Source organism: Benincasa hispida, chromosome 1 (assembly GCF_027475165.1).
Source record: "Benincasa hispida cultivar pf3 chromosome 1, pf3_genome.v1.1, whole genome shotgun sequence".
Taxonomy (NCBI): Eukaryota; Viridiplantae; Streptophyta; class Magnoliopsida; order Cucurbitales; family Cucurbitaceae; genus Benincasa; species Benincasa hispida.
Genome location: NC_143478.1, coordinates 42,474,613 through 42,546,701, shown reverse-complemented (window position 1 = coordinate 42,546,701; position 72,089 = coordinate 42,474,613). Strand labels below are relative to the sequence as shown.

At 33.3% G+C, this 72,089-nt stretch overlaps 1 protein-coding gene, 1 long non-coding RNA gene and 1 pseudogene across 2 annotated transcripts; all 3 read right to left on the bottom strand.

Annotated features, from left to right (window-relative positions):
* The window catches only part of LOC150038454 (L-type lectin-domain containing receptor kinase S.6-like), a 4,030-nt pseudogene extending 1,910 nt beyond the window's left edge, over positions 1–2,120 (bottom strand).
* Positions 2,121–28,308: 26,188 nt separating this feature from the next.
* LOC150038453 (uncharacterized) lies at positions 28,309–28,632 on the bottom strand. Its single transcript, XR_016528196.1, has 2 exons — positions 28,584–28,632; positions 28,309–28,453 (listed from the first exon to the last, which is right to left on the bottom strand). It is a non-coding gene; the product is annotated as an uncharacterized LOC150038453 (long non-coding RNA).
* Positions 28,633–38,770: 10,138 nt separating this feature from the next.
* LOC120070243 (MLP-like protein 43) lies at positions 38,771–39,963 on the bottom strand. Its single transcript, XM_039022129.2, has 2 exons — positions 39,748–39,963; positions 38,771–39,246 (listed from the first exon to the last, which is right to left on the bottom strand). Exons 1-2 carry the CDS (start codon positions 39,932–39,934, stop codon positions 38,960–38,962), a joined length of 474 nt encoding a protein of 157 aa, XP_038878057.1. The 5' UTR covers positions 39,935–39,963; the 3' UTR covers positions 38,771–38,959.
* Positions 39,964–72,089: the final 32,126 nt, after the last annotated feature.

Sequence of the window (72,089 nt, the reverse complement as noted above, 5' to 3'; positions counted from 1 at the left end):
ACTCTTAGGGGAATGGGATAGCAGTGCAGATGAATTGAATCAAGAGTCAACCACCACTTGTAATTGAATCAGTAAGCGCAGGTACTCAAGATAGAGATTGGGATAGTTCATCCACTGCTCTCTTTTCGATAGACTGCTCGAATGGACAGACTCATAAAGAGAAGTGCGACCTCAGCACCACATCTATCGACCGGGCTAACTGCCCCCGTTGACTCCCTTTTCCCGATCTACTGATTTTGCATGGGCCTCTTCCTATCTCTCAGTCTCATTCCCTATCAGAACCAAGTGACCTTCCCTTCTGACTAAAGAACTAATAAGTGTTGAGAGTCAAAGTAAGGACTCTACCTATCTAGCTATCCATTTTTTTAAATAGAAGAAAGCTACAATCTCATAAAGCTTGCAGGCAAGGCGTTGCTCCGCTCTTGGCTAGCATCCAGACTGCCTTAGTTAGCTACATCCCTCAGGGTTTAACATCCAGAAAGTCATGCAACGAGCTATCAAACAAGAAGTCGTGAATTCCAGAAAGGAAAGAAAGAACTCCAGAAAAGATAGCATAGACGGGTACTGCTACTTGAAAGCCTAAGGAAAATAGCAAGACAGGGGTTCTCATTACTATGGATATATCCTCACCCCTTACTTCTCTTCCATTTTCATTGTATCCTTTTTGAGTTGAAGAAAGAGCCTGTCTTCCAATCAGTCTTTCTTTCGTACTCTCTTCTTTCTCCCTCTTCGGTTAAAGCAAGCCCGTCCAATCCTCAATGCATTACCCCTTTCCCGCCTTCGACTTCAAGCAGTAACCAGATCGCTGCTCTAACGGGTGGGTTTGAGCTAGGGGTTACGCAATTCCATCTTCTCATTGGAAAAAAGAATAGAAAGAAGAACATACGGGAGTAGAAAGAGCAAGTCAGCTACCCTGCCTGTCGGCTACTTCTATGCTCTTGTTTTCAATAGATAGGATGGAAGCACTATCAGTCCTTTCTGCGTCTAATTTAGGTCTAACTTAAGAAATTGTGTAAATGAAGGCGGATCGAGCTTATACTTTTAATTATCCTGTGTCTACTCTTTAGGCAGAATACCGTCACCCAAATTGAAAATTCCCAAACTCGGGGATGTTTCCAGTACCCAGATTTTCTTACAATGAGTACACCGAGCTAAGAGAATAGATCTCATCTATAAGAGTCCTGTTTGTTGCCGAGGAGCTTAGCGGAGAGTATAGAAGATAAGTGGTGTTGCGAATGTTTCCTTTATTGACCGTAAACGTTTAGGCCCTAAAGTCAGATTTAAAGAATAGTTTCGAACGAACCGAACCCACCCCATTCAATTCAGGGCTTTAACTGAAGCAAGCACTTGGCTTTAGAGCCCTATCATGTAAGGGAGAAGAAAGACTGAATGTGTGAAGCATACGGGGGGTAAAAAGGGAACTTCTCCCCCTGTCTATCATCTGCGATCAATGCACTCAATTTATCTTGATTTGGGTAGTCACGGGCTCTTTGAGGGCCTCCACAAATGAAACAACCCCAACCCTTTGTTAGGTTTACCATGCTTGTTCCCAGCTCTTTGGTAGCATGTTCTTCCCCTTTCTTTTGCTCTCCACTCCACCCGTCTTGTTGCCTCGAAGAAGTTCCCCTTTGTTTGTGCGAATGAGTAAGTTTTTCCATGTCATCTACCATTCTTTCTGCAGCAATGATCGCAGAAGCCAAATCCGATACATTTTGCCAACGAAGTTCTACAGTTCAGAATAAATGTGAAAAGAAGAATACCTGTTCTATCTGTAATGTTCTATGTTACCAACTCTGTTACCGAGAGAACAAGTAACTCTGCTATTACCTCTCACTATTGTATTGATTGTACCTGTAAAGAAGAATATCTGTTAAACAGAGTCAAATAGTATGTTACATTGATTTTCCCGAGCTACCAATAGATGTTCTTTGAAACTTGTTGAACGAGAAATATCTGTTCTTTTCTTATTTCTTCTCTCATCTTCTTGATTATCACGTAGGACTTCATCTTTTATGAATGCATACACCTGTTGGGCTGGGGTCGAACTTCTTTCTTGTGTTTGACTTACCTATCGATTCAACCTCGGAATCAATCCCAATGTAGTTTGATTTTACTAGCATCAATCCCGAACGATGCACAAAGAGAAAACCAGTATCCGCCGCTAATTGATTAATACAGTAGCTCTAGAGAAAAAGTAGCGCTACCACCAATAGAATAATGGCGAGGGATTTTATTTTTTTTTCAACACCCGAAGGTAGCCGCACAAGCCTAAGAGAGAGTGTAGGGGGTGCTGGTTCCTTCATTATTTTAGCAAAAGTTCCTGCGGCTCGAGCCAGCTTTGCGCTTTGACCTGGATGACATTCTATATCATGTACCCATGTTCCTATATGTATATCGGCGAATGGTATGCAATTTTCTATTTGAGAATTTAGATAAAGTATCTCGTATCTAGTTGCGGGGGGGCGTGGCCAAGAAGTAGCCAGTTAACTGCCCCCTTCCATTCGGCCTTTCTTCGCTGTGTGAATAAGGTCTTAGTATGTATGGCCATTCTGGGCGGGTCGCTGGTCGAAGGTTTGGACCAATCGCAATTCATCACCATCTTGCCCGCTTCCAATTGATGACTGGCTATTAAATAAGTGTTGACCTAAGTCCCTATGCTGGGGATCGGCTCCCGAACCGTACATGAGCTACCTCGTACGGCTCTTCCTAAGAACTTAAAGCCCCCTCTCTCTAAATAGAAAAAAAAGACTTTCAAAAAAGCCTTGCTAACTATAATAAGTGGCTATTATTAGAGAAACAGCTAGTTCCTTGACTTCTTTGCTCAGTCAAGCTTCCTTGTTCCTTAGTGTAGTCTCGGTCCATAGTTTAAGACTCCGTTGCAACTAGCCTACCTAGTATATATCCACAGTTGACGTGACTCCGTACCGACGCCTTTCCCTTTGTAGACGGCTAAGTTACTTCGTAGCCTTAACGTACTGATTTTCGTACTTTTTTACTATATCATAGGCCTTTCTCGGGCTTTCGTCCCTTTGCCTATAGATGAAGGCTTGGCTTTGTTATCGCTCATGACTTGGAATAGAGTCCGTGTAGTGGTCGGCCTTTCGAATGCCTCCTTCCTGACTTTTCTGAGATGCCCTTTACGACTATAAGGAAGAGGGGGCTGTTCACCTTTGTCAACTTAGCTACTTAATACTCAATACTAAAGTAAAGGCGAATGGCATTCTGAGCTGGAAGGAGGCAAGCAAATGAAGGCAGGCATTACAGGCCGACTACAAGAAGCAAAGCTTTGTAGACTCGACAAGTCGCTTATAAAATGTCGACTATTAAGTGAAGACTTTCCACTTCATTGAAAAAGGGAAGGTTCGAAGACGCTCGACCGATAGGGAGAGGGGAAGGGGGGAGTGAAGCGAAGCTTAGCGAGCTTTCCGCCGACCGACCACTACATAAGCCACTAGCGGAGAAAGCTCGAAGAGTTCCCCTTCATTCGTTGCTAAGCCAAGGTCCCAGGTCTCCGAGTCAGCCGCGTTTTTTCGAAGAATCCTGCACCCATAGGCATACGGCCTGGCAGGCCTTCTCTTTCCGCTGGAGCTTCATGGGCGTTGCCCCGTTACCTAATCAGATGTTTGGATGTAAGCTATACTCCGCGAGGAGCCAAACGGGCGTATGGCCTTGCCATTTGACCTCTCTTCCCGTGTGACTAGGAATGCTTAGTGACAACCTCTTAATTGTCACCGCCTGGCCTCTCTTGCTACCACGGTAGCACCTAGTGTGGTCAGCACCAATCGTGTTCGGGTCACGAAGCTTACACTCATTCACATTGGTTCATCCAGCTATGCCCCGGGCCTTTTGCTCTTCTAACGTAAAAGGTGGCCGGCCATTCGTCAACGCCCAGGAATCCGCTTGACATCTCAGCGGCGGGATTGGATACCCGCATCCGATCGAAGTTCCATTTTAGTGCCCCCCTAACATAAAGGCGAGCTTTTCTAGGTGGGTCGCTTCGCGCAAGACATTGCTTAGGACCAACGGGTCACACGACAGGTGCACGATTGACTTTGCACGCTCCATCCTTCGGCCCTTCGCCTATCGGCTTGGCAGGTAAGCTACCTTGATCCGTCTCTGGTTTCGATTCGTTATGCTCAGCACCTCCAACAAGCCCTAAAGTCTCTTGCCGCCTAAAACTCCGCCAAGAAAGCGCAGCTTTACGTTTAATCCTATGTGCCCAGAGAATGCTATGCGTTCTCCACTTTCGGACCTCGCAAAGAGAGAACGTGTTTTTTCCTCTGAGTTTCTCTCTCATTCGCGGAGCGAAGAAAGCGGGCTTTGCCCCAGCTACCGCTACCCTTGGGAAACCAAAAGAGCTACCGAAGGAAAGGGATGCTGTCTCTCCCTTGGTCTTTTGAGAGGAGAAGGCGGAGAAGAAAACGTCCTTCGCGCAAGTTTTTTTGCTTCCTGCGCCCTTACTAGTACTAGTAAAGGGGCTCTTCGACCAAGGAGGCATCCTGGTAGGAAGGCCGACCACTACATAAGCCGCCATCCGTCCAGGAGAGAAGCAAGCTACCTTTCTTTGATCCACCTTCCCGGGCGGGGAAGAGAACGAAAATAGGCCGCGGATGGTGGTCGTGGTAGGTTCGAGGATCTTACGCGGCGGAGCGAACTCCTCTATCGTCTTGCATTTCCTCTGGCGGACCCCCTCTTTCCATCGTACTGGAGCGATCCGAGAAGAACGATTAGGGTCATATTCTATTCTTTCCACAATGCCCATAGACGAAGTGCTTCGTTTCAGATCAATTCTTCGCTGCAATCGCTTCGATCCACCCCCTCGGTGAAAACCCGTAATACGTCCTGAGGAATTCCTACCAACGGACTTCCCTGTACTCAAAGTGAATTGTCTAAGTGCTCTCCCCTCTTTGCTTTGTCCCTTTGTCGAGATCGTAATCATTCGATTCCGCCCCTCTTCCTCTCGGTCAAGCTGCTTCACCCCTCTCCCTCTTAGTCGAGTTGCTTCGCCCTTCTCCCTATCGGTCGAGCTGCTTCGTCCCTACTTTTATAAAAAAAAAAAAAGGCAGGCTAGCCCCTACTTCTTCTTTCTTCTCCTTCATCGTCGTTGGTCCTTTTTTTTGACATAACATTCTCGGCTGCCTCCAGTCCGGTAGGAAAGAAACCTGTAGCCAGTGACTAGTTCCACTATGGAGCTACGTGTTCTGTTTACGCGCTACTAAGCACGTCGAGACTCTCTTTCGAAAGTGAGATCACCACTGGCTTGAAGAAGAGGGAAAGATCACTCCTAAATACAGCCTTTCTCTTATATACGATACCAGCAGACGCACACACCCCTACCTCCCTCGCTGTCAAAACTCTCCTCTCCAGTGAGACCAGCCACCTCCTTTCCTTCAACTAATTTAAGTGATTCCGTCAATAGGAAAGTCATCTCACTGAACATTTGATTACTCTCTCTCTATAAAAAAAGCCTGCAGGAAGCGCGAAGAGCTAAGCCACTAATGTTGTGGCGAAGGTTATACCTCAGAAAGTCAGCGAAGCTAAGGTTTCGTATGTGTTTGTTATATCCTTTCGATCGAGCGACAACTTCTAAGGAAGGCCTGCATTCCCCTTTGAAAGAAGTAAAAAAAAAAAAAAGAGCGATAGGGAGGAGAGAGAGAAGGTTGCGAAAGTGCTTCTAGATCTCATGGAATAAGGCTGAATTTGGAACTCAACTTTCCTACTTTCATAGAAAAAAAGAATTGTGGAGATGAAATCCTGATTACATTACCGCAGGCCAAAATTTGATTTAGAAGAGCAAGCCATGCGAAATCTTACTAAAGAGAAGCACAGGGGAGACACCCTAGTAACACAGGCACCTTCAGAGCCTACATTCAAAGTATCCTTCGAGAAATCGACGACCCAAGACACAAATCACCAAACACACATATTCATATGAGGAAGAGATCACCCGTTTTCGATATAAAAACTTCAACAGCTGCGGGAGAACGCTTTCTATTAGACAAATAACCTTGGTCGACATAGAGACGTGACGGAACTCTCTCTTTACGCCTCTTCTCATTAAGGAATAATGACTTGGATGCGAACATTTCACAGTGAGAGACTATCTAAGCTATTTATGTTTAGGTGGGACGGTCAAAATCAGACCGATTTAACTAAAAAAAGCTTGTAAGAAAGGCTATCCTGTGCAATACCTCCGATTCCAAATCTTCTTTTTGCTTTGAGTTGGGACAACCCAGCTTAAGTAGTTTCGGTGATAAGGGGTAAAAGGGGTATAGACCCACGTTATACTCTTTTCTACAGCTATAAGCTGTACTCTGAAATGGAAACCTCCTCCACCTATCAGCTCCTTCGCTTGTCCTCATCCCTATGGTATAGTTCATCTAGGGATTTGAAGCCAGAGGAAGCACATTTCCTAGCCAGTTAAAGGCACCTTCGTATGAAACTTCTGCCTTCTTATTGACCTCGTCCCTCTATCTTGGCTGGGTTATCCTGCATTACACTGAGGCTATGTGATTCGAACCTATGGCCATCTTTCTTTGAATTTCAAGATTATCAAAGACGATTTCATTCCATGTTCGGGTTTGATTTTCTCCGTCCTGGTTCACCCATACAGCAGAGCTGGAAATCCGGTTTACTCTACAACGACCGGGATGCTTGCACCTTCTATGGACAAGCCAAAGGAGGACCAACCGGAAAGGAAAAAAGACGAAAGCCCCGAAAAGAAGGACAAGAGGTCGATCCGTCCGGGTTCCATCTAAATCAACCAAATCAATGTTTCCTGGGACTTTATGGAGCAAGTTCAACCATAAGGCACTGCATCAAGCAACTCTAGGTTGTATAGCCTTGTGGTGTAAAGTTGTGTAAATAACTGGACCTTACCACCGGGCTCAAAGGATCTCATTCTCCGTTATCGGATTGGCTCGTGCTGGAAATGGGTCCCTCCCTCTCATTTCCTTCCAGGTTCGCTTTGAAATTGGTGTGGATTAACCCACAATCGGCCATGGGGTCACGAGGATCTGATCCTCAAACAGGGCAATGATAGACAGGCATCGCTAATCTCTTCCCAACCCTAGTATTCTGAAATCCTTTTTTTTAGGATCTCGTATGACCAATCCATGATTCCCAGCTTAAAGGAATGGCCTAAATCATTAGTACCTGGAAACCCTTCTATGGGCAATCCCTAGGGATTGGTGCCCCACCCATCATTCCCTATACCTTATGGGTGGGTTGTAGAACAGAGAAAGCAGACCGGCATCTGTTATTCCTGGTTCCAAAAATGCAGGATACGAAGTACAGTCTATGACGAAAATTTGAAGAAAGATGTTTCATAAAACCGTAGAATGCTACGTAGATGACCTAGCCATCAAAAGCCATAAAAGAGTCGACCACTTGGAATCTTCGATTGCCTTTAGGTAACACAACTTGAAGATGAACCCTATAAAGTGCTTCTTTTCTTCGGAGTCTCGTCAGGGGTTCCATCCGAACTAGGAGAATCAGGACAAGCAATACAGGTGGGAAAAAGATAGCAAGGGAAAGGCCTTACAACACAAAGTCTTGCTCATTCTCGATTATACTGCCTAGACGGACTCAATAGATGAAAGGTGGAGGTTGAGAAAGGATCTTCTAACTACTACTCAAGGAAACCTTTCAGTGGAAGTATATTACACAAAAATCACTACGATATGGCAAGAACTTGTTGAATACAGACCAACGGATGAATGCACTTGTCAAGGGTCAAAGAAGATGATAGAATTCTTGAATGCAGAATTTGTAATGACATTCCTTATGGGCTTAAACGAGTCATATGCAAAAATCAGAGCACAAATTCTATTGATCGACCCTCTGCCAACAATAAACAAGGTATTCTCTCTTATCATCCAAGAAGAAAGGCAAAGATCCATTGGATTCACACCTACAATTGAAAGTATAACTCTAATGGCTAATGCTGAGAAAAAGTTTACATCTGAGAAATCTAAGAAGAAAGATACTCGGCTAGTATGCACTAACTGTGGATATAGAGATCATATTTCTGATAAATGTTATAGACTACATGGTTATCCACCAGGGCATAGACTAGCAAATAACAATTCAGTCCATCAACAAAGGCCGTAGAACTGTATGCAAACTAGTAATGAAAAGCCATTAGAAGCTCCTAAGAATAATCAGTCTGCCTTCTTTGCCAGCCTGAATAATGACCAATACTCACAGCTTTTGAACATGCTGCAAACACACTTGAATACTCAACAAATTGATGAGATTCCTAAGACAGATACTACCCATATAGCAGGTACATGTCTTTCTACTTCACTCATCGATTCTTGTTAGATCATTGATTTTGGAGCCTCTTCTCATATATGCCATGATAAATCTATGTTTAAAGAACTACACATCACTCAAAATATGTCAGTTATATTACCAACTAAAGCTCGTTTGAAGGTTGAGTATATAGGGGACATTCTAATAGCAAAACAGTTGATATTGAAGGATGTTCTATACATTTCTGATTTCAAATACAACCTGCTATCAGTGAGTGCTTTACTTAAGGATGGAAGATATTCTATATCCTTTACTAACACCAATTGTATCATTTAGGACAAGTCAGTTTCGAGAATGATTGGGAGGGCTGAACTAATCAGTGACCTATACTTACTCAAAGTAAATGATGAAAAGAATAAAGACTTGTTTATTGAATCTGCTGATTGGCCTATTGAATCTGCTGTGTTTTTGTGTAAAGCTTTTGCAACTACTTGGCACAATTGTATGGGACACCCCTCTATTAGTAGAATAAAAGAATTGTCAAAGATTATAGAGATTTTTTATTTTTCAAATTGTAAACAATTCTATCACATTTTTCCTTTAGCTAAACAGAAGCGTCTTTTATTTCCTGCCTTAAATAATGTTGTTGAGAATATTTTCGACCTTGTGCACTGTGATATATGGGATTCCTTTAAAACCCGAACACATGCAGGTCACACTTACTTTGCCACCATTGTATATGATAAATCAAGGTACACATGGATACATCTCTTGAAAAATAAAAGTGACATTCTACAAGTCATTCCCAGTTTCTTCAAACTTTTTGAGACTCAATTCTCAAAGAAAATCAAAAGTTTTCATTCTGATAATGCTCCTGAATTAAATTTCAGAATTTTTTTTGCCAAAACAGGAACTACTCATCAGTTCTCCTGTGCATATACCCCTCAATAGAATTCAGTGGTTGAAAGGAAACATCAACACCTCCTCAACGTTACAATAACCCTAATGTTTCAGTCCAATGTTCCTCTCACCTTTTGGGGAGAATGCGTCCTCACTACAGCATACTTAATCAATAGAACACCTATAGTTTTACTATTCAACAGCACTCCCTATGCTGTTCTGTTTAACAAAACTGCTGACTATGGCTTCATAAAGACATTCGGATGCCTTGCCTATGCTTATACACCAACAGTCAACAGGTTTAAATTCGATCCAAGAGCAAGACCATGTGTCTTCATGGGATATCCATCAGGTATAAAGGCCTATAAGCTATATGATATGACTAAAATGTCATTTTTTATCTCAAGGGATGTCTTATTCTTTGAAGAAAGGTTCCCATTCCAGTATGTCAAAGAAGACAACAAGCCCATATCACATGATTTTATTGATCAGTTCGTCATACCAAGCCCATTATTTGATCACTTTGAAAACAAAGGTATTACTAAAAATCTTGTTGTTAATACCTTAGAACGCTTATGTGAGGATAACCACGGTATTGATGATTCACAACCTCATATTGAAACCTTAGAAGAAACCAATCATACCACCCAAACAACCATTCCCACAACCCCAAGAAGGTCATCGAGAGCACATTACCCACCCTCATTCCTATTGACTTTCACTGTAACCTTACATCCCACAGAAAATCTCCCTTTCCTCTTCACAAATACCTCTTATATAATACTTACAACCAAAACCATAAGACATACATCCTAAATGTCACTTCCATCTATGAACCCACCTATTACCACCAAGCCGTGAACCACCAGATTTGGCAGAAGGCTATGGTAGAGGAAATAGAAGTCATGGAACGAACTGATGCATGAACTATTGTCTCTCTTCCAAAGAATCGTCATACCGTAGGCAGTAAATGGGTTTACAAAGTCAAGTATAAAAAAGATGGAACAGTTGACAGATATAAAGCGAGACTTGTAGCAAAAGGCTATAATCAACAAGAAGGAATAGATTTCTCAGACACCTTCTCACCTATCGCCAAAATTGTCACTGTTAAAGTCTTATTCGCCCTTGCTGCATCCTACGATTGGTCACTCACTCAAATGGACATCAATAATTCCTTCTTAAATGGTGATTTGTTTGAAGAAGTGCATATGTCTTTACCATTGGGTTATCAAACCTCACAAGTACCACAGAAAGGTAAGAAACTAGCCTGCAAACTTAAGAAATCTATATATGGGCTGAAACAACCTCGAGACAATGGTTTTCTCAAGTTTACAGCTGCTCTATCTTCACATGGCTTTCATCAATCCAAGTCTGATTATTCTATTTTTACCCGAGGACATGGACATGATTTTATAGCATTGTTGGTATATGTAGATGACATATTACTAACCGGACCATCCTCTCAAATAATCAGCTCAGCCAAAGAAGTCCTCAAAAGACATTTCAAACTCAAGGATTTAGGCCATGCGAAATATTTTCTAGGATTAGAATTATCTAGATCTCAACAAGGGATCATGATTTCCCAAAGAAAATATTCCCTCCAAATACTTGAGGATACTGGATTTCTTGAAGCTAAACCAGCTACAACTTCTATGGATCCTAATTTGAAACTATCAAAGAATGAAGGAGAGCTTCTAAAGGCAGATGACATCACATGTTATAGAAGACTGATTGGCAGGCTTATATATCTTCAAATATCTCGGCCAGACATATGCTTTGCTATTCATCGGCTAAGCCAATTCATCCACAGCCCCACTAAAGCTCACTTCAAAACTGCTCATCACTTACTCAGGTACCTAAAACGGTCTCCTGGACAAGGCATTTTAATCAGCCCTATCACTTCCTTTCATTTAAAAGCCTTTGTGGATGTTGATTGGGGATCATGTCCTGATACTAGAAGATCTATTACTGGTTTCTGCATATTCCTAGGGGCATCTATCATATCATGGAAATCAAAGAAACAAGCCACCGTTTCTAGATCTTCTACAGAAGCGGAGTACAGGGCACTAGCCTCAGTTACTAGTGAATTAATGTGGATCTCTCAACTCCTCAAAGATCTTCAGGTTAAGATCCTAATGCCCACTACTATATTTTGTGACAATCAAACTTCTATTGCCATTGACTCTAATCCAATGTTTCATGAGAGGACAAAACACATAGAAATTGATTGTCATTTTCTTCGAGACAAGATAGCTGATGGGTTCCTTAAGTTTCTCCCTATCCAATCTAGTCAACAACTCGCAGACATGTTCACTAAAGCATTGCCTACATCTGTTTTGTCTAAACTAGTATCCAAGTTGGACATCATTGACATTCATTGTCCAACTTGAGGGGGAGTATCAACAGTAAAACAGTACATTCTGTTTATTAGTTACAACAATTTATTTGTTACATTCTGTTATAACAATTTATTTGTTACAATAGTTAAGATTCTGTTTGAATTTGATTCTGTTTGAGTTTGTTTGTATTTTTCAGCTGTTAGTTAGTCAAGCAAACTAACAAATTCTTCTATAAAAGGAACTTGAAGTATGTAAATACGATAAGTGAAAGTAATAAGAATGTATTTTCCACATACCTTTTCTCTCCATTTGTTAAAGGGGAAAGGAAGGGGGAGTGGCGGCTAAGTTTTGATATAGAGAAAAAGGGGAAAAAATGAAGGAGAAGGATCTGGTTTTTGCCAGATCTAATCTCCAACCAGATCTAATCTCTCGACGCCACTCGACAGGCGTCAATAAGGAACTCCCGACGGGTAGTTGAAGGTGTCGGGAGTTCCTAAGGAATTCCCGACGGGCCTTTACGGCGTCAAGATTTCCCAAAGAACTCCTGATAGTGGTTTACGGCGTCGGGAGACACCTTGTCTCTTGACGACCGAGCTCCCAACGACCAATTTAAGCGTTGGGGGAGCTCATTTTTCTTGTAGTGAACACTACTCCCACCTCTAAATTTCTTCGTTTATTATCTACTTTTTACCAATGATTTAAAAAACCAAACGAAAATTTGAAAAATAAAAAAAGTAGTTTTTATAAACTTGTTTTTTGGAATTTTACTAAGAATTCAACTATTGTACTTAAGAAAATGCAAACCATAGTAAAAAATGGGAAGAAAATAGATTAATTTTTAAAAACCAAAAACTAAAAACAAAATAATTATCAAATAGGCCTAGAATTTTCAGTTAATAAGCTTTAAGAAGATTTAAATAGACCCCTATAATATATTAAATTCAAAGTTTTAATTTAACCGGTGATATAAAATATATGGTATCATATAGAAAAGGATAACTAATATATATTCTTACCTCTCCTCTTCTTATGTGTAAAAGATTATTTTCACCCATAAAACTAAACATTTAAACTATTAACATTAAATAAGGTAAGGAATGGTCTCTTTTTTCAGAAATAGCATGTTAGCATCATCTTTAAATCTAATGGCCTTAAATATTATGTTTGTCATAAAACCCAAGACATAATAATTATGTTAATAATTAAACCATGTAAGGAACAATCTCCTTTTTGTTAATATGTGAAGTTGTAACATTATTAGAGAGAATTAACATATAGAGGGAGAGAAATATAATTATAATGATTAAACTACCAAAAAAAATAAAAGTAAAAAATAAAAAATTCAACAAACTTCTATAGTAGCTTCAAGGGAGTCAACTAGAGTTAATGAAGCTTCTAAAGGGCCACTAGCAATAACAACATATTCATGCAATGGATTTCAATTACTCTCAACCTTTATCATTGTTAAAAAATATTTTTAGTCTCTAAACTTTCGTAGAAGTAAGAATTTAGTCATTAAACTTTAGTTAATAATGATTTATTTCTTGTACATTCATATTTGTACAAATTTAGTCCCTATACTATAAAATTTATAACAATTTAATCCCGATCATGCAATTTTTCTTCAAAATTAAGTTTAAAGTGAGTCTTTATAGTTTATAAAAAAATTTGATTTTTGATCAATTTATTAATCTATAGATGTAAGAAGTTTCATTCAATGTTACTAATATATATTTTTCACAATAAGAAGTAAAATATTACAAATTATAAAGTACTATAGATACTAAATTGTTACTTATTAAACTTTAATGACTAAATTATTATAAATACGAAAGTATAGAATTATTACCAATTAAAGTTTAAAGATCAAGTTTTTTACTTTCATGAAAGTTCAAGAACCAAAAGTGTTTTTTTAACCTTCTTCTTTTTCTTTTTTAGAGTGCAACAACACATGGGATTTAAGATGGGATTCAAACCTCAAGCCTCTCGATTAAAGGTATATATGTCTTAATGAGCTCGGTTATGTTCAAGTTAACGAAACTCCGAGACATATCACATAAACCGTTAGAAAATGAGAACTGACATAGAAAGTAACCATTTGAAACCTTGCAACGTCTTGTTAGAGAGAAAGAGAGAACGCCTCACCAAAGTCATATTTCCAGTGGATAAGACTGCCATGAGTGAAACCATTTCCCTCGCAAACTCATAGCTGCAGCTGATATTTTGAGCAAACATGTGATTTAAAAGATCCATTTTGGTTAAAAAGAAGTCATAGAACTTGTGGCCAGAAGCCTTCAGCTGCACCTGCTCTGAGATGCTACAAATCTGAGCCATTTTCAAAGCTTCTGATTAAATTAGAACCTTAATTAAAATAATTTGATAATTCATGTCCTTAGAAGGAGCCCTTTTATAGGTAAATGATAAGTAGCACAAATTAAAGTGGCTGTTCCACTGATGTTTACTCTTGATTCTTCATGTTTTGATTTGTGAAACGTATAATATTGAATGGAATATTTTCTCTTTGCGAGTGAGTTTGTTTCGGCCATTGGAAGCTAGGATTCGAGTCCCATTACTGAATTTTGGCGAATATGGTCGAATAAAACCAAAGCTACTTTAGTACTCGTTTTTTTTTTTTTTTTTTTTTTTTTTAATATGAAGTGAAATTTTAAATTTAATTTTAATAGTGATGAAAAAGAGTGAAACTTAATTAATTGTCATCCTTTTAAATTTATTTATAGACATTAACACAATAGATGGGAAGTGACTATTTAGCAAAAATTTGAGATTAAGAGAGTATAATTGTTACATTTTGAAACCTACACGCACTCAATTAAAACCAAACTCAAAACTTAAGAGCTAAATGTATAATATTTTGAAACCTGAAGACCAAATAGAAACTAAATCGGCCCAAAACCTAGAGATAAAAAAGGCATTTTCCCTTTATTTATTTATTTTTTGGAAAAGAAAAAAAATTAGAAAATAAGACACCCATGTACTAGAAGAAAAACAAAATCCTACATATACCAAAGAAGACACTCAAGCAGGAAAGTCACCAACGCATAAGTTTTGCAGTTGAGAATAATCCCTATGAGCTAATGCATATTGTTGTTGAAATATAAATTTGATTTTGGGCTAGTCCAAAACAAAAGCCCAATCTTTTGAAATATCAAGTATGTAGAAAATAACAAGGTATTTAAGTGGATTTTATTGGATTTTTTGGTGAAATTAAAGGCCCAATGGCATTCTGGTAATTATGGGCAAATGACATTTTTGTACTCAATCATATCTTCCTTCTTAGGGCTGTGAAAAAAATCGTGTGACTTCTTAGTGAAAAAGACGGAAGGCAGTCATCTGGGAGAAGAAGAAGCCGTCTGGGTTGAAAAGAAAAACGATGAAGTCGCCGGTTTTTCAAGCAGACACACGCACAGGTAGAGAGAGGGTCGGAACGACCATTGACTTCGGCTGCGTGGGTTTCTCCGGCAGCATGCAGGAAAGGTAACCGGCATGGGTTCATTGGTTGAGACTTTAGGCGGCGTTTTGTTTTCGTCGTGGAGGCTACGTCCGACAGCGGTTGGTTCAGAACCCTTGTCAGCGAGAGAGAGACATGCAGGTCTATGCGTGGTTCACCGATCAGAGGCGGTAGTGCACGATTTTGGGCTGTTTGTTTTGCAGCGAGTTGTTCTCAGTTTCAGAGATGACGTCTAGTACGGATCTCTCATGGTATCAGTGGATAATAGAATTACAGGTTGGTGATTATTGTTGATTATCTGTAATTTGTAAATTCCTTATTGCTCATAATAAAATTAATTGAAGTTGGTTCTCAAAGTGGATGTAGACCAAACTGGTCGAACCACTATATATTTTGGTGTTCGTTCTTTACTGTTTTCGATTTATTCTACTGGTTGTTTGCGTTCTGTTTGGTCATCTAAGTTAGGTTCAAAAACTCTCACAAGTGGTATCAAAGCTCCAGTCGATCCAAGGATGGTGTGTGGTAGTGTGCTAGCATATTTTTTGTTCAAGATATTTTTTGTTGTGTTTAATTTTTGACAGATGGCTTTGATGTCTACACAGTTTGAAGTTGTTAAATTTGATGGGAAAGGTGATTTCAGGTTATGGAGGAAAAAGATTAGGGCTATTCTGGTACAACAAAAGGTAGCCAAAATCTTAGACGAAAATAACCTTCCACCAACAATTACAGAAGCTGAAAAAAGGGATATGAATGAGATGGCATATTCGACGATAATTCTATATCTGCCAGATGGAATGCTTAGGCTAGTAGATGAGGCCACTACTACAGCGGAGTTATGGAATAAATTAGAAAGTTTTTATTTGACTAAGTCCTTGCCAAATAAATTATATCTAAAAAAGAAATTCTTTGGATATAAGATGGACTCTTGTAAAGGCTTAGAAGAGAACCTAGATGAATTCCAGAAGATTTTAGTTGATCTCAATAACATCGGTGAGAAGATGTCCGATGAAAATTAAGCAATTATTCTTCTGAATTCTTTGCCTGAATCGTATCGAGAAGTTAAGGCAAGCATCTATTAAATATGGACGGGATTCATTGTTCATGGATATAGTGTTGGATGCCTTGAGAACGAGAAACCTCGAGATTAAAAAGGAACGCAAAGATGGAGAGTTACTCATGGCCAGAGGCAGAAGTGAGAAAAATAACGGAAAAGGAAAAGAGTCGAGATCCAGGTCAAAATCAAAGGAGAAAACCAAAAAGTGTTTCCTATGTCATAAAGAAGGACACTTTAGGAAAAATTGCCTTTTGAATAAGAGCAAGGAAGCATCAAGTAGAAAGCATGTAGGAGATTCTAGTGCAGCAAATGTTACTGATGGGTATGATTTAGTAGAGGTCTTGATGGTATCCAACAGGGACATTCAGAATGCTTGGATCATGGATTCAGGGTGCACATTTCACATGGCTCCTAATCGGGACTTCTTGATTGACTTTCAGGAAAATGATGGGGGATCAGTTTTGCTTGGTGATAATGGTGCTTGTGATGTAAAAAGAATTAGGTCAGTTCGAATTGCAACACGTGATGAAATGATCAGAATTCTTACAAATGTAAGGTATGTTCCAGAACTCAAACGAAATCTAATTTCTCTAGGAGAATTAGATAGAGCATGTTATTCCTATAAATCTGAGAATGAAGTTCTGAAGGTTATCAAGGGTGCTTTGGTTAAGCTGGAGGGGATCTTGAGGAATGATCTTTATGTGTTGGAGGGTACTGCAGTTTTAGGTAGTGCTGCTGTTGCATCTAGGAAAGAAAAGATAAGTCTATGCTTTGGCATAACATACTAGCTCATGTGAGTGAAAGAGGTCTTCAAGCTCTTTCACAACAAGGTTTGCTTGGAGGAGTTAAATACATTGAACTACCATTTTGTGAACATTGCATAATAGGAAAGTCTACCAGAGTGAAGTTTGGAAAAGGGAAGCATTCTACCAAAGGAATTTTGGATTATGTTCATTCACATTTGTGGGGTCCTACAAAGGTACCTTCTATGGGAGGTTCGAGATACTTTATGTCGATCATTGATGATTTTTCAAGGAAGATATGGATGTATCCACTGAAATAGAAGGATAAAGCATTTGGGAAATTTCTTGAATGGAAAAAGCAGGTTGAGAACCAAACCGACAGAAAAGTAAAGTATCTGAGGACAGACAACGGTTTAGAATTTGTGAATCATAAATTTGATAAATTTTACAAATATGAGAGAATTACGAGGCATTTCGTTATTACGTAAACTCCACAGCAGAATGTTTTAGCTGAGACGTTCAACAGAACAATTATGGAGCGTACAAGATATCTCTTGACAAATGCTTTATTACCGTTGAAGTTTTGGGGGGAAGCTGCCCAAACAACCTGTTATCTTATTAATAAGAGTTCGTCTTCCACTTTAGGCCTAAAGACTCCTCAGGAGATATGGACAGGAAAAGTTCCAAGCTTGGATCATCTCAGAGTGTTTGGATGTTCAGCTTATGCTCATGTTAAGGAAGGGAAGCTGAATAAGAGAGCACTGAAATGTATGTTTATTGGTTATCCTCAGGGTGTTAAAGGATATAACCTTTGATGATTGGAAGAGGGCAGAAATAAATGTATTATCAGTAGAGATGTGACCTATAATGAAACAGAGATGCCATTTGTGTCAAAGAGCAGCATAAACAGCAGACAGTTGATCAGGTTGAGGCAGAGGTTATAATTGATTCTAAAGCACGACCATCAGTTAGTTCAAGCGAATCCAGTGATCAGTCATCGAGTTCTGATGGTAGACAACCTCAACTGCAGAGGAATTTGATTGATGGGGAGCTTTCGGTGAAGAAAACTCAAGTAGAAGTGACCTACAAAACTATCAGCTTACACGTGACAGGACTTAGGGCTGAGGCAGGCTTCTACGAGGTATGGTTATGCTGATTTAGTTCCTTATGCTTTTACTTGTGTAGCTGACAGTATTGAAGTAGGGCCTCTTACTTTTGAGGAGGCTATTGTATCTTATTCGAAGGAACAATGGAAGGATGCTATAGAAGCAGAGTTGTTCTCATTGTAGAAGAATCAGACATGGCCATTGGTTCCAAAGCCTCCTAATCAAAAACGCATTCAGTCAAAGTGGATTTATAAAATCAAGCCAGGTACAGAAGGTGACAGCAAGCCTAGGTATAAGGCTAGACTGGTAGCCAAGGGCTACACTCAAAAGGAGGGAGTTGACTTTCATGAGATTTTCTCTTCGGTGGTGAGGTATTTGTCCATTCGTTTAATTTTATCTATTGTTGTTCACTTTGATATGTTTATTGAACAGATGGACGTCACCACAGCTTTCCTTCATGGAGAATTGAAGGAAGTGATCTACATAGTTCAACCTAAGGGCTATGAGGTGAAAGAAAAGGAAGAAATGGTTTATCGTCTTCACAAGTCTATCTATGGACCGAAGCAATCGTCGAGACAGTGGTATATCAGGTTTGACACCTTTATTTTGAAGCAGGGGTTTCACAGGAGTTCATATGATGCCTTCGTGTACTAGCAACTATCTCAGAAAGATACATATATTTATCTACTTCTGTATGTAGATGATATGATTCTGGTGTCTAAGGATTATTCTGAAATCTGTGATCTCAAGAAACGATTGAGTAGTGAATTTGAGATGAAAGATTTAGGTGAACAGAAAAGGATCCTAGGCATGGATGTGAAAAGAGATAGGGAGAAAGGTTTGTTAACCATTTCACAGGAGAGTTATGTGCATAAATTGTTTGAGAAGTATAATATGTCTGGTTGTAAGACAGTTTTGACACCCTTAGCATCTCATTTTAGGATTTCTTCGTCTCAGTATCCTGTTACTGAATAAGAAAGGTTAGAGATGTCTAATATTCCCTATTGTAATGTTGTTGGAAGTATTATGTACTTGATGATTTGTACTAGGCTTGATGATTAGAGACGATGTCTAATGCAGATCTCTCAGTATCAGTGGATATTAGAATGATAGATTGGTGATTATTGTTCATTATCTGTAATTTGTAAATTCCTTATTGCTCATAATAAAATTAATTCAAGTTGATTCTCAAAGTGGATGTAGACCAAACTGGTCGAACCACTATATATCTTGGTGTTTGTTCTTTACTGCTTTTGATTTATTCTGCTAATTGTTTCCGTTTTGTTTGCCCATCTAAGTTATGTTAAAAAACTCTCACAAAGTATTAAAATATTTCATAGATATTACTTGCAGGAGATGCTTAGAGTAGATTGAAGAATTATCTAGAATATAGGAGAGAAAAGTTTAATTGTAAGGAATATTCTAGTGAGACATTTATAACCATTAAACCATAATATGTTGGCAAAGTCCAAGCCATAGATTTAGGGGTGCCAATTAGTATAAACAGGAGGGATGCGTACCATTAGTATCAAACCAAATAATTAGAAGTGTTGAATGGACATAAGTAGCCTCTTTCTTCCAAATTACCTCTAACCTACTAAATTTTCTTTCCAACAAAGTGGTATCAGAGCTTAAAATTCCTTTCCAATAAGATGACAAACAATAACATAGTCCCATTCCATGTTCCAATGCTCAACAAGAGCAACTATGTGTAGGAACCGGTGAAGATCCTGAGCGGAAGCGGGGATCAGTCCCAAATTCCATTTAATATAACCATCAATTTTACAGAATAATACAGAAAAAATTATATACAATCAACAATTACAGCATGCTAAATGAAATTGAGAAAATGAGATTAGGAGATATTAAGAGAGATACTAACTCTAGAAGATCAACTTTCTTCATGTGAATCTTTTTTCTCCAAAATTGTCATGAACTACAACGTGCTCAAAACTCTAATTGGCCACCACCAATCAGAACCTCCTGTATTCTTTGGGATAAGAATCCAAGAAGTTGAATGGGCTCTTTGTATTTTAGGGGAGAGTGTGAGATTAAGAGAAGGAGAGGGTGAAATCCTCAAAACTAATTTTCTCAAAGAAACTTCTGTAAGTATTTTCACTGTAAAACTCAAAGGGAAGAAGAAGATAACAATCCTCTGTACACTTTCCGACAAATGCATGTAGTAGAGATAAAAGGGGGGATGAGTTATAACTCCCTCCCAAAATTATTTTTAAAAATAAATTAATAAAAAATTTTATTTTAATAAAATATTTGATATATAGTTATATGATAACCATTTTATCATATAATGTATATTAAACTATATGTTATATCAAATGTAACTTATAACCTATAGTTTAATATTGTATTAAATACTAACCTATAGTTTTTATTCTCTCATTAGTGTACATTATTTAATATAAATCCCATTAATATTAAATTAATTATATGAATCAAATTCACATAATTAATATTTGAATCATATTCAAATATTTATTTCCTCTCAAATAAACTTTATATTATAATGTATCAAATATATTATAGTAATTATATAATATATAATTATATCACATATAATTAATTCCCTCAATGAATTTGAACAATTCAGATTAATCCAAAATTGATTCTCATTTAATCCCTATTGAGCTATAGAGGGGACCTCATGGACCGGTGGCTTGAAGCTCTAATTGTACTTGAATAATTAATTAAACTCTTTTGATTAAATTATTTAACATCTATTAACTTTCGGGTACTCTAAAGATTGACAGCTGCAATTTTTTGTACTACAGAATATTTCTATATCTATTGGATACAACCAGTCAACAACGTTATGACCCTTTCATACATTGCTCGTAAGTACAACTAGGCCAAAACTACCATTTTGTCCCTGTAGTTACATCTAACTTCTTAAGTACCACTGATCCCTCTAATGAATAATAAGTCATAGTCCAACAATGACTATAATCCTCATGGGCCAGGAGAGGGTGTGGCACCGCATTATTCAAGTCTCAAAATCAGCTGTTAAGTGAGTAATTTATCTACTTACCCTGACGTTAGGGAAGAAGTGAATTTCATCTTGTGTAGCTATATTCCTAACTCCCCAATCAGACGAATCCCCAAAATGGTATGCTTGTTGAGTCAACGATCTGGCCACTCTCACCCATACAAATCAAAAGACCACCTTTATAGGTAGAAGTTCACAAATCACTCAGGATTTCAGGTCATGTCACCTATGATCATCCAGGTGAAATGTAAGTCTCAATTATGAACGACGTTATATAATGAGATATAATAAGACTAGTCATTTCATGGTCTAGTCTTATACAAACTCCTTTGTATAGAATACCTCCGCTCACATGTCTCCACATGAATGATTAAGATCAGATCATATGTAACACTTTACAACAATTGTAACATCTACAAAATGGGTTGTATTCGTAGTGTCACAAGGATAACATATTCAGCCTTATTCATCTATTGTCGACCATGGAGGTTATCACTTAAACATGATCCACATGTATGTCTTTAAATACATATTTAAGCTATAGATGATAACTTTGGATGTTAGTTTATCGATTTATGGGTTTAATTTACTAAATGTCAAATAAAACATCTCATGTTTTATTAAATAAATAAAATGTTTGTATAGTACAATTACAAACTATAGGACCCAATGAGATTTAGGGCATCAACCCGAACAATCTCCAATTTATCTTAAAACTAGTGGGGTGTACAATATAAAAGTCACACTAATATACAAGTACACAAAGAAATAAACTAGGGCATAATACGTGCCCATTATAAAATCTCCAAGTTGCCCTAGACTATATGTGGTCTGTCCCATATACCCATACTTTGCAGTTGATGCTCAAACACCTTAACTGTGAGGGTCTTTGTAAATGGATTAGCAATGTTGTGCTCCAAAGTACTTTTCACATCCATATGATGTAATTTAAACTTCAAAAGACAAGCAATGCTGAGCAAGAGTTTAATGGCTTTTAATCTTGCAACATGATTGAAGGTTTCATCAAAATTCACCCATTACACTTGTGTATGTCATTGAGCCACTAATCTTGCTTTGTTTCTGGTCACGTTTTCATTCTCATCAGTCTTGTTTTTGAAAATCCACTTTGTGCCAATAACATTCAGAAAATAAGGCTTATGGACAAGAGTCCATATATCATTTCTCACGAACTGCTCGAGCTCCTCTTGCATGACATTTACCTAACATTCATCTTCAAGAGCTTATTTGACATTTTTTGGTTCAACAGGGGAAGTGAAGCAAATATTGTTAATCATGTCAAGATAATTAATTTTATCCTTTCTTTTGACAATCAGTTCTTCTTCCCGATTCCCAATAATGTTACTAGGAGGATGATTTTTACGAACCCTATTGGAAGGTTTCTTATTACTAGCTTCTGCCTGCTATGAGGTATTCTGGTTCCCCTAGATTTTCTAAATTCATATATGAAGGCATGCCAATGAGATATTAGGAACATTACTATTAACAATTAAAGTGATATTGAGATATTCTTCTTCACTAGGAGGACAATAAGGGGATGCAAAATCATCAATTACAACATTATAGACTCCATTACAATATGAGTTTGCTTGTTGTAGATACAGTAAGCTACACTATTTGTGGAATATCCAAGAAATAGCCCTTCATCAGACTTGGCATTTCACTTTCTTCTAGTCTTTCTATCAATAAGAATGTAACAAACACTTCAAAACACATGAAAATATTTCACATTAGGTTTTCTACCTCTCCATATTTCATACATAGTGCTTGAAGTTCCTAGTCGTAAGACCACTCTGTTATGTATATAAAAATTCGTGTTTAGTACTTCTACCCATAAGTGAATTGGTAGATGCTTTACATGTATCATCATACGAGCCATTTCCTGAAGAGTACTATTTTTATTTTCCATCATTCCATTTTGTTGTGGTGTAATAGAAGCTAAAAATTTATGGTGAATCCCAACAAACTCACAGAACTCAATGAATTAAGAGTTTTCAAACTCCCTACCATGATCACTTTGAAGATGTATCACATTGTAGTTGAAGACAAAGAGCAGAAAAAACATAAAAGGTGTTTGATTTTTCACGAAGAAAATGCACCCAGGTATATCCGAAGAAGTCATCAACAACAGCTAGAGCATATGGTTTTCCTCCCAGGCTCTTAGAGTGCATGGGTCCCATCAGATCCATATGAATAAGTTCCAGAAAACGAGAAGAGCTCAAGTGACTTGATTGCTTGTGAGAAGTATGAGTTTGTTTACCATATAAACAATTTCCACAAATAATTCTAGGAGAGGCTGATAAAGAGGGGAGACCAATTATAACATTAATTGCAAGAGCCTTCTGAATAGTCTTCATGTTTACATGCCCGAGACATTTATGTCATAGGCTTGCTTCATCTTGTTTAGAGATATGAAAAACCTGCGAAGATTGATCATAACTCCATAGATAACAATTATTAGAAGAACGCAAACCTATTATAACGAGAGCTTTTACATAGTCTATGAAAACACATTTGTCTTTGGTAAAGCTCACATTCAGTCCTTGGTCGCACAACTGACTAATACTAATAAGATTGGCAGGAAGTTCTTCAACCTAAAAGGATTGGAATTCCCCACGACGGAAGCAATTAGTTGCATCAATCTCTAAATTTTGTTTATAGAATACACATAATTCAGAGTGATGATAACCATGGAAAAATATAAACCAAAGCATGCTTTCTACAGTTCAAATAGAGAGGAAAGGATTAAGAAATCACATACTCTTGAAGACCAAATCTTCACGTTCCTCCCCAATTCAAGTCATCTTCTCCGGATCTCATGAACTCTACATCCACTAACTCAACTAACAGAAACGAACACCACCAAAGGGATTTCCTCGTTATTCTCAGGGACGAGAACTATGTAGAGGTATGGGCTTGCACTTACTCTTGGCATGAGGGAAGGAGAAGAGAATCAAGAGTTTTTGTTTGCTCTGTGAAATTCATAGTGAGAAAGAGAACCAATGAGAGATACAGAGATAGAGAGAACTTTCTCTCTCTTCCAATTTGTTAGATATGAAAGGGAGAGATAAAGGGGTGAGGGAGTTAAAACTCCCTCCCATTTATTTTTAATAAATTCAAATTAAAAATTTTGAATTTAATATATATATATATATATATTAACCACTTAATATATATTTAATCTATATGTTATATCACATATAATATATAAACTATAGTTTATTATTCTCTAAAATAATCTAAAGTATTATATGTATCACGTTCATATAAATAATAATTCAATTATATTCAAATTATAATGCCTCTCAATAAAATATATAAATTTAATATGGATCAAATTCATATTAATTCTAACATATAGTTTCTATATGAATCATATTCATATAATTAACATTTGAATCATATTCAAACATTTATTTCTCTCATAAAACTATATAACTTTAATATGAATCATATTCACATTAAAAATTTAACATATAGATTTTATATAAATCATGTTCGTATAATTAATATTTGAATCAATATTAAAATATTTATTTCTATCATAAAAATGTATCCACATATATTATATTATATAATATATCAATATACATTATTTAACTATATCTTATACAATCAATTCTCTTTAATTAATTTGAACAATTCAAATCACACCAAAAGTAATTTGATTCCCATCAGTCGTCATCGCGCTAACGAGGATATCTTATGGACCTATAGATTGAAGCTTCAATGATACGCGATTAATTGATTAAACTCTTTTAATCAAATTAATCAACATTCATTAACTGTCGATCATTCCACTAAAGACTGATAGCTGAATCCTTTACACTATAGATATATTTATGTGTCCATTAGATATAACCAATCAATAGTGCATTGACCTTTCACAAATTGCTCGTAATACAGCTAGGTCAAATAACTATTTTACCCTTATAGTTACATCTAACTCCTTAAGTACCACTGATCCCTTTAATGAACAATTAGTTATAGTCCAATTATGACCGAACCCTTCTCGGGCCAGAAAAGGGTGAGGCGCCTCATTGTTCAAGCTTTGGAATTAACCCTTAAGGAAGCAAGCTATCTTCCTACCCTAACTACATGGAAGGAATAAATTCCTTCTTGTATAGTTGTGTTCCCAACTCCCTAATCAAGTGAATCCAAAAAATGGTAGGCTTATTGAGTTGGCGAATCTTGCAATACTCACCCATACAAATCAAAGGATCGCACTCATAGGTAGAAGTTCATAACTCACTCAAGATTAAGGTCAAGTCACCTATGGTCATCTTGATGAAATGTAAGTCTCTTCTATCAATGATGTTATAAAGAGAGACTTAACATTTCGTGGTCTGGTCTTTATACAAACTCTATATGATACCTCCGCTCACATGTCTCCACAAGAATGATCAGGATCAAGTCATTTATAGCACTTTACAATAATTGTAATAACTACAAAGTGGACCATATCAGTAGTGATACTGGGATAAGGCACCCAACCTTATCCATATACTACAAACCATTTAGGTTATCACTTAAACATGATCCACTTGTATGTTTCCACATACATGTTTAAGTTACATTAGATAACCTTGGATCTTAGGTTAATGAATTATTGCATAAGTAATATAAAATCAAACAACCATTGATCCAACTAACATAAAACTACGAAGCTTTAAGGCATACACCCCAACACAACCAACAATACATCTTTCAGTGGAGGAAGACCTGGATAATTTACTTTTCATTTTCCAATAATTTTTCCACAAGCACCATCACCAAAAGTGACCTCTCCAAAACTGGCAGATTTGAGATCGGACAAATAACCCTTTTCACTAGTCATATGCCTAGAGCTTCCACTATCAAAATCAGTCACTTTTAGTAGAGGATCTGAGTGAAGTTAGAACCACATTACATTTGTTCTTACTATTTTTTTCTATCTTCACCTATCTGACTCTTGTCTGTTTTTTTAAAATGCTTACATGAGAAGTAGGGAGCATTTTTGGAATAGATGGGTTTGTAGAGAATCTTCCGTAATTGATAGCAGAAAGGATGTTTGTGCCCCCACCTTTTCACAATAGTGACAAACCCACCTTGATCTAGTTAAGTAATTATCTTTCAATACAACATTGTTGGTAGATGTGCCTATAAAGGTATAAGACTCTGGATCTTTAGCTCTAACAAACTCATTGCTTTCCTTTTAGTCTTGACTAATTATAATGATAACTTCTTCTTTTAGAAAAGCCAAGCCTAGAGTTATCACTAGTAGTTTTTCCTCCCATTATAATTTTTTCTAGAGACTCAATACCAGTCTTCAACATTCTTACATTATTGCGAACAGAGTCCTTTTCAGCTTTAACTTGAGAGAGTTCACGCTTTAAATTTGCAATAGTAGACATAATCTTTGGTTGTCAACTATCAAAGTTTCAATTCTTATCTTCTGCACATCAAGTATTTTCTGATCATCTTGCCATTTGAGAAAAAGAGTATGATAAGAATGGTCGGTAGACTCAAGTCCTGCAGTATCATGATCGATTTTTGCATACATACCATCTTCAGAAATATTACATCATAGCAAGTAAGCAAGTAAAGGCACATAGTAGTTAGTAACCCAGTTTGATGATAAGCACCTATGTCTGAGGGGCAGAGTGCCCAGGAAAGATAATCCACCAATATTAAAGAATTAAATAGTTTACAACGTAGTACTTATTTGTAATACACCAAAAACTATAGTGGCTCATGTAGAGCTTAACTCACATGTCACCTAGGCTCTCCCTAGATGTGGGACTCCCTCTCAATTGAACTTATGCTCCTCTTAAGTATGTTAATATTAGCGTTTGACACTCTGGCACCCAACAATGTGTAAGACTCCTCTCAACTTGATTATCTTCCTTTTGGATCAACAAACTCCCTTTACTGACAAATCTTAGGTCCTCCTAGGATAGAGTAACTCCTTCCCTAAAGCTGATTCTTAGGCTCCTCCTAAGACCGAGACTCTATTCTTTGGTAGCAACTGCTTAGGCTCATCCTAAGACTGTGAAAATCTTTGAAGTGTTGCACTCAACAAATGAAGAACATGCACAACAAAATAGTGAACAAATGAGCAAAAACATGGTGTAGAATAGTTTAGCTGAATTACACAAAATGTCTTGCTCGGTTAAATAAATGCGGAAACCCTAAAAGGTTTGTAAAGCTCACTTTAAATAATCGAATCCAATCAAGGAAATAAGTCTTTATTTGGACTAAAAAGTCGAGCTTCAAAAAAGAAAAAATCGTACTAAATATCAAAGACGAATATTTTCAGATAAGGAAAATATTATGCAAGAAAATATTATGATGTCACAACTAGATGTTTAGACTTTAGTAGAGACATCTGCAGAACCACGACCTTAGAGAAAAATATAAAGCCAACAAACCAAATCTCCAACAAACACAAAAGACATAGAAATTTCTCAGATTCTTCACACGTCTTCTAAACCCTAATATGTTTGTGAAGTTAAAAATCAAACCTTTAACCAAACCAACAACGAAAGGAATCATGAAATACCTCTATTGTATCCAGTGGAATCGAAGTGAACATGTGCAATGCACACTACTACAAAAATAGTGTTTCTTGACGTTTTTAAATGTCAAGAATGATTTTCCTTGGTGTTTTTAACAACGTCAAGGAAGCCAGTGTTAAGAATGTTGATTTTCTTGACATTTTTAAAACATCAAGAAAAGTGACACTTGACATTTAAAAAAGTCAAGAAAAGTGACACTTGACATTTAAAAAACGTCAAGAAACACAAACACTTGACATGTTTGAAATGTCAAGAATATGGGCATTCTTGACAAGGAAAAAAGGTCAAGAAATTTTGTGAATTTGACATTTAAAAAAGGTCAAGAAACACAGATATTTGACATTTTTGAAATGTCAAGAATATGGGCATTCTTGACAAGGAAAAAACGTCAAGAAATTTTGTGAATTTACATTTAAAAAAGTCAAGAAATCTGCTTGTAATTTTTTAGAAAAATCTACAATGTTGACATTTTTACCTATAATTGAACCTATATTTTGATCCAACAACCACATTTGGTATATATATGACATACATTCATCAATCAAATAAACAATATACATGCATTGACAAACTTATATATCAACAAAAAACCACCAATATCTCTATAAAAACTTAATTTCTTTAACATTGTCAATATATACAACCTAAGGAACATAATTCTAACAGTCAACTCATATGGACACTTCCAAAACAATATAAGGAACATAATTCTAACAATCAACCCAATATGAACAGTTTCAAAAAATACATTTCCAAAACTTCTATCAACAAAATCATCCATCTACCCACACATATACCAATTCAAAACTACCCCCCCCCCCCGCATATTTGAATAATACGAAAAGATATTTACACCTATATGGATATGAAGTAAATAAAAAAATTGATTAGCCAAAACAAACGCATCCAAAATGTCCAACCACGATCACATGTAGCAACTTAAAAATTTAGCTAACTCTATGCACCTCATCTAACTCGATTTGTGAGTACGGTTTCCTTGTATCAATCTATAAACATAAAAGCCAAATATTATAATGGATTCTATTTTTCTCTATGCTATTTGAAATGTCGAAATAACGATAACATACTAAATAAGAGATGACAATGCTTCTTTTGGTCACAATATCCCTCATATACCTCATGACGTAGTATCCACATTTGGTGATCCCAACTTGTAGAGGACACTGCAGAGAAAAAACCAGTAAATAAGAATGAAGTAATCCTTATGCACTAGATGTGTACTTAACATGATGAATAAGTAGTCATTGTTAATTTATACTTGCCTTTAGCTCCATAAGGTTTGCTTCCGACTTTTTTTTAATATTCTTTTGAGATTGAAATATCGCAATTGCCCTATTTGTCAAGAAATAACCACAAGTTATTCTAAAATAATGTACAGCTTAAAACAAACACTACAAACGAAAAAGGTTAACTTGCATGTCAGTTATATATCGTATATCTACCCGTGATGTTGTCCTTATTGAGTTAGTAGTACATAGTATCATCGTATGCATTTATAGCAAGTAGTGTCCAATGACCACTAGTTAAGACAAATGTGTTTTTAACTCACCCAGGATTAAAAGTAGCAAGAACTAACGTGTTTTAATTCACTCCATCCATATCTGACTTATAAATTATACAATTTGACTAATATAGACAACTTAGTGTATTTTTTGCACCCTTCGTATAATGGTTTTTCAGCATCATTAAGCAACTTCTCAAATCCATTTGGATCTCTTGAGCAACTTCAACCATTTCTTTTAAACTTCCAACATCGGTCTCTTCCTACATATTGGTGTCAAACTTAGAAGATTCTCCACAAAATGATAAGTTAGGAAGTTTTTTCCGATGCCAAAACCAAATTTTATAACTTTCATCAATCCCATTGACATGTAAATGATCTCTAATATCCTTGCTCCTATGTTTTTCACAATTCCTATATTTCAAACAAGGACAACGAATATAGGAGTTATTTGTATTAGAAAATCTAAATTTTATGAAGTTTTCCATACCTAATTCATAATCTTTGGATAATCTACTCTTGTACATCCATGATTGTAAATCTAGTAAGAAAAGATGATAAACAATGATTAACTTCATAAAATAAGTTGTGAAAAACAAACAAGTTTCCAATACATATAACTTTGTCATTTATAGTTCTACAACATTCCAACATCAAGAAAGTAAGACAAATCAGATAACCTCAAGGCAAATAAGAGAACAAAAACAAACACATCTAAAAAAATTGAATTCAAGGTGTAATCGAACCTCAAAAAATTGAACCCAAGATGTGAATGTGCTCTAATATGCTAAACATATATTAATTTCAATAACTAAAAATTGAACCCAAGTTTGGCAAAGCATTACTTAGTTCATAAAGCCCTAACAAATTAGACACATTGTTATATCTAACTTTGGCAAGCATTTACTTAAAGAAAAGTTGCAAGTTCTTGCAAGTTCTCTAAAACTGAAGCCCTAACTCTGGTAAAGTGGCAATCCCAACTGTGGCAAGTTCTCTAAAATTCAATCTCATTCAAGAACAATATGAAACAAGAGTTTATTATGCGATTCAAGAATATACATGAGAGAATAAACCCTAACTTTGAAAGTTCAAACCTCAAACCAAGAAAATCAAGCCTTAACTTTGAATGTTCATGCCTCAAACCAAGAAAATCAAATCCTAACTTTGAAATTTCATGCCTCAAACCAAGAAAATCAAGCTCTAACTTTGAAACTTCATGCCTCAAACCAAGAAAAATGAAACCCTAACTTTGAAACTTCATGCCCCAAACCAAGAAAATCAAAAATCAAGATTAAGCCTAATCTAAACAAGAAAATCAAAATTAAGCCTAATCAAACCAAGAAAATCAAGACTTAAATCCAATCTAAACAAGAAAATCAAGATTAAGCCCTAACTTTGAAAGTTCATGCATCAAATCTACTCACCTCAATGAAGAATCTCTTCAAGATTGATGGAATAACAAAGATCCATCAATTCTAAATTCTAAATCACTTCCATGTTTTTTACAAATATATATATAAAATACACAAAACTCTCACATCCATATATCCTTAAATATTATTAGACATTACTGATCGAAGCGAGAGTAACTCAACTGATATATATTATACATTAACTACCTAGTTCAAATATTTACACATCATATTATACTTTAAAAAAAAAAAAGACACAACATAACTACAAATACAATTAATTATTTTAGGGTTTTAGTTATTTGACAAATAAGCATCAAAGCATTTGGACATGCTGACAAACATATCTAAGTGGCTATCTGGAGCAGGCACATTTTCATTTGCCCTTTGAAACTCAATAGTCCATTTTGCATGGATATCTCCTTTTTTTACTACCCCTCTAATCATAAAAGCTTCAACTTTTACTTTAAACACTTTGTATTGCATTAACACATCTCCTTCAACAGCTTCATAAATTATGTATTTCTTCACATCATCCACAGCTCTCATTTTTATTTTTGCTGCTAATAATTCATTTTCTGTTTGTTCATAAGTTAATTAAAGAAAATAGAAACATCAATTTATATGCATACACTTTCAAGGTTGTATCATGAACTAATAATTGTTTCAATTTAAATCTCGAATTTTCTTATATAACCGTTTTTCTAGATTTTGTTTCATCAATATCATGTGAAACTTTTGATTTGAGTCAATTAAGTTCTAAATTTTCATATGTGAATCTACTAAGATCTTTCATCATGATTATTTTTTAAAATCATTCATGTAGTGATTCTTAAAGACGTGTAGACTTCTTCAAATTCCAATCTTACAAAATGGTCGTTAGAGTAAATACAATAGATGATTCTAAATGGAAAAATCGAACTAAAGGATCCAAATTGATGTATTTATAAAAATTTAGGAGTTTAGTTGATTCAATCATAAATTTCATAATGTTTTTCTAAACGAGACGTAATAAAGGATGTAAATCGATATACTTACAAAAATTCGAAGCGAGAGAAACCTCATCCCTCTCTTTTCTTTTTTCGCCCCATGTCACCACACGGAAGGGACACGGGGACGTAAAAAATGGGATCTTATCAACTTGTTCCGACCTAGGATAATAAGCTCATGAGCTTAGTCTTACTTCATCGTTGAGAAATGAAAGAAGACTTTCATCTCCAAGTTGAACTCAGACATAGACCATTTCATACAACTTTTAAAATTTAGGGATATGAATTGATATTTTTTTAAAAAAATAATGTTCTTTTTCTTTTTTAGCAAAAGATAATTAAAACTCATGTACGAAGAGCATGTAAATAATTAATGTTCATCAAAATCTTGTCTCGTTTGATACCGATTTTTATTTTTATTTTTTCCTATTATATAATGTTCAGTTTAAGATCAATAATATTTATGGTCAATGACTCAATATAAACATAAATTAATTAGCATAAAGTTATGTTTCAAAGTATGAAATTTGAGGTTGGATTCTCTATTCATATATTTTGAAAATAGATCAATACATATATTTTTAACAAATTTTGAAATTTATGTCAAAGTTTTAGAATTAGGTAATGCTTTTATTAAGACTCTGCTTAATCAACAACGATTTAGTTTGTAATTTTTTATTTTAAAGAAATTCGATTTGTTTTCTCCCATATTTTCTTCGCAACGTTTTTAGTTTCGAAAATCTTGTTTTATTTTTGAATTTGACTGACAATTTAAAACTTTCTTTAAGAAAACGTGAAACCATTCTAAAGAACTAGTGAGTACAACAATCATAAATTAAAAGAACGGATAAAATTAACAACGAAATAATTATCAAATGGAGTTTTAGTTTCTTAATTTTGACTACAATTTCAAAGTGATTGAAAAAGAAAAATTTAAAAAGTAATATAAAAAAAACCAAAAAACCAAAAAACAATATCAAACTTATTTACAAATATAACAAAATAGCACTGTAGTGATAGACCACGATATACATCTATCGTAGTCTATCGGCATCCATCAGTATCAGTGATAGATGTCTATCACGATCTATTATTAATACACAATGACATTTTGCCATATTTGAAATACTTTTTAGCAGTTTCATTATTTAAAACAATTATCTAATTACTATCTAGATGTTATTGATTGAGAATAATTACATGATCAAGTATATATCACTTGATAAATTTTAGAAATTTTGATGGAGGTCATCACTACTCAACCATAGTTATACTTTTGTGTATCAATGGTAAATCAAATCAAGTATATGATTGTTTGTACTTAGTTTGATAAGGTATGTATTAGATTGTTACTTCTCTTTTCCAAATTCCTCCTCCTAGGGCTTTTTTCTTTTCATTTTTTTTTTTTTTAAAAAATTTAGTTTTGCAACTGTCTTGAATAATTAGTAACTAGCAAGAATCGAAATTGTTTTGTTTTTAGAACTTAAAAAAATAAAATAGACGTGTTAAAATTTCAATGACTAGTTTATACTAGGGATTTAAACCTAACACAAATATAAGATAAAAAAAAAAAGTAATATCAAATAATGAGATAACTCACCAAGATAGTATTTCAAGTGTATAACACTGTCAACAGAGAAATTTTCTCCTTCCACAAGCTGACAACTCTTGAAATGCTGAGGAAACATATGAAACAATTCCCCTACATGGTTCTTCTTGAAGAAGCCATAGAACTTCTCAGCAGAAGATTCTAGCTTAAACTTCACCCAAACACTTTCAATTTGGCTCATTTTAATTTCCTTTGATGTGATAAACACTATAGGCTAAGTTGAGGATTTATAGTGAACTTGGGTCAATATCATAGTTAATTATTTGAAACACCACTAAAAAAAATGGCTATAAATTTTAATCATTGTTTTTTTCACTTTTGTGCTGTTCATGGTGCACACTTTCCCCCCCACTAACTGTATTTTAAAACTATTTTTTTAGGGTTGTTATCTGTTGCAGATAATCTTGTTTGTTTCTTGAGAGTCCACTTTGGCTTAATTCACTAAAAAGGGACTTCATTGGGCAACCTTTTTTGTATTTCATTTCTTATTAAAAAATATGTGTCTTCTGTTTCTTGGGCTTTCTATCCTCTTATGAAAGATAAGAATATGTTGGATATAAAAAGTTTTAGTGTATTGAATTTGTACCCTAGGAGTTGATATTCTATCATGTAGTACCATTCACAAAAATCAGTCCATTTGTTAGTGCATTTTCAATAAAATGTCTCTTTATATGTATGAAATATAGATGTTTATAACTTTTTCTCTTTGTATGATCTATATCATTTATTTAAAGTTATTAGTATCACTCAGAGTATAAATTGTGATTTACCTTGAAAGGGTTTAAACATTATCTGTGTAGCATCTTACTTGTCTTGGCCGCTAAAGGACTTAATTGTTTGTTGGATTTTTGAAAAATATTTTTTTAAAAAGTAGTTATCATATATAAAAAAGATTCAAAGAATTAACGATGAGATCGAAATACTATAGAACAAGTATACGGTTTGGGGTCTAATTGAATTTTCTGTTTTTGTAATTTTAAAATTATAGGAAATTTCGAAAAGGGGAAAAAATGGTTTTCAAAAACAGGTTTTCATTCCTAAAATATGTGCATTTTCTATAAGGGGGAGTTTGACGCATGATAAAAGCAGAGAGTTGAGTTAAATTGAGTTGGTAATTATTATCTGAAGAGTTAAATTGTCTGTGTTTGATGTACAGAATTGAATTGATTTAGTATTGTCTGTGTTTGGATGCGGAGTTGAGTTGAGTTGAGTTAGGATATCTACTATTGTTTTTGTAAATGAAATTGATTTTGTCTTTTTTTTCTTTTTTGCTATGGTTGATTTTAATTTTGAACTATGCATATATTTTTCTAACTTTTCTAAGATAAAAAAAAATCTAATTTTTTCCATTCTCAAAGCATAACAAATTCTCTACAACATATTTATATACAAAATACAAAATTTTGAATTCAATTTTTTAAACACGAAAAAATAATTGATTATTCCATTAAAAAATCCAACTTAATCATTAATTACCGTAAAAATTAAAAAAAAAAAAATTGAAAGGATTAGTGACATCAAATGAAACTATTGACATTGTTTTAGATAGAAGGGATGACATTTAAATGTTAATCTTAAAAAAACTAAAATCTTACAATTTAAATCATAAAATCAACTATTAGATCGTCTTTTTTGACCAATTTGTGGAATATGGATTTACCTTTTTCTAAAACCGGTGAAATAATTTTAGAAATTTTGATGTCTATTTTTTCCACTATTATGTTGCATCAGTGTACAAACTATCTTTAAAAAAAAAAAAAAAACTTGAGTTATAATTTTAAATTCTACTATTTCATTAGAATTATGTAATATTTGAAAATATTAAATGATTGGTTGTTTAAAATATATAGTTGAACTTTTGTTTAGTGAAACAATAATAGGACGTCGTATGTAATATTTTTTAGATCTAAGAAAAAAATGAAATAGAAGAAGAATAATTAAATCTAAAAGAATGGCCATAGAAAGAAAATAAATAACGAGAAATGAGGAGTTGAGAAAGGAAAGGGAAAATAAAATCCATACAAGCGAGATAGAGAAGAAAAGGAGAAAATGAGAAAGACAAATCAAACAGTGAAAGAAGAGAGAAGATGAGAGAAGGGGAATAAATGTGAAGAGAGCATGAGAAAGAGAAATGAAAAAGTAATTGAGGGAGTTGGGAGAGTAATGAAAACGCATGGGAAAATGGGTGCGAGTGAGAGTGATAAAATGGTGGGTAATTAAACTCACCATTTTATTTTTATCGGTGGTCGTCAAAGTTGGGGCACACAAAGGTGATAGGCAGAGTAAGTCGCCGAAGTTACTTGTGCGAAGGTAGTCGTTGGAGTTAGTCGCTAGAGTCGTCGATGGAAGTTGGTGGACCTGAAGTTCTTCGTCGAAATTTGTCGTACAAATGTGGAAGTTAGAGTTTTTTTGTACCAAGGTGGTTGTCGGAATTGGTTGCCACAGTGTCGTCGGAGGTGGTTGTCGGAACTCGGAGTTGGTCGTCATAGATGGGCATCCGAAGGGGGTCATCGGAGTATGTCGCTAGAGTGTGGCAGCAATAATCACCAACGGAGATTGATGGGTGGAATCATTAAAAACATTGGAGGGAGAGAGAATTGGGGAGAGTTGGGTTATCAAATATTGAATTGATAAAAAATACCAACTCAACCCAACTCTTCTTGATTGTCAAATACCCCTAAATGGTAAAAAGACTGACTAAAACTCACAAAAATACTCTTATAGTCCAGCTGGTTGAACATTTGCTTGTTTTCTGCACACTCATCCTACATAAATTATAATTTATGTATATTCAACCCGTTGGACTATAATCTAAATATATTCTATAAAGATCATGTGGTCTTCATGATTTTTCAACGTGGGATCCTCAACAATAAACAATATCTGTTCGATCAGTAAATTTTTGTATTTTGTGTTATCTATTTTCTACCAATGATTTCAAAAATCAAGCTTAGTTTCTCCTTTCAAAATGATTGATACACCTGGAAGTGAAACAAAAGTACCAACATTAAAAGATATTACAAACATACAATTACAAAATAATTATTCTAATAAAATTTTACATACAATATCTAACCAGGTTGAAAAATTAGAATCTAAACTTGAACTCCAACATTATCCTATCAAACCTCAACCTCAACCTGTTGATAAAACAAAACCTTTATTCAACACCTTTGAAATCTCAAATAAAGATTTAAAACTAATTTTTTTCAAGCAAAGAATCAAACAATATTCTAGATAAAATTAACCTTCAATTACAAAATTTAAGCTTAAATCCATCTAACTTCTAAACATTTAAATACATCAATATCCAAAGTTAACATCATAAATGAATATTCCAATGAAATTATTTCTGATGTCATAAATTGGAAGATAAATTTCAAAATCTTACTCTTAGAAAAATAACAAATTCAGACATTCAAAAGGCAAAACCATTGACCTAGACCATTTTTTCGGACATGTAATTTGAAGAAAGATATCAATTAACCCATGCTCAATTATACTAGTAATGGCATCTATGAATGGAATGTAGGTGGCATGACACAACATCAAATCCTAAATTTGATGCATGAGATGAACTTAGCAACTACAACATATAAAGTACACCGAAATATTGATCACCAGATTACCCAAATGCCAATCTTCAGATTCATTGGAAATTTGAAAGGATGATGGGATAACTGTGTATCCCAAATAGACAAAACAAAAATCTTAACTGCTGTTAAAGTTGAGCAGAGTCATGCAGGATTAAATCAAACACAAGATGTCGTTGCAACCCTAATTTACACTATAACTAAAATTTTTATAAGAGAACCCCTCCAATTTCAAAAAAGAAGTTTTGAAATTCTTTCTAACCTTATCTATCCAAAACATCAAGATTTTATATGGTATAAGGTCATTTTCTTAAACAAAGTCTTCACTCAAATAAGTTACAATAATCAATACTGGAAAGAAAAATTCCTCTTAGGATTGCGAAAATTATTTACCAAAAAGATACGTCAAATAATTAGATAAACCTATCAAGAGACAATTCATTTTGGTAATTTAACTTATAGAGAATTAATCAACTTTATTAATAATGAATGATTAGCTTTATGTACCACCTTAAACTAATAGTAAAAATGATTAGCTTCATTCCAAGTCATCCACAGAAAAAGTTGTTTATTCTTGTTGATACCTACTCAAATTGAAATCTCTTATAACAGAAACAAAAACGATCTCAATAGGATTACTTTTTCAAAAGTTATAATTCTTTATATTCTAACTCCAACCAAGTGGAACCAAAGTATTTATATCGAAAAAAGGATTTTCCTATTAATTTCTTCCATAAACTTATTCATGCATAGATTATCAAGATATTTGGTGCAATATGTTTTGGTGAAACAATTTTAATCATTCTTGGTTCATAATGTTTGACAAAACATGTACTCAAAATTTTCCATTATGGTTTAATGATTGATGGAATATATTTTGCCTTAATGAGGCTATTCTACCATACCATTTTTTTTTTATAGTTTTAAATACTTTTCAAACAATATTTTCTCAAATTCTTTTGATTTAACTCTACTTTTTCAAATTATTTTCATCTGGCAATAATCTTTTATTGGACTTACTCAATCACGGGGTCAAATGGAATCTATAGAGTCAAGTGATATAGGACAAATTCAACACAGTTGTTGCTTCAAAAAATGTGATGGAGAAATGGTTCTCTATTTAAAAAAACCAAGAATTTCATACTCAACAATCAAGACTAATGGCCGCAATGGCGCAAATATCAAATGAAGAAGAACTCAATGTTATCCTTCAATAAATCTCATGTCAATCCACTATCAGTCAAGAGAAAAGTACATCCTATATTCAAGAAGAAGATCAAGACGAATTTGTAAATTTTATGTACCATAACTACATTCAGACTCAATCCATCGATCCAAATCAGTAGATGATAAAATTTTCAAAGTTGCAAATGAAGACAAAGTTATCAAAATGTTGCACGGATGTCATTTAAGGTTTTAGGTGTTAAAAATGTTGTATAGGTGTCATATAAGGTTTTTAGATGTTGTCTTCCTACCCATCCTATGAAGAATAATGTGGCATGTTTTGCGTAATAAATATTTCCTAAATCTATATAAAGGAGGTTTAGTAGATAGCTTGGGCAAAGGTTTTTAGTGAGTTTTTTTGTATGAGTTTCTTTTGAGTTTCTTTTGAATACTTTCTATTATGAAAAGAAAGAATTTGTACTTGTGAAATTCCAATAAAAATTCTTATTTTCTCTAATTTCTTCCTCTTTGAATCGCCGTTTTCATCTTCAAGTTTTGATTTCATTTAAGTATTTTTCAATTTTGATTTCCAACATTTTCCACCATCAAAATAAAATAATTATTTGTTTATCTATTTATTTTATTAATTTCCACATAATCATTGTTTTAATTTCCAACAAATAATATAATATAATTTTAATTTTTCACACTTACACCAATTTTCTCATACCATCATTCACATTACACTGTTCATTTCCACACACCAACCACCTGTCACCCATGCATCACCACCAGATCTCCTACATTGCCACCTATATATATATATAGTAGTTTTCACAAATTTGTTTTTATTTTTGTATAAGAATGTTCCTTGAAATTGAATTTTTTAAAAGCTATTTTCTTAATGAGGATTTTTTATTGGCTTAGAATTAAATATAAAAGATACTTCCTAAAACATCTTAATTGTATCATCAAATTTTGCGTACTTGAAGTAGTGATCCATTAGCCAATTGAACATGGCACACATTTGAGAGCTTTTGATATACACAGACACATAGATTTTCAATTACCAATATTACAATATATCACATACATTATTTCCCCAAATTAAACCATAACATACATAAAACACATTACACATTACACATTCATTTTCTTATTTATGAACAAACCAAGTAGAAAAGCCTCCAAACTTTAGGTCATACTTTGAGTGTTTTAGGGGTTTTAGTTCTTGGAAAAATAAGCATCAACACCTTTGGAAATGTTGACAAACATTTCCAAGTAGTTTTCTGGTGAAGGCACATATTCATTTGCCTTTACAAAATCAACAGTCCATTTTGCAAAGCTTCCTCCAACTTTATTGCTTAAGCCTCCGTTAACAGCTTCAAGTTTTACAATAAATACTTTGTAATGCTTTAGCACATCTCCTTCAACAGCTTCATAAATTATGCATTTCTTCACATCATCCACCACTCTTAGCTTTATCTTTGCTGTTAATAATTGATGACTTCCTGTATGTTCATGTTCATGAATTAACCAAATATGAAATCAACATGTGTATAACTAATGTTGTGCAAAGTTTGACCCTCTTTATATGGATTTAATTTTTTGTTTTTTTACCTTTAAAGTTAAGTTTATAAACACTGTTTTTTCATCATTACATGTGAGTCTAAAAAAAATTAAATTTAAGTTAAAAGTTCAGAAATATAGTATAATTCAATTGGTTAAGACATATATCTTCTATCAAGAGATCAAAGGTTAAAATCTCCCTACCGAAATTGTTATTGATCAAGTTAAAAAGAATAATAAAGTCAATGTTTCAACCTAGTCCCTCGACTTTAAAATGTTTTGTAACTTCAACAGTTTTTAGAAAAGAAATTAATACTTCATTGATAGTTGGAAGATTAAAATGGCTATTCTTTAAAGTTCAAATTGGAGCAAACGAAAGGGATTTAAACCTAATATATACAAATATTAGAAGAAGAAAAGAGTAAACAAATCATCACACTCACCAAGGTGGTATTTCAACTGTACAATAGTGTCAGCAGAGAAATTTTCACCTTCCACATACTGAAAGTTCTTGAACTGCTCAGGAAACATATTGACCAAATCCCCCATATGGTTCCTGAAGAAGCCATAGAACTTCTCAATGGAAGATTTGAGCTGAACCTTTACCCAGATGCTATCATTTTGGCTCATTTTCTTTTTTGTGATAAAATTGTATAGGCTAAGAGAAGGATTTTATAGTGAAATTGGATGACTATTTTTGGAATGGTTTGAACTACCACTCAATAATTTGGTTAAATTTTATAAATTTTTTAACACTTTTGTGGCAGCACAGGTCATGGATATGAACACTTTTTTCCCACTAACTGGATTTTCAAATAAGTTTTTAGAGTTGTGTATTTGTTGCATATCAGCAAGATGAGTAAAATAATATTTGTTTATATTTGTTGATTTCAATTTCAGTTCAATCCACTTAACAATACCTTATTGGGAAGCCTTTTAGCTTATCATTTTTTGAAAAAGCATAACAAAAAATATATTTGATCATTTTTCTTGTTATGCTGGTTTAATTCTGATTATTGGTTCTTGAAAATTTAATACTATATTTTACTATTTTTGTCCTCAACATTGGAAACCTCTATTTTGGTTAATATAAACTTATGTATCCATTTTGATCCATATATTACTATCAAAGTGCCTAGTTTTAACTATAGATAATAATTAAATTTTAAATAATAATTACACTTTAGTGTAACCCCCGAGTTCAAAATAGATACATGAATGAATTCATGAATTCACATCCAAATGAAAAGGATCTCGAGAATATGAAAGAATTGATAACTACGACCTATATGATCAAGGCACACCTTACTTTTGCATGACTCAATCTTATAGGAATGTTCAAAGTTAAGTGTGTTTGACTTGAAGCAATCCTATATTGAGTGTTCACTTGAAAATGTTCCTAAGAATTGAGCATATGAGTGAGGACAAATATGGTGAAAGAATCCATGTGTTGATTTGTGGAGATAACTTTCACTCCTAGAAATAGTTCAAGACAAGTAAAGATGATGTTGTCAAGTCACAAGAGAATGTCTAGGACTACTAGGTGTTGAATCTTGGATTTAGGGTGTTACATTAAGTCCTTATCTATTCCCCTTGTTTTTAATAAAGGGGTTTCATAGCTTCCACGTATGTATATATTGATATTTTGACAAAGGAATATGTATTGAAGTCACATAAATTTGGTTCAAGGAATTGAATAAGAAAATATGAAAAGAAAAAAATGAAGCATGAACCCAAATGATTATTTTCTTAGAATAGTTGCATAAGTGACAATTAGGCCTAAAATAATAATATATATAGCATAAGGATAAAAAAAATTACAAATATAGAAAAAAAAAAAAATAGACCCATATATTGGAAAGATTAAAAAGCCCAATCCATATTCTTGTTCAGACCACTAGACAATAACCTAGAAAATTCTTCTTTGGGCGCATCTTCGTCTTATTTTTATTAATCAGAAGCTATTACTGAGACTATCATGAAAACTTCTATTGACGGTTATCACTTTATTGATGCACTACACGGATTTTAGACTTTAATGTCGGTTGGAAAAAGTGAAAGTGAATGTATAATGTCAATTTTTTTTTAAAAAAAAGCAAACCGACATTAAAGATATGCTACAATATCGGTTTAAAACCGACATTAAAGATCCACCCCAAATTTTTTAAATAAAATATAAATATGTGATATTAAAATCAAACAAACCCTAGCCCCTTTCATCTCTTTCTCTTTCTCCTTCCTCTTTCTCTTCCTCTCCCCTTTCTCTATTGTCTCTCCCCCTTCTCCACCGTCCCTCCCCGTGGTGCAATGGTAACTTCTCAATGGCGACTTCTTCGCCTCTATCTTCTTCCCCTCTCCCTTGTAGCCGCTGACCACGTTTAATAAATATGAAAAAGTTCCACTATGGAAAAAATTCTACCTCTATTATTGATCTTTACGATTGATATAAATATGTCTTCAAACAATTATACTGTTGAAATAAATTATGGAAACTAATATGATTGTCGACCAGTAAATAGAGCATTATTAGGTATTGTTCACCGCCGACTACACAGCAAAACTCATAAGTTGCGATGCAGACGGCTGGCAACTTGTCTTTGCGCATTAGACCCACGCATTCACGCGCATTTCCTTGCTCTATGATCAACGGCAGAGTTACCTATGACGTGATCACCAACTTCGAACAAGTTTCATGGCACCATTTCTTCTCCATCTGATACTCCAACGTGGGTGAAGATTGCTTACAGAGTTGATGTTTGCAGGAAACTAAGAAAGTGATGATAACTCTATATTTTGAATTTGAAATCAGTGGTATTTATAAGAGTATACTAGCTGGCCGTTACAAATGATAGTTATAAACAAACAAAAATCTAAAGTATTTAAGTCAAAGCTTCTTCAAATTCTCCACCTTGACTCCAATGCCTTGCAATCTTCATGATTCTAATCGGTTTGACTACTCTGTGTCCGAAAGCTCAAAACCAACTTGTTCTAAACATTAAACAATTTAAGCTTTGAAACAGGTTTTGTTAATATATCAGCTGCATTATCAGAAGTATGGACTTTTAAAATTTCTATCTCCCCTGTCTCAATTTTTTCTCTAATGAAATGATATTTGATATCAATGTGCTTTGTTCTGGTATGGAATTTTGGATTTCGGGACAAATGGATAGCAATTTGGTTATCACAGTAGAGTTTCACTACTGTTTGATCTATTCCACAGTCTTTCAACAGTCCCTTAAGCCACAAAGCCTCTTTGATTGCTTCAGTTAGAGCCATATATTCAGCTTCAGTTATAGATAAGACTATAATAGGCTGTAGTGAGGCTTTCCAGCTGATTAGATTAGAACCGAAAAGGAAAAGGTAACCTGTTAAGGACCTCATTTTGTCCAAATCACCAGCATAGTCAGCATCAACATACCATAAAGCTCTAATTTTGTTTAAGCTAACATTTGATAGACTAACTTAGAGTTTTTAGACCAAACTAGATACCTTAGGATCAATTTAGTAGCCTCTCAGTGTCTCTTACTAGGATTTGACATATATCTACTAACTAAGCTAGTTGAATATGAGAGATCAGGTCTAATAGAAATCATTAAATACATTAGGCTTCCAACAGCTTGACTATAGGGTATGACAACCATCTGTTTTTTGTTTTCTTGGTCAGCATCCTTAGGAGAGTTAGCTGAGGAAAGCTTAAAGTGCTGGGCAATGGGTAAACTCACAGGTTTGGCATCATCCATGTTGAACCATTTAGGGATCTTCTCACAATAATTAGATTGACTGATTCTTAGAATAGACTCCTCTTTGTTCCTATGGATCTCTATTCCTAGGACCTTGTTTGCTTCTCCTATGTCCATCCCATCAAACTCGTTTTCTATGAGGTTTTTAACATGGGTTAGATCTTCTTTGGACCTACCTGCCAGCAACATGTCATCTACATATATGAGTAGGTAAACTTTGTCTTTGTAAGAACCTATGTTTACATAAGCATATATAACAAATGAACTTCTTTTGAACCCAATGCTAGAAATATAGTCATTGAATCTCTTATACCAGTATCTAGGTGATTGTTTTAATCCATATATAGACTTATTGAGAAAGCAAAAGAGATTTTCTTTTCCTTTAACTTCAAATCCTTTAGGTTGTGTCACATAGATTATCTCCTCTAGATGTCTATGAAGAAAGGTAGTTTTAACATCTAGTTGATACAATTCTAGATTATTTTAAGCAACTAAGGATAGAAGAAATCTTATGGAAGTTTGTTTTACAATAGGAGAGAAAATCTCAGCATAATCTATTCCTTCCCTTTAAGTGAACCCCTTTGCTACTAATCTAGCTTTAAACCTAGGCTTTTGATCACATGATACTCCTTCTTTAAGTTTAAAATTCCATTTAGAAGCAACAAATTTATACCCTTTTGGTAGAGGAACAAAGGACCAAGTGTTATTCACCTCAATCTAATCCCTTGCATTAGCATAACTTGTTGCTTCCTCAAAGGTAGTTAGTTCTTGGCTAGTAAGAGCTACTACAACATTTAAAACCAGATTCATATAATTCATTTCAGTATATCTAACTGGAGGTGTGATAGTTCTTCTTTGTCTATCTCTACCTAAGACATATTGGCTTAAATCAGGTTGCTCACATGCTCTCTCCTTATGTTCCTTTACATCTTCCTTGGTTTCTTCTGTGATACTAGGTTGGCTAGTCTCATTTGGCTACTCAGATGGTAACTCCATCTCAAATCCGGTGTTGGATGACCCTCTTTTATCCTTTACCTCTTTTTCCTTTTTCATAAATATATGCTCTTCTCTAAAGGTGATGTCTCTACTTACTAAGAACTTCCTCTCAATAGGATGCCATATTTTGAACTCATTGACACCCTCTGTAAAGCCTATAGACATATATTTGACTGCTCTAGCCTTTAACTTTCCTTATTTTGGTGTATAAACCCTATACATCCAAAGACCATGAGGTTATCTAGGTTAAGAGGACGATTAGTCCACTTTTCTTCAAGGGTAAGTAAATCAAAAGATGTGTAAGGGTACCTACTTAAGGTGTACATGGTATAGGATGCAACTTTTTCCCAAAAACTTTCCCTTAAGATAGAATCAGAGAGCAAACACTTAACCCTTTCCATTATGGTTTTATTTAACCTCTCAGCAACCTCATTTTGTTAAGGTGTATACTTCACTGTTCTATGCCTAGTTATACCATTCTCACTACAAAATTTATCAAAGTGTTCATTGCAAAGTTCAAGCTCATTATCGGTTCTAAAGTATTTTAACTTTTAGATGCTTAATTTTCTATCATGGCTTTCCATTCTTTAAACTTTCCAAATACTTGGTCCTTAGTTTTATGAAAGTATATCTAGCTTTTCCTAGAAAAATCATCTATAAAGGTTAAAAAATACCTTCAGCCACTAAGGTTTAGTGTAGAAGATGGTCCCCATAGGTCAGAATCGACATAGTCCAAAGCTCCTTTGGTGGTGTGCTAAGATTTTGTGAAGCTTTGCCAGGTTGCTTTACCTAAAACAATGCTCACAAAAGGAAAGGTGCTCACTGATACCTTTAGGTAGAATTCCTTGCTTGGGCAGAGCTTGCATCCCTTTCTCACTAATGTGGGAGAGTCTTTTGTGCTACAAGTCAGCCTCTATTAAGCTTATTGTTGAAGCTGTGTAGGCATTTGTCATCATCTCTACTCTTCTCACAATGTAAAGGTCATTGACCTTCTCACCAATCAACACAACTTTGGAATCCTTGATCACTTCAAGAACTCCAACTTTTTCTCTGCATTCACACCCAATGGAGTCCAACATGCCCAGAGATATCAAGTTTCTCTTGAGCAAAGGTACATGTCTAACATTTCTTAGAAGCTTGATTGATCCATTCTTCAGCTTCAAGGACACTGAACCAACCCCCTTTATCTTCCAAGTTTCATTATTGCCTATGTACACTAATTCTACATCTATTTCCTCATAAGTATTAAACCAGTGTCTGAAAGATGTCATGTGATAGGTACATCCGGAGTCTAGCACCCAATCATACTTCCCAAGAGGATTGATTAGGTTGGTTTGATTTCTGGTAGAGGCTAAGGCATTAGAGTAAAAATAAGAACATTCAACCGCTGATGTTTTTGGTTGTTTCCTCTTCTGATCCTTCTCTTTTTCTTGGTTTTTCCTTTTCAGACTGTAGCAATCTCTCACCAAGTGACCTTTCTTCTTGCAGTAATTGCATCTCAACTTGGTCTTGGTCTTAGGCTTGTACTCTTCACTTGTCTGGTTTTTATTCCTCTTAGACTGGTTCTGCTTGTTCTTCCCCTTGGCAAACAGCCCTTCTGCACTAGGCTGCTCCTTCTTGACTGACTCAAGCTCTAACTCTCTTGTTCTTAATGTTGAAATGATGGAATCAGTGGTGATTGATTCTCTGCCATACTTTAGTACATTCTTCACCTCTTTATAGGCTTGAAGTAGAGAGTTTAATAGCACAAAAGCCTAATTCTCATAGCCAATTTTATCACCAAGGCTCTTGAACTCTGAGACTATCCTCTTGAATTCATCCAAATTTTTTGAAAGAGGCTTGGCAGAATCCATCTTGAACGTGAATAACTTCTCCTTCAGATACATCTTGTTGGGGAGATCCTTAATGGCAAAAAGACCTTCTAGCTTAACTCACATCTTGTAGGTTATGTCTTGATCAATTACTTGCCTCAAAATACTGTCACTAAGATTCAGAACCAGAGTCTCATATGTTATGAGCTCCATGTCTTCTCTTTGTTATGTTGATATGGTGGTTGTCAATGTTGATGGGTTCAAAAGAGTATTGTGTGCCCTTTGTTGTCCAAGAATGGCTTTGATTTTGTCCTTCCATAGGCCAAAATTGTCCTTTCTATCAAACTTCTCGATCTCATACCTTACAACGGTCATTCTTGATTTGAACGAGTATCGAGTCTTGATTTCTTAAAAATCTTGAAGCTCCAAGAAAGATGACCATGATGACCTTGATGACCTTTAAAAGCTCGATACCAATAATTGTTGGGCTGATGACCCTTCACAAGTCCCAAATACTAAAGATCAACATTGGAGAGATGAAGAAATGGCTCAGAACAATTCTGCCAAATACTTTAAACTCGATGCTTGACTGCTTGCTACTCGATCCTCGATCAGAATTCCCTTCTTCATCTGACTAGTCTCTATTAAATTCTCAATGCAACTTGATCTTGAGTATTTGGGACTTATGAAGGGTCATCAGCCCAACAATGGGCAATACGTTGTGCATCATGTTCTCAACAACTGGGTGTCTTGCAACAACGTTTTTTTACTTGAGGATACTACCCACACTCCGATTGGCTTCAAACCAGTTTACCGATAACGTTTTTGGACACCAAACAGCGAGGACTAGAGCCTGATTCGATAAGGATTATTGCTTTACTTTCCTTTTTGAAATGAATTTAAGTGTTCAAATGTTATTCTAAACTCTTAGAACTTATTTGTTGTCGTGTTGAGTAAATTTCTAAGTATTCGATTGATGTTCAACAAGGTCGAACAAATTTCGGACTAGTTCGGACTTGACTAATGTGTCTTAGATCAGTCTTTGAACTCTTTGTTTCCTTTTGCTTTGTTCGCACACTCTTAATTCCCACGCCTTCTATTTTTAATTGGTACCAATACTATTCTCCTCTTATTCCCTTTCTTCTTTTCTAATATTGATCACCTCACCACTTTTCACTGTTAGTTATATTTTAGTTGATAGTGTATGTTTTTCTATATTGAGCACCGTGGGTTGATAGCATATGCTTGTTTTTTTATTTTCAATCTGTTTTCATTGTTAGTTATATTTTAGTTCTAATAATGAAACTTCAACTTTGTGATTATCATTGACATTCTTTGTTTCTTACAAAAAGGGGGAAAAAAGAAGAAAAAAGAAAACACTCAGTATTGAAATTTTTGTTACCATATTGAATTACTAGGTAAAGTTTGATTCATGGTGGGAAGGGGAACTTGATGTAGTTAATTGGAAAGCCTTTTGCTTTTAATTCTTTTATTTGTGCTATGTTCATCATTTCTCCTATTAGTCTTATTAGAGATAAGTCAGTGTACTTGTAGTTTTTACTAGTAGGTATTGAATGGCTAGTTGGCTATTTTATTTTAAGTAGCCTATTGTTTTGATTTTACATTTTGAGTGTAAAATGTGTGTATGATGGGCTTGGTTAATGATCCCCTCAAGCTGAATATTCAAGCATTACCAATATCCATATGAGCAATTGTCTTGGATGTAAAACATTTTTAATTGTACATGCCTTTCATTCTGATGTTTGTGTTTCTATTACCTTCTATTTTATAGTTGTTTGCATCTTCTCTTGTCTTGGTAAGACAACATCCTCATGCATTATTATGTTTTAAAAGATTTAAAGTCGATTTGTAGGCCTTTTTTTCAATGAAAACTAATCTGCACAGATGGTGGAGGTTGAGAACAACTTGAGGGAGCTGTTGCAACAAAATCCAGCTATAGCTCATCAGATTATGACTATATTTGTAGCATAGGAAGTAGGCTTTTTACCCTTGAATTTGGCATTAGCTTAGCCTTTGGTATTTGTATGTTCATGTTCTTGGGTTAAAAGAATTTTACTGATTTGGTGTTGGGAGTTCTGATTGTATTTGTCTGGCCAAAAGTAAACTCTGCGTAAATCTAAAGGTGCCTCCGCCTCCCATGTTCACTATGTTAGCTCATGTTCCATCTTTTGATTATGAGTTTCATTTCACTTATTGAGTTTTAGTTCATGAGTTGAATTTCATTAACTAAGTATATTTTAATTCACTAGTTTCATCAACTTATTGATTTTATTTTTTGAGTTGAGTTTATGTGCTTGTGTGTTTATTAAATTCATTCAGTTCTTGAGTTTTGTTACTTGTTGAGTCTTTTTCTAAAGTGTTAAATTAGAATATGTGTTGGAGTGCTTTGACTATCCTATAGTTATTATAGTCATAATTGAATTTGATTGTTATTAGTTTTTTTTTCTTAGTTTTGAGAAGCTTACATTCTTAGGTTGATAAGTTTGTTTATAGTTTCCATTGAGTTGTTTATGTTTAGAAGTTTTTTAGTTTATGTTTATAAATTTTGCAAAACGAAATTAATCTTTAGAGTTCTCCTTCCTTATTTGATAGATGGTTGTTAAGAGTTCTCCTTTCTTATGCTAACTACTTATGTTTGTTGGCTTTTGAAATCACTTCTTTCTGTAGATTTTGTTGTTTATTGTGATATTTGTATTGATTGATGGAATTTGAACTTTGTTGAGTTTTTGTTTTTTGGCTTTTCATTTTATTGATAGAAACTGAGTCCATGAATCTGGAGGTATAAGATCGAATGGCCATGTGACAACTTTTGAGATTTGAAGTCAAGTGAGTAATCAGATTTGAGTTTTTGTAAATCATTGTTGTTTATGTGGTTTGTTCTGTTGAGAGAAGATTGTTGTTTATGTTGTTTGTTCTTTGTGGATTTTCTTCACATGCTTGTAGGCCTTGCTGTTTATTCTATTGGTTACAACTCTTATCATCCAAAACATTGAACTTTGATCATAATTATTTTTAAAAATAACATACATTTACCTAGAACTGTATATTTTCTTATTGCACTTTATGAAGGCCCTACTTTAGCTATTAATTTGTCTTTGCAGAAAGTCACAGTTCAGGAGAAGTTTGGTAGTACGTGAAAAGGACAATAACTTTAGAATTGTACTGATTTTGTTGTTTTAGAGTCTCTAAGCTAATCTCTCCATTGAATGGTTCTTATACATGCATTGTATAATATGTAAGTGCCGATAATTTTAGCGATAGAATATCTATTATACTTAGTTGAAACAAAATGATATGCTTACAGGATCAAAGAATTTAATGAATGGGCACAAGGTCTCATACTTGAATTGGTTTCCAAATATGTACTGTCAGATAGCAATGAGATTTTTGACATCATGAATCTCCTTGAAGATCATCTTCAGCATACTAAGGGCGTTGTGATATTGGCAACCACCAAAGTTTTTCTATATTTGAATTTATCTATGGCTCATGTTCATCAATAAGTGACTATTAAGAGTTTTTCATCCATTTACAACATTTATTTCTTTACTAAACTCTATATTACAGTTTTACTTTTCATTTCTCATACATGAATTTTATGGCCTTACCTAGTTGCTATGCTTCTTCTGCTTTTTCTCTCTCTTAAGCATATGGAGTCCAAGATAACCTCAACCTCTAACCTGGAAGTCTAAGTTCCTGGAAAGAGAAATAAGTTAAATCATTATGTAAATACAGTTCTGTCGAGAGAAGATTGTTGTTTGAATATTGTTGGAAGTGTATTTCTTTGAACATGTGTTAAAGTAAAAATTTGTTGTATTGTTGTGGTAGTGATGTTATTTTTGCCGAAATTTTTCTAAAACATAATAGTTATAAAGTTAGTTGTAGGTTAAAATATGGTAATATTCTGATAACTTGTAAGAATACAAGTTATTATATCTCTTTTATTTAAAATAATAAGGAAAGGGCATGCAACTTAGATAAATGTTGCCAATAAATTTATACAAAAAAGCAAAGCATGCGATCATATACTTCTAACGCATGAGAGACTTAAATTCCAGACTAATTTCGCTACTTCTATGCAGTATACCCTTCAGAAGTCTGATGATCACGTGATCGCATGCCCATTAATGCATTCAAAGCAAGATGTGGCCTGAGAAGAAAATGAAGACGATCGCATAAGTTGCAAGCAATGAGGCATGACATGACATGGGCGGTGCGTGTCACATCACAAGTTGCATTGGTGGCCGATAGAAAAGCTATGTTGAAGATTTAATGAACCACTGACACGTTGCAGTCGGCGCGACAGGATATAGAATTTAATGTACCCTATCAACGCAATCATGAGCTTAAGAAAAGCAGTGGTCGTAAACGCCTATATATACCCATAAAAATGCCATGCAGAAGGAGTTAGTCGTTAGTTGTTAGTAGTTAGTCGGGAGTTCAAAGTTCCTAATGCTTTAGTTCTTAGTCTTTTTCGTGCCACATATCGGGGATACAATGTGGGAAACAAGAAGAACACCTTGAGAAGGGATTCTGGTTGAAACCTCTATCATTCTTCCATAGAAACTCTTTGGTGAGAGCTTAGGACTCTAGAGAAAGAAGAAGATCATTCTGTTCGATTATCTAAGGAAGCAGCTGTAAAACAAGCCAGAGGAAGCAAGACATTATGAATGACGGCTTGACTCTCTGTCTTTTTGTGTATTTGTATTGTATTTCTTGTATTGGTAAATTCAGAATTGCAATATGAATACATGTTTAATATATATCTTATCTATCATTTTCACCAATATCATGCATAGCTAAATCGCTTCTTAGGTTGAGAAGATTGTAGCTAACATGACTAAATAATTGGAGGAATCATGCGATCAAGTTGTTTTATGCATGGTTACATTTGTTGCTTGAATCAATTGAGAAATTGTTTTAAGTAAAGCTATTCTAAGTTTGGGAGAATTTAGATTAAGACTCATAAAATGAGAGAAAATATTCCTTAGAAATAAGTACATTCTCTGCATATTACACCTATCACATGCATCTTAGAGATAAGATAATGTGGCAAAAGACACTAAGAAGTGCTGGTCGTAACATTGAGTGTATAGCTTGATCGCATATTTCATTTAGTTGTTTAGAAAATGCTAGTGAAAATAATTCTCAACCCTCCTATTGCATAACTGTTATCCAACTCACACTGCTTCGCCTTAGACATAATCCTCATCGTATATTTAGATTTAAGTTTACTTATTCAATCACTCCTTTGAACATTTTTAACTCAGGCGAAGATCATATTTTTAATTTCATCGAATACTTACGAGCAATCCATGCGTTCAACCCTGGATCCACCAGGAACTTCGGTTAGATTTGCACTTAGGTTTGATTAAATAAAACTAAGCGTTAATTCTTATAAGTATTATTATTTCATCACATGTTGTTCCTTAGTTTAGCATTGAAATTTGGGATCATTACAATGACGATTGTGTAGCTATGGTAGTTGTTTATGGGTTGAGTTCATTTCTTTCGTTATTTATAAATTGTTATATTAATCCAACTTATATTTTTTGTTTATACATCATATGACATCGCTCGCACGAGTATAGGGAGGTTCTGGATAGAGGGCATAACAAATTCATCCATAGAATAGAGAAAATAATAGCAAGTTTTGCATTCATTCCTTTTGGTAAGTTTGTATAAATATAGTTTCCATACTTCATTTAATTTCTTTTAGTATGATTCATTTATTTTTAAATTATTCTTGATTTTATATACTTAAGAAAGCATGTCTTTTTTGCAGATTGTTTGGGATAGTAATCACACTCCAAAGTAGACAACCACCTCTCTCAATCTTTAGTTATTTTTTTGTATTTGTTGAAAGTTAAGTTGTATATACAAAAGTAATTAAAATTTTATTTTGGGAATTTTTTGATACGTAAGTAGCCAACTACTGCTTTGTAAGTATAAATTTTGTTATTCTCATTGGGAGCTAACTATTATTTGTACTTTGTGAGCAAGACTTAAATTTAAATTTTTATGTTTGTTGAGATCTTAATATATAAAAACAATTCTTGTTTGTGGATAAATTATTATAATGTCATTTTTAACTTTTTGAACGACATTAAAAATGGATTCGACAACGAAATTTTTTTTTTCTAAAAAGGACAATAATTGAAAAAAAAGGACATGGATTCTGGACTTCTGTCACACCTCCTCCCAGATTACCCTCTTAACCTAAAAGAGCATGTGACGGCAGCAGTTACTGTCCCTCTCATCAGCACTTATTGCCTAACTTACATTTAAACGCTGCTTTATAACCCTGATATGCATTTATGACTTGATAACGATAATATTTACAACCTCAGAGCTTAACATACTAAACGTACTGAATAGATTAACCGAGCCCTAACATTCTTACATCAACAGGTTCCATAGCTACTATTCACATTCATAACTATGTACACTATAAAATGCAGTGAGCCTATGACACTAAGTTTAGTCCTTATACGCACAAAACATGTCTACTAGTATTTACAGAACAAACACTTAGTCTTCCTTTTAGCCTTGGGTCTTTGAGTGGCAGAGCAGCAACAGAATTAGCTTCTAGGGAGTTGACCACTACTTGGGGAGGGAAAAATATTTAAAAACTGGGTGAGATACTAGCCCAGTAAGTGACTTAATAAAAACATAAATCTCATGCTTAAATTGAAAGCAAGAAAACTAAATATTGAAACTGAAAACTTTCCAAACAAACGTGTACATAGAACTTTTAACCATCATATCTGAAAACATAGCTAAACTGATTCCCGGTTGAGAGAGAACCATTTTGTTTGATCTCTCAACGTTGGATATCCTTGTTTAAGAGAGAACCTTTTTGCTCAATCTCTCAAACATAAGCTTGGACTAGGGTAAGAACCCTTTTGTTCAACACCTTTCAGCCAATGCTGGGAAAGAACCCTTGTGGTTCCATCCCACTAAACTGATTAACTGTCTTACATGCACGTAGAGCAAACTAGATCCTGACGTCAAGGATCATAACTGAGGTACCACTACTTATTACTAAACTGAATGAATTATTCTGATACCTTCTCTAAGTAATTCAGTATCAGAATCATAACATAACTAAAACTAGGTAGTACATAACTGAAACCAACTTACTGAAAACTTGATCTCATAAAACATAGTTTTCATAAGAATATCATTTGCTAATGCATGCTCAACAACATTAAGAGCATATATGCATTGAAACATAATAAAAATATTTGTAACTTAAACATATCATAGAATCTTCTTTTGATAATTACCATGGTCCAACCTTTGTACCAAAGCATATTACATAAACTTTGTAACTAGCATGCGTTTATAAACTTTAAGAAAATGTGTTGCTTGAAACTTCTTGTAAAATAACTAGCATAAAAGTAACTGTCAATAAAGCATGGATTATTAAAACATTTATAAAACATTTATAAATCATTTATAATCACTCATGGGTTCTTCAAGTTTGCTTCCTTAAGGCTTGATAGGCTTCTCCAATGGGCGTCGAACCTACACATATATGCATTCTACTTAATGTTTACAGCCTTCCTTTTAGGCCTACTAAATAAACCAAGCTCACATGCTAAACCATCACAAGGTGAATCCTACACTCACCTTGAGAGTCGGACACTTAGCCAAAATTTGAAGAATTAGCTCCTAGGCGATTGCATCTCATTGCCCACTTCCAAACACTTGGCCAATTTTTCAAGGTGTCTCTTAGCCCGCGGTGTGCCTTCCCATCGTGGGGCTATTCTCGCACAATGTCGATCGTCCGACTTGCCTCACTCAGCAGCCTTCCTCATGCAATCAGCCAGCTCTCTCACCCAGACTTGGCGATTGCTCTTCGCTCACATGGTCCCTGTTCAGCCTTATCGCCAAGCTTCTTCCTATCGAGCTACTTGCTTACTCATACTAAGCAGCTGCCTCCTTATTCATCAAATTCCAGATTCAACTTTACAAATTCATAACTAAATTTCTAAAACTCATTTCAAGAAACTTCCTTCTATAAACTTGCTGAGAATCAAGTTAGCAAAATTACCTTAAACTTTTAGCTTAAGACTCTCCATGCTTTTATCTGGAGCTTCAAATATTCATCATTGGCCCCAATTCACGCAGCTGTCTACTTGTTAAAAAATTTCCAGTTTAAACTTCAAAAATATATATAACTAGAATTACAGAACTCATGTTAAGAAATTTCCTTCTACAAAGTTGTTTGGAATTGAGTTAAAAATCTTACCTCAAATTTTCAGCTCAAAACTCTTCGTGATTCATCCTGAAGCTTCAATGTTTCACTGATGGCCTAGATTCTCCCATGAAACGGACCCTTCGTTCTTATTTTGCTCCTCCAACCTTATTCTGGAAAGTATTCCCTTCAGCAGCATGAACACAGAAAGTAGACACATAGAGCTTTAGAATACCACTAGAATTACACGAATAGCCCAAGTAGTTTGTCCAAACCGTTCAAATGAATTTGGCCTTCCATCTTATGATACCGCCAAACCACTTGCATGAAATCTCCTTGGGCCACTTAGCCCACTAATGAAGATTAACGGCTAAGATTTGATTAAACCACTTTCTTCCCACTCCACTCACAGCATACTTCAGCATTAAATCTCATAGGATAGCATGGTCTCATCTTGATTTCTCATACTTAGCCAAAATTTGACCATCCTTTCCTATATAGCCATCAGAGAGCTCTCTTGCTCTTTAGTTTGTTTTCTTCCTCCATCACTCCTAACCAAAAGATAATCTCATTATAACTCATTGGAAGACATCACATAACTAACACTTACTTACTTAAGGTTAGGGTTCGGGTTTTACAGCTTCAATGTCAATTTAAAACTGACATTAAAGGGCTTTAATGTCGATTGACAACCGACATTAAAGATTGTGTTATAAAAGGTCTTTAATGTCGGTTTTAAACCGACATTGAAGAGGGTGTACAATGTCAGTTTAAAACCGACATTAAAGACCTTTTATAACGCTATCTTTAATGTCGACTGTCAATAGTTGCAACCTTGACATCCTTACTTTCAAGGTTCCTTCATGGGCCACTTCAAGGATCTCCCACACTTCTTTATTAACAATAACACATGTGTCGATTAACTTGAAGATGCTTTAATCGACACCATTGAAGATAGCATTTAAGGCTTGCGATTTTCGAAGCGAGGCTTGATCTTCATCTTCAGTTTAGTTCTTTCCAGGTTTCTGATTTACAACTCCATCTTTGTCAATGATTGTAGGATGTGACCAACTAGTAGGAACCGCCTTCCAAGACTTGCTATAAATGGATTTAAAGAAGGCGGTCATTCAGACCTTCCAATAAGAATAATTTGTCCCATCTAGAAATAATAGTCGTGTAGTGGATCCACCTTCCCTAATCGACTCCATTGAGAACTCAATGAACATGAAGTTAACCTACACTGATACCAATTGAAAATGAGTGAATCACAAAACTACCTCAAGCTAGAACAGATGTAAGTGAAAAGACTAAAAACAAAAAGGACAGAAGTAAAAAGTAAGAAAGATGCAAACAAAGACTTGTTAACTCAGTTCGGTGAGATCACACCCACGTCTGGGAGGCTTTTTGCCTAGGTGAAAAGAGCTCCACTAGAATGTAACTTAGCTTTACAACATACACTTCAACTAAAATTATATACAGTAAGTTTACTCATAACAGAATACTAGCGAGCAAGTTAGGCTTTTCTAATACTAATATTGCTTAAGATGAGTCTATAGACTTAGGCTCCCCCTAAATCTGATGCCACACCAACGACTTCACCCCTTTTCCGCCTGTTAGTTCAAAGAACGCTCAACCAGCACTCTGCCAAGCTTGGTTGAATCTACTTGGTCAGCCCAAGCTTCAAAGAACCGAACTTCTTTCTCTGATTAAGCAACAACACAAAATACACGAAAACTTTATGAAAAACTGTCAGTTGGTTCCCCACAGCAAGAATACGACTTACCTTAAAACTGCGTAGAAGCCAAAAATAAAAGAAAGCCATATAAGACAAGAGAGCCAGCAACAACAACAACACAAATAAGGAAAAGATAACCCCATTAAATCTGCCACAAATAAAAAAAAAATATTTACACCATGTCAGGAACAAAATATTCAACATAATCAAAGAAAATATGACAGCAATTGGGTGTCTTATTTATTCTCTATGTAATCATTGAGATCAATCTTTAATATTATTATATAAGATATAATTTCATCATTTTAGTGTTATTCTGAATCTAAATAGTTCGTTTGTATTGAAGGACTATGGGGTCCAATGTGGAAACAGGGATCGGTACCAGTTTTAAATTTTCACATAAATTTAAATGAAAAAAACCTAGTTATGCATTCTAAAGGAGAAAATTTAATTTTATAGCATGCTTCTTAAAAAAAATAGAGAATGACATTAAGGTTATACTAACCATTGAAGACACAAAATCTTCACGAATTCCTTTCGATCGGTCACAAACCCTTTTGGATCATGAATACCCAAAAAAATACAGCAACACTAAATCTCAATTTGGTTGGATACCACCAATAGTGAGACATTTGTATTCTCATTAGGGGATGAGAACCACAGGAGTGTATGGGGCTCTGTATAAATAATTTAGGGAAGAAGGAGAGATTATTTTTTAGAGAGATGAATGTTCTGATAGAATTCTTTTTTAGGAAGTACACTATCTAAGATCTCCCTTTTGTACTACAAGTCAGAAAGAAGAAGATCCCCTTTAGCTTCCCATCTCACTTTCAAACGTGAAAAAATCATGAGATGGAGTTATTCAACTCCATCCTTTAATTAAATTTTAAAAAATTAATTTAAATAAAAACTTATTTTAAATTTAATTAATATAATATAAATTATATAATAACTAACTTATCGTATAATATACATTATATTATATGTTATGTCAAATATAACATATAACTCATAGTTTATATTATATCAAATAAAACATAACCTGTGGTTTTAAATTCTCTCATTAAGCCTATGGTATTTAATATGAATAAAATTCATATTAATTTTTAACCTATAGTATTTATATTAATCCAAGTCATATAATTAATATTTGAATTATATTCAAATATTATTTCCTTTCAAATAAACTTTATATTGTAATGTATTAAATACATTTTTGTAATTATATCACATATAATTAATTTAAATTAATTATATCATATATAATTAATTCTCTTAATTAATTTGAACGATTAAAATTAAACCAAAATTAATCTAATTCTCAATAATCATAGTTGAGCTACCGAGCAGATCTTATGGATCTATAGTTTGAAGCTCCAATGGTACTTGAATAATTAATTAAACTCTTTTAATTAAATTACTCAACTTCCATTAACTGTAGGTCATTCCACTAAAGACCAACAGCTGCACTCTTCACACTATAGATATATTTCTATGTCTATTGGATATAACCGATCAACAATGCGATGACCCTTCACAAATTACTCGTAAGTATAGCTAAGCCAAAATTATCGGTTTCCTCCTGTAATTACATCTAACTTCTTAAGTACCACTGATCCCTCTAATAACAATAAGTCATAGTCTAACTATGGCCAAACCTCTCTCGGGCCAAGAGAGGGTGTGGCGTCACATTGTCCAAGCCCCGAAATCAGCCCTTAAAGGAGTAATTTATCTACTTACCCCGACTTTATGGAAATAGTGAATTCTGTCTTGTGTAGTTGTGTTCCTAACTCCCTAATCATAGCAAACTGGTCATTCTCACCCATGCAAATCAAAAGACCACCTTCATAGGCTCAGCTCAATCAGAATTCAGTTCATGCCACTTATAGTCATCCTATTGAAATATACATCTCTACTATTAATGGTGTTATCAAAATTGTTGTAACATACAATTATAAATGTTATAATTATTGCCAGTTAATTTGTTAGAGGATAGCATGTTAAGTGTCGCAAAAGTCATTTTGATAAAATTTCTTAAACATAAAATTTATTTATATTAGTAATCCATGCATTACACATTTTGGAAAAACCAAACAAATTTAGAAAAATATTTTAATGCACCATGTGTGACATCCATTTTGCAATGATGTGTCTGTAAGGTAGAGTAAAAGCCATTGTAGGGTGATCAGGTACCCCTGCACTAAATGAGTCCATCTCAACCAATAAATAGAAGAACTCTTTATTTCGGTAATTATTAGTCACCATTGTGAGGTCCATAAATTGTTAACTAGCTTAACATTTTCTTATAAGTGTAGCCCTTCATTTTAGATTCTAGAGTTCCTCCCCAATGAGCTAGCTGTAGGAAAAAATCGATTAGGGAAAAAAACTAAAACAACCCGGTCTAGGAGTTTGATTAAAGAGTCATGCAAATGTCATCCATATGGGGCAAAGGTTCCTCAAGGTCTAGCATAAAAATTTACTACAAACTAATGAGCGAGACTGTGGGATGTGTTGACACACATCCCACTACCACTTACTATAAAAATTCTCTCTATTCACCTTAGTATTGACCTATACAAACACCACCGGTAAGGGGACACAAGCAAAGATGCCTCGAGGCTAAGTATAGATCTCACAGTGTAAACTATGAGAGAGAAACATGATAGGAACAATGAAGTATCATGTATCCCATTTTCCTCCCTGAGTGTTTTACCTAAGGTTAATTTAAATTAGAAAAAATATGGCTACTTATTTTTATTAATTGATTGTTTAAATTTGCCCAGTAGTAATATTTAGTTTGAATAGTTAAACAACTTTGATTATTGTTCATTAAACATTTAAATAAACTTTTAATCAACAATTGCATGCTTGTAGCAAATCTATCTAATTCACCTTCCAAGTTAGTTCTCAAGTAGGGGCGTTCCGTTTTCGTCAGCTTAAATACCCCCACTTGGATAGAACTGACCTTAGACAAATGTCCTTTATACATACATTTGCTACAACTTAATCTTTTATTAAAACCAATTTTATCCTATTAAACTGATTAAAAAGATTAAACTAATTTCTAATCAAACATTGTGAACTTAGACCTATGTAAATCATATTTTTAAACTATTTTTTTTTAAAAAAAAAAACCTAAGTTAGCATGCAACTCTTTATTATTGATTTTAATTTCTAATTTCATTTAGTTATAACAATTATAAAGAAATGAAATAAATTAAAACCCAAGATTGCAACTATTGACAAATTAAGTAAAATTATAATAATTATAAAATTACCTAAAGTAGCGTCATGCTTCATGTAATCTCAATTTTAATTTTCATTACTTAAATATACATAACCATTATATACTAAAGTAAGAAAAATAAAATTGTAACATTCATACATACATACATACATCCAACTATATATTATAACTCCTATAATATAAATGATGCATGACAATATTATTATGCATGCTAACATATATAGTAATATTTATATTATATGATGCACGAGCATGTTATAAAATTAAATCATGCAACTATATACATTTATAATACATATGATGCATGAAAAATGCATAACCTATGGTGAGATTTTCTATATGACATACATTATGACATATGTAAAAAAAAAAAAATAAATCATACATGAAATGCATAATTTAAATAGAAATAAATGGACCGAGATTGGACTCCTTAAAAATTAATTAAATTAATATAACTTTTATATTAATTTAATTAATTAAAAAATATTACAAATAAAAAAAAATTCAAAATAGGTTAAACCGGCCCAGTGTCACGAACCAAACCATGAAGCACTCGAACCAAGCGAACTGGACCACCCAAAATCCATGAATCGCACACGAACCTGCAAAAATGGCTTTCTCCTCCATTTTGGCTCGAACTAAGGCCTTTTTTTCTCCAAAAAAAAAGGAAAAAAACTCACAAACGACACCAGACTTGCAAGTACAAACTCTATTTCAAATTTATGCCTAAAATAATGGGCCGTTACAAACCAATTTGTAAATGAATGCAATAAATCTATAGACATCTCAAAAACATCCATAATTGCAAAAAAAGAAAAAAAAATCATCAATATTAATACAGTGTAGTAATTCAATTCCACCATGAAATCTAAAACAATAATTTCGAAAAATAAAAATAAATTGGGACACAACCTGACTCTGATACCAATTGAAGGATTGTGAGCTTCGATGTGGAAGCGGGGATCGGTCCAAAATTTTAATTTTCACAAAAATTACAGAAACCTAGTTATGCATTTTACAGGAGAAAAATTAATTTTACTGAATTCTTCTTGAAAACGGTAGAAAAAGAATTTAGGGTTTGCTATACTAACATTTGAAGACAAAAAATCTTCATGAATTCCTTTTGGTCAATCATGAATCCTTTTGGATCACAAACACCCAAAAAACACAACACTAAATCTCAATTTGGTTGGATACCACCAATAATGAGACCTCCGTATTTATCTTAGAGGATGAGAACCACAAGAGTGTGTGGGCTCTGTACAAGTAATTCAAAGAAGAATGAGAGATTATTTTTTAGGGAGATGAATGTTTTGAGAGAATTCTTTTTGTAGAAGTACACTATCTGAGGTCTTCCTTTTGCATTACAAGTTAGAAAGAAGAAGACCCCCTTGAACTTCCCATCTCATGATCAAACATGAGAAATCATGGGAGGGAGTTATTCAACTCCCTCCTTTAATTAAATTTAAAAAATTAATTTTAAAAAAAAATAATTTTAAAATTAATTAATATAATATAAATTATATAATAACTCATTTATCATATAATATATATTATACTATATGTTATGTCGAATATAACATATAACTCATAGTTTATATTATATCAAATAATACATAACCTATAGTTTTAAATTCTCTCATTAAATCTATGGTATTTAATATGATTCAAATTCATATTAAAATTAACCTATAGTATTTATATGAATCCAATTCATATAAATAATATTTGAATTATATTAAAATATTTATATCCTCTCAAATAAACTTTATATTATAATGTATCAAATACATTATTATAATTATATCACATTTAATTAATTTAAATTAATAATATCATATATAATTAATTTGAATAATTCAAATTAAACCAAAATCTATTTGATTCTCAATAATCCCAGTTGAGCTACCGAGGGGACCTTATGGACTTATAGTTTGAAGCTTCAATGGTACTTGAATAATTAATTAAACTCTTTTAATTAAATTACTCAACTTCCATTAACTTTTGGTCATTCCACTAAAGACTGATAGATATATTTTTGTGTCTATTGGATATAAACAATCAACGATGCGATGACCTTTCAAAAATTACTCGTAAGTACATATGGGCCAAAATAACCGTTTTGCTCTTGTAGTTACATCTGTTGGGAATGTCTTATAACTCGCAGTTCATGTTAAATATTCTATTTATCAATAAAAACAACTTGTTGATTTTGCATCTTATTATGAAAATCCAGTAAACATATCCATAGCTATAGTCTGAATACTGTAACTTTATGTAATGACATAAATAGGATCAAGCTAACAGTATATAGCCTAAATGGTCTAATAAGTATATGGATGAAATTAGGTATCTCATCCTGGTAACACTATTGGATTGACCCATTCTGTAGTTGTTGCAAGAAGTTGTAAAGTGCTACGAACGATGTGATCCACATATCATTCATATTGAGACATGTGAGTGGGAGCATCCTATGCAATGAGTTTGCATATAGACTGGACCACGAAAATAGTCACTTTTCTTTATAACGACCGTTTACTGTTAAAACTGACTATTTCATTTATTACATAACCTAGGTTAACTCGATCTTAATCCTGAGCTAGCTATGAACTCCTGTTTGTTCGGGATTATCCTTTGATCTGCAAACGGTGAGAGTAGTCCAACAACACTGCTCAATAAGCCTCCCATTTTGGGAATAAGACCGGATGAATAGCTAGGGACATAACCCTACAAGATGGAATTCACTCCTAACCGATTTAGGGTTAGCAGATAGGTTGTTCTCTTAAGTACTGATTCCAGGTCTTGAACAATCGGGGTCCCGCCTTCTCATGATAGAGAAAGGATTTGATTCATAAGGATTATGTATCAAAATTGTTCATTAGAGGATCAGTGGGAACTTAAGGAGCAAGATGTATTCACAAGGGTAAAACGGTTATCTTGACGTAGTTGTGATTACGAACAACCTGTGAAGGATTGACTTACTTATTATGGTTATAAAGTAGATATAATATATCTATAGTGGGGGGAGTTCAACTATAGGATATAGTGGAGTGTCTCATTAGTTAATGAATGGGGGTTAGATCGGTCTAATGAGTTTAGCCGATTAATCTCAAATCGTTGGAGTCCATGATCTGTAGGTGCACGAGGTCCCCCTACTAGCTCATAAATGGTTAAGCTTTAGAGTAGCTTGAAAATTAATTTGAAACGTTCAAATTAAAATTAAACGAAATAGAAGAATATATAATGATTTAAATATATGAAGTTGTTTTTGTGCAAAAATTATTTTAATATGTGATATTAAATTAATTTATGAAATTAATCTTAGAAAATTAATTTTTCAGTTTTAAAATCAAAATGGTTTTAAAATTCAAGTTTTGATTTAAGATAAATTGGAAAACATGAACAAAATGGATTATCAAGGTTTTCCATTATCATCTTCTTCATGTTCACACAAAAACCACTTTCTCTACTTCATTAACTCCAAGCATGAGCTGCAAGTCATGCACATTTCTTCTTTGCATGTTCACCTGTAATAAATAAAGGAGAATTGAGTGATTTAGAGGCATGCATTCTACAGAAATTTGAGAAAAAAATTCAGCTAAAAAATGTTCTTCGAGTGAGTGCGGTTGTGAGCTTCTCCTTGCGTTTTACATTGCTTCAAGTTGTTCTCGAGTCCCACAACTCAGTCTAAAGCTCCAAGAGTATAGTGGAGAAGATCTTGAGATGGTTCATGGTATCTTGAAGAAGACTATTGCTGATTGATCGAGATCTTGAAGAGTTCTACAAAGGTATGATCTAAAACCCTCTTGTTTAGATAAGCATGCTTTAGTTTCTGCCAAAATTAGTGAATTTGAATGCTTGTTGATCCTAGTTACTTCTACTGCATGTTATTACACCCTTACAACATCGAACTCCTTAAGTGGCAATGATTCCTATAATGAATAATAATTCATCGTTTAATTATGACCAAACTTTTCTCAGGCCAAGAGAGGGTGTAGCACCAGTCCCAGAATCAGCCCTTAAGGGAGCAATTTATCTATTTACCCCAATATTAAGGAATGAGTGAATTTTGTCTTGTGTAGTTGTGTTCTCAGTTCCCCAATCAGACGAATCCCCAAAATGGTAGGCATATTGAGTTGGCAAACTGACCACTCTCACCCATGCAAATCAAAGGACCGCTTTCATAGGTAGTAGTTCACAACTCACTCAAGATTTAGGTTATGTCACCTATGGTTATCTTGGGGAAATGTAAGTCTCTACTATTGACGGTGTTATATGATGGTTTGATCTTATACAAACCCTTTTGTATAGAATACCCCTACTCACATGTCTCCACTTGAATTATTACGATCAGATAATTTGTAGAACTTGACAACAATTGTAACATCTATGAAGCGTATCGTATTCGTAGTGCCACTAGGATAAGGTACCTAACCTTATCCATCTACTATAGATCTTTCAGGTTATGACTTAAACATGATCCACCTTTATGTCTCTACATACATGTTTAAGCTACATAAGATAACCATGAATGTTTATTTATTGGTTTTGTTCGTTAATGCTGCTAAATGTCAAATAAAATACATAGGATTTTATTAAATAAATAAACTGTTTGTACAATACAATTACAAATTACAGAACCCATGAGATTTAAGACATCAACCTCAATAAGTATATCTTTTTATTAGTAAAAAATTGTGAAGATATATAATCCAACTTAGAACTCCAAGAAAGAAATTGCATATCAATTAGTTGAGCTAAGTTTGCATTGACATAAACTTTATCTATTTGACAAAAAAAAAGGGAGAATTAATATTTGTAGATTTTTATTGATTGGACACTTTTCAAATGAAAATTCCATTTGGATTTTTTTAAAGAAAATATGAATTTTAAATTATTTGTACATGATGTAGCTAGTTTCTTTGAGTTGGGTTGGTGACTATTCACTCTTACAAGAGATGGATGTGTTTGAAATTGACATTTTGCAAGGTTGGCTATTTTGTGTTTGCTTTTATAGGAATGTAGAATAACTTTGGAAGGGTACTTCTGTCTTTTCAGAACATTATAGGAGTGTATGTGATCAGTTTAATTAGGTATGAAAATAGAATATGAATAACATTTTTTGATTGGGCTATTGCGTCATTGGCACTATTGACTAATGGAATTCCCACTATTAAATGTAAACATTTTGAACAGATATTAAAATAAAAAAACCTTCTTTGGTGGGACTTTAAGTGGAGTGCTTTGTTGACATTTGGGAAAATATGATATATTATATAGTAAAATTTACTCTTAAGACTCTTTTTGTAAAGAGTAGCAACAAAAATATTTCCCTTATTTACCAAATATAGCTTATAGCTTTTTTATTTTAAAAATATGGAAAAATTTTAAAATCAGATTTTCATTTTTTTTTATTATTTCAAAATTTCCCACATATTGATATACCTAATGTACTTCAGGCTGATTGCAAAAATAACAATCAAACTCAAAATAATAAAAGATGGAACACAAAGAAATATATATTAAGGATATGGTACAAAATTATCGCATATCAGTGATAGTCATATTGGTAAATGACTAAAGAACTCGCGCAGTTCATCATTTCACATTTCTTCTTCTTGTTTTCTCAAATTGAAAGCTATCACTGATAGCAACTATTGCTGATATTTATTGATAGCTACTATCAGTTGTTATCATTAATAGCTACTATCAGGTTCTATCATTAATAGCTGCTATCAGTGATGATTTTCAATTTGAGAAATATTAATACAATTTTGAAATAGTAACACTTGAAATATTAGCTTTCAATTTGTTATCAATTATCATTGGGCTATCATTGATATAATTTCATCAATTGGAATCAAACTTGAAATATTAACACTTAAGGCTACAAGTGGCTATCAATGATGGAATTTTATAAGTAGTTATCAACTTCCAAAAATTAACATTTAAAGTTATAAGTGATAGAAGTCTATCAATAAAAGGTCTATAAATGACATTCGTTGATTTCTACTTAAGTCATGTCACCAATATCATTAATATCATTCACTTAATTGATATATAACAAAGTCATATCACTGATATATGGATATCACTAATATCTTCTATAGTGGTTATCACAAATAGCTTTTAGTAGTGACTATCAATGATAGACTTTCATCGAATGGAATCGGCTTTTATATCATTGATATCATCGATATATGGATATCACATAAGTTCTATCACCGATATTACTGATATCACTTATATCTTGATTATCGGTGATAGCTTCTATCACTTATGTCATTCCTTTTTACTATAAAATAATATGCTATTAGATATAACTTATGTCATTTCTTTTTACCATAAAATAATATGTTATCGATGACAACTTCTATCACTGATAATAAGCTATTAGCTAGTAATAACTTCTACGCATCCCACTTGCACTTTAGTTCGATATTCAACTTTATTCATTAAATTCATTAAGTTCGCTATCAATGGTAGACTTCTATAAGTGGCTATTAACTATGAAAGAAAATCATCAAAGATTAAGCTATCAATGATAGAAAATATTAGTAACTATCACTAATAAACTTTCATTTGTGACTATCAATTTTGAAAGATTAACACTTAAAGCTATCAGTGGTTATTATTGAGAAACTTTTATCATGATTAACAATAATAGACTTTTATCACTAAGAGATAATCTTTTTTTTCTGCGGATATCTACATAAGATCGATATTACTGATACATGAATATGTTTGATATCTATCTAAGTTCTATCACTAATAACTGAAAATTGATATTACAGATACACAAATATTACGATATATCTATCTAAGTTAAATCACCGATTCATGTAGTTTTCCAATGATAGGAACCCTAGCATTGATAAACTAAGTCTATCACTGATATCACAGGCTATCGATGATAAAAGTTTATTATTGTTAAATTTCGTACTTTTAAAGTCCTACAAAAAAAAATTGGTCCATTTGTAACGTTGTCATTTCTTATTTCGTTTCTAAAAAAAATCTCAAATTTTAGAAATTAAAAAAGATGGTTCTTTTAGTTCCTTGGTTTGAAACCTAAATTTCTCAACTTTTTTAATTAATTAATTTTTAATTAAAAAGTAATGTAAACAATAAAAAAACTAACAATGAAAAAATTGAAGATAGAAAATAAAAATTAACAACGAAAAAAGAAAGAAAAAATTTAAAAGTAAAAATAAGCTATGAAAAAATTGAAGCCAAATGTTAAAAAAAAAAAAAAAAAAAACAAAAACAAAAACAAAAAAAAAACTAACACACAACAGAAGAGGAGAAGAAATAGAGGGAAAAAAGAAAAAAAAAATGGACAACACCGGAGAAAAGAGAAGATAAATGAAAAAAAAAAAAAAGAAAAAAAAAGGAAGACTTGGAAATGAAAAAAATTTAAAAGGTGGTCGGTTAACATTTGTCATATATATAATTATTTTTAAATTGTGCTATATTGATAGATATTTTTCCTTATTTTACTATCTTTTATAATTTTCCTAATACTTCATACGAAGTAAATCAATTCATTTATATACACTACGAAATTAAACAAGCAGATATTCATTTTCTTAAAAACTTTTTTTTTTCAAATGAATGGCTTATAATTAAAGATAAATGACTTTTTATTATGAATATTATAATAGAAAATAGATATCTATTGTTTAGTATTTCGAAGGTCATGCATCACCATTCATGTTGTACATATGCCTTGTAGTCAGTCATACTTGGTGTCAATGTAAGTCCACATTCTATTTGCCATTTTACCTATAAATAGTTGCATTTGGTGGATTTTAAAATCATATATACATTGGTGAGAATTCCACTTCAATTTACATATTATCCAATTTTATAATTTTAGTTATTTTATTTATTTATTATTATATAAATATATTATTATATTATATTTTCTCCACATCCGTATTCTCGTTTTACTCCTCAATTTCACCAACACTTTTCAAATAAATCATCAGCTTTTGCATACATGAGTTGGGATCTATTAGTCAATTGAACATGACACATTTGAGAGCTTTGACACACACAAACATTGATTGATTTTCAATTATAAATATTACAATATATATTACACACATTATTTTCATAAATTAAACTTCACATGCAAGGACGGCGGAAGATCATACGAGGCCTTAGGTAAAACATTGATAGAGAGGCTTTTATATAGATAATATTATCTAAAATTTATTTTTCTTGCTTCTTGAGATGCAAAATTATGTATTAATTTTTGTTAATCTAAGTTCATAAATATATCATTTTCAAGGGATAATATGATCAATTCATTTAATCTTTCTTGCAACATAATTGATTTTAAATAAGATTTAATTAATTTTAATTTTGAAAAGGTTCTTACAGTAGAAGCAATCAGTATTGTTAATAATACTCTATAAGCAATATATACATTTGGAAAAATATTTACCTATTTTTATATAACTTAATATTTTAATAGGACAATAAATTTCACTTTGCAAGAAATCTCTTCATATTTTAGTTCAAAAAATAAATCTAAACCGTTAATGTCGGAAAATGTATGATGTTTTAATGTATTTTCAAGATTAATACATCTTTTCAAATTATCATCATCTAATGACTTTAAAAATTTCATATCAAATAAGTAGTTAAAGATATTTTCTATACTTGAAATTGTTCAATCATTTTTAAGTGAAGAAATTGCTTGATCTATAATATAGTAAAAGTAATCAATTCTAAAAGAATCTTTAGGTGATTATGTTTCTTCAATGTTAGCATTCTCATCAAATTGCCTTTTTTTTTAATCATTCATTTTTCACGAAATATTGGTTGTATATCCATATTATTTACAATTTCTTTAGTTGAAATCATAGTATCCATGAATTCTTTCTCTCTAGATTTTTCTAAAAATAAAACTAAATCTTTCAAGTGATCTAAAGCAACATCAATATGCATATTTTTATATTGTAAAATTTTACTCACAAAATTTAGTGTAAATAAAATATCATACCATATAGTCCTAACAAGAATTCAAAATTTTTAAATTCATAAGTAGCCAAACAATTATCTTCACTTTTCACTTTAGGATCTTCACTAGTTTCTCCTAATAAAGCGTCCCTTATTTGAGACACTTGAAATCTTATTGTTTTAACACTTTCAATTCAACTTTCCCATCATGTTTGTGATAATAGTTTGGTAGTCAAGTTGGTTATGTGATCCAGCAAAAGTTTTCATTGTTTTGTAGATGAAGAAATAAAGAATAAATATGTTGCATAACTCCAAAAAATGCCATAACCCTATGACGTGAGCTAGCCATGTTAGAAAGTACTATATTAAGATTATGGCAACAACAAGGTATATAAAATGTTGTAGGATTTATTTTTAGTAATCTTTTTTGCATTTATTTCCAGTAATCTTTTTTGTATATCTTGTTGTTTTCCATTTCATATTAGATCCATTGTCATATCCTTGTCCTCTTATAATTGAGATATCAAGTTTAAGATTCTTAATTGTGTTTATAAGCACAACAAATAAACATTTTCCAATAGTATCTTCAATTTTTAAAAATTCTAAAAAATATTCTTCCTTTTTTATTGTACTTGTTGAAATATCAACATATCTCAATATAAGAGAAATTTGTTCTTGATGACTTACGTCAAGTGTACAATCTAATATAATCGAAAAATATTTTGCTTGTTTAATTTTTTCAATAATTATATTTTTTATTTCAAGTCGTAATAGTTGTATCAGTTCATTTTGTATATTATGTCGAAGATAATGATAATGAATTACTTTATTTTGAATACGACGAACATATTCTTGTATTATTGGATCAAATTTGACAATCATTTCAATTAAGCTTAAAAAGTTTTCATTATTTTCTTGATAATTTTTTTCATTACTTCTTCGAAATGCTAAATTATTTTTAGCAAGATTTTTAACAACAATAATTCGTGTTAATACTCTATTCCAATGGCTTTTTCATTAAGTAATTCTTGAACATATTTGTCAATTGTTTTATTTTTTCAACAATCTAGTTTGTAAATCAACCCAAGCATTTATATTAGATATGCATTCATTCCTAGTTTCATGACTTTTAAGCCGAAAGCCAAGATTCCTTCATTGGCCAATTGAACAGTATTAGATTTAGTACCAACGAACTTACAATAAAAATAATAAACTTTATTGAAAGCTTTGGAGTAAAATAGCCAATTTCTATCATGTTTTTCAGCAATAGATAATTTTTTAGTATAATGAATATTAGAAAAATGTCTAGAATTTTTATCTTTTGGAAAAATTAAATGACTTTCTTTAATGGGACATTTTCCACCAATAAGTTAATTAATTTAGAATCAATATTTTTCTATCTTCCTAGATCATATATGTTATATTTAGAATGCACCAAACATGTCTCATTATCATTATTAATATCATCATCGTTTTCTCTTTTTTTTCACTTTCCTGCTCTTTAGTTTTTTTTCCATTTAAGATTATTTGATTACATGTTTCATTTCAATCATATAATTATCTACTATTTTTGTTTTATCTTTTGATTTATATATACCTATCATTTCTTCTATTATTTCATCAATTTTATTACTTTTACTTCCATTAATAAATTTATCGAGAGCACCTTTTTGAGTTTCAATCAATTTTTCTACTTTTCTTTTCTTCTTGAACTTTTCATATCCAGATTCATATTTTCTAGTAGACAAATTGATATTCTAGGTATGCAAATATAAAAGAAATCTTAGATGTTAAGATACTGAACAATCAATAATATGAAAGATTTCAAAAAAAGCTAAAAGAAAATTGAACGAAAAAACTTGAAACTTTGAAGCAATTGGATTGAGTTGAGGAAATGATTTCTACTCTAGCAATTGGTAATCAAACTTTGACTCGTTAGACCACAAAGAATATTGATGAAAATCTGAGAGTGAAGATTTAGAGAGAGGTAGAGAATTCAACTTAAAATGTATTTATGTGGGGAACTTGAACGGTCTTAGTTTTGAAGAAAATAAATAAATAAAAGAAATATGATATGTCTTCAACTCTTCCAACAATAAACTTAGGAGAATTTTGAGGGAGTTATATTAATAGTTGAGTTTTTTAAGGAAATTTGAAAGAAAATATGAATAAAAAATAAAAGGTTAATAAATTCGAATCAACCAAAATTGAGAGATTATGAAGTCATTCATAATGAATCTTTTTAGTATTTTGTATTTTCAATAATATAAGAAAATTTATGAAAAATAATAAGTATATTATTTTATATTTTAAATTTATTTTCTAAAATGGGGGCCTTAGACAATCTGTCTAACTCACATATAACTTAAGCCGACTCTGTCTACATGCTAACAGATGTAACACATTACAAATTCATTTTCTTATTTAACGAAGAACAAAAGCTAATGGAAAGCATCCAAATACTACAATAAATTAGATATTTGATGTCGATCCAAAAAAGGCACAGATAATTTTTTTTTTTTTTTTTTGTTGCCTTTACAAAATCAACTGTCCCTTTTCCGAACCTTCTTCCAACAGCTTCAAGTCTTGTAATTAACATCAACGGTTTCATAAATTACGTATTTCTTCCCCTTATCCACCACTCTTAATTAGCTTCATCTTTGTTGTTAATAATTGATACCTTTCTGCTCGTTTCGATTCAAAAAAATAATTAATAAATAATAATAATAAATAAATATTTTGATGGAGATGAACACAATTCAACTGATATGTTAATTGACATATAATATGTATTATCGATCAAGCGGTCTTTGATTCATCCTCTTAATCTACTAAGAAAAGTAATAAACCCTTTAATCTTTATTTTGCTCAGTAATTAACCAAATATTTAATGATGTGTATAATTCATGTCGTGCAAAATTTGACCCACTCGATATGGATTTAGTTTTTTTTTATTTCTGCTTTTGATTTAGATTTAGGACCACTTCTTATTAATACATGTGTTTCAACCATTTTTTAAATATAAGTTAAAAGTTTTAAAATATAAACTAGAGCATAGCTCATTTAGTTAAGGCATATTTCGTCTATCAAAAGATCAAATGTTCAAATGTTTCTCCCTGTTTTGGTTGTTCAACTCAAAATGAAAAAGAGAAGCACTTTTATATGAATTGCAAAATAGTGTATTTGATCTTTATTTTGTTCATGAAAAACAATATCTTATCTCTCCAGCCTGGAGTATAAGAGATCTTTGGATCACCAACATGAAGTTGGTAAAGTAGGTTACTATAACCTACTCCGTGTTTGAGACTCCAAATATAATAGTGGTGTTTACTATTCAGAGTCTCATATTTGAAAAATCAAAGAATCTCACACTTTTTATAAGATAGATGAGTTACTTCTCTCAAAAGAAAAGCACTTCAATGAGTGTAAAACTAAAAAATTATAATAAAGATATATTACCTGCTACCTGAACTTTGAGGCTCCAAACATAATAGTGGTGTTTACCGTTGAGAATCTCACATTAGAAAAATCAAAGAATCTCTCACACTTTATATGATAGATGGGTTACTTCTCTAAAAAAACAAAGCACTTCTATGAATGAAACAAAAAATAATAATAAAGATATATTTTTTCTATTCATGGGTATAGGGACGGCTTATGCATACGTCAAAAAGGCATAGAATATGAAATCCTTAGTAGGTGACCATCATAGATTGAACTCATGACCTCTTAGTTCTTTATCAAAGTTGTACCCTATCTTTTCTATTAGGTCCATGCACACACGTATACATACCTGCACACTCACATGTACGTACACACGCACATGTATGCACGCACGCGCACTCACACGCACAAGCAATGTTTTATTATAACAAGAGTTGTTATTTCTGATAGCGTAGTCATTATTCATATTTAAATTCTTTCTAGAATTAAGGTGACATCATCTTATTGTGGGATGATGTAAGTCCCAATGCATATATATATGACTAATTATACTTTTGTTTTATTGTAACAAGTGGTATTATTTTTTATAGCCTTGTCATTATTCATATTTAAATTCTG

Coding starts and splice junctions, on each gene's coding strand:
- LOC120070243 (XM_039022129.2), bottom strand. CDS start 39,934: ATGAGCCAAAATGATAGCATCTGGGTAAAGGTTCAGCTCAAATCTTCC. Junction 39,247..39,747: donor ACAGTTGAAATACCACCTTG/GTGAGTGTGATG, acceptor ATGAACATACAG/GAAGTCATCAATTATTAACA.